Source organism: Xenopus laevis, chromosome 8L (assembly GCF_017654675.1).
Source record: "Xenopus laevis strain J_2021 chromosome 8L, Xenopus_laevis_v10.1, whole genome shotgun sequence".
Taxonomy (NCBI): Eukaryota; Metazoa; Chordata; class Amphibia; order Anura; family Pipidae; genus Xenopus; species Xenopus laevis.
The window spans coordinates 134,036,180-134,107,435 of NC_054385.1; the positions used below are offsets into that span (position 1 = coordinate 134,036,180).

The 71,256-nt window shown below is 47.7% G+C and overlaps 3 protein-coding genes across 12 annotated transcripts in view; all 3 read left to right on the top strand.

The window, feature by feature from the left end:
- The first annotated feature begins 539 nt into the window (after positions 1–539).
- zbtb7b.L (zinc finger and BTB domain containing 7B L homeolog) lies at positions 540–24,978 on the top strand. 4 transcript variants are annotated; one of them, XM_041572193.1, is made up of 5 exons: positions 545–721; positions 13,942–14,049; positions 18,501–19,531; positions 20,458–23,666; positions 24,225–24,978. In XM_041572193.1, exons 3-4 carry the CDS (start codon positions 18,507–18,509, stop codon positions 20,843–20,845), a joined length of 1,413 nt encoding a protein of 470 aa, XP_041428127.1. In that variant the 5' UTR covers positions 545–721; positions 13,942–14,049; positions 18,501–18,506; the 3' UTR covers positions 20,846–23,666; positions 24,225–24,978.
- A 3,361-nt stretch (positions 24,979–28,339) lies between these two features.
- Positions 28,340–57,069, top strand: adam15.L (ADAM metallopeptidase domain 15 L homeolog). Of its 6 annotated transcripts, none has more exons than XM_041573845.1 (24): positions 28,341–28,520; positions 36,741–36,832; positions 40,272–40,345; positions 41,064–41,142; positions 41,327–41,403; positions 41,528–41,690; positions 41,824–41,889; positions 41,966–42,037; positions 44,449–44,618; positions 44,898–44,982; positions 45,063–45,202; positions 45,317–45,494; positions 46,188–46,280; positions 46,369–46,558; positions 48,636–48,744; positions 49,005–49,203; positions 50,345–50,422; positions 51,872–51,983; positions 52,062–52,206; positions 52,345–52,444; positions 53,859–53,924; positions 54,409–54,480; positions 56,234–56,352; positions 56,526–57,069. In XM_041573845.1, exons 1-24 carry the CDS (start codon positions 28,451–28,453, stop codon positions 56,569–56,571), a joined length of 2,595 nt encoding a protein of 864 aa, XP_041429779.1. In that variant the 5' UTR covers positions 28,341–28,450; the 3' UTR covers positions 56,572–57,069. The 6 variants fall into 6 exon arrangements, with proteins under 6 accessions (XP_041429781.1, XP_041429779.1, XP_041429780.1 ...); XM_041573846.1 differs by having other exon boundaries at positions 36,747–36,832; XM_041573847.1 differs by lacking the exon at positions 53,859–53,924 and having other exon boundaries at positions 28,340–28,520.
- Positions 57,070–66,286: 9,217 nt separating this feature from the next.
- Positions 66,287–71,256, top strand: part of efna4.L (ephrin-A4 L homeolog) — a 19,429-nt gene continuing 14,459 nt past the window's right edge. For both annotated transcript variants that reach the window (XM_018228549.2, XM_041573851.1), the window contains exon 1: positions 66,287–66,546. In XM_018228549.2, coding sequence (XP_018084038.1) covers positions 66,302–66,546 — 245 coding nt within the window. In that variant the 5' untranslated portion in view covers positions 66,287–66,301. The remainder of the gene's footprint in view (positions 66,547–71,256) is intronic.

The window sequence follows — 71,256 nt, forward strand, 5'->3', positions numbered from 1 at the left end:
ACTTGCTGGCTCATCTATTTGTTAGTTTATACATTTATATACAGTGAAATAAACTGCATTTTCTTTATAAAATGAGCTCTTCACCTCTCCTGCCCAGTCACCCCTCCCCGCACCCACTACTGCCACACTATGAATGTATTAGGGCCCTGCTCTCCCAGGCACTTTATACTATAGGCAGCCCCTACCCCTCCTATTCAGGCTGGACTAAATGGGCCCGGGACGTTGCCACTTTAAGAGAGCGCAGCAGACAGCTCGTCATCACCCCGGCGGCCCCGCCCCTCCCCGTGACTGGCAGCCAAGGCAGCCAAGTCCAGTGCAGCATTTGGTTGTCCCCGCCCCTGTAGCGGCCTATGAGCCGAGGGCAGGTCGGAGAGCACTTCCTGGTTGCCAGTTAAGGTGGCCCCATGAGGATGGGAGCTGGGCAGAGTTTAAAGGTGGCGGGGAGGAGCCAGTGACAGGGGTGGGGGAGGGAGCAGTAACCTGTGGCAGGTGGGGAGGGGGGAGGGGACCAGGAAGTGGCTGTTGGTGGGTGGGAGGAGCTGTATTAGGGGCTGCTGTGAGGGACAGGTGAGGTGGGAGGGGCAGGACAGGTGTGACAGGCTGGGGAAGTCACTTTGCTACACTCACAGCCCCCCCAGGAACTGAGACACAGTCTGACCCCCAGCCCCCACTTCTACTGGAGCTGCTGCTGCTCTGACTGAAGCTCAAGTGACTCCTGCAGGTAAGTCTCCCCCCCTGACACCCCCCAACCCTCATGTGGGACCCCCAGTCCTTCCCCGGGCACTACATGGGCTCCTCTGTCTGTGTCTGTTTATTTATATCTGTCTGTCTGTCTGTGTATATATATATATATATATGTGTGTGTGTGTATATACAGTATAAGTGTATGTATAGATATAGGCTGTGTGTATCTGTATATATATATATATATATATGTGTCTGTGTATCGGTATATAAATATATATATATGTCAGTGTATGTACAGTATATAAATAAAGTATATATATATATATATATATAAGTGTGTGAGTATATATACAGTGTATAAGTGAGTAAATAAATATATATATATAAGTGAGTATATATACAGTATATATGTGAGTATATAAATATATATATGAGAGTGAGTCTATACAATATATAAGTGAGTATATAAATACAGTATATATATATAAGTGTGAGTATATATACAATATATGTGAGTATATAAATACAGTATATATATATATATATATATAAGTGTGAGTATATATACAATATATAAGTGAGTATATAAATACAGTATATATATGTGTGAGTATATACAATATATAAGTGAGTATATAAATACAGTATATATATATATATATATATATATAAGTGTGAGTATATATACAATATATGTGAGTATATAAATACAGTATATATATATATATATAAGTGTGAGTATATATACAATATATAAGTGAGTATATAAATACAGTATATATATGTGTGAGTATATACAATATATAAGTGAGTATATAAATACAGTGTATATATATATATATGTGTGAGTATATATACAATATATAAGTGAGTATATAAATACAGTATATATATGTGTGAGTATATACAATATATAAGTGAGTATATAAATACAGTATATATATATATATATATATATATATATAAGTGTGAGTATATATACAATATATAAGTGAGTATATAAATAAATCTACTGAGACTGTGTCAGAGCTCGGCTGCACTTTGGCTTCTCCCTTCTTATTCCTCATGAGATTTGTGGGCCTGACTTAACCCCTTCACTTCCCTGAGCCTCTGCCCCTCCCTTCTGGAAATGACTGTATCCCCCCCCCTCTTTGTATCACTTTGTGCCCCCTCCTGTGGGGTCGGAGATTCTCTTTGCTGATGGTCCCCCCTTGTCATTGTGTCTCATTTTGGGGTGAGTTGTTGTCCCAATGTGTCTCCCCTTCTTTGTTATTTCATATTCACCCCTTCTGTTGCCACTGCCCCCCCTCCCCCAGTCTCATAACTTTCTGTGCCCCCCCCATGTACTACTTTGCGCCCCTCTTCTGTGTCCAGTGTTCCCCTGGGTTATTCCAGACTGCCCCTCCCCCTCATTGGTCCAATATGTCCATTACCAGCCCAGCCCCCCAGTCCCTTCTATGTGTGTAGAGGGGGTTACAAATGTTGGGGGTGCTCGGTGTTGTTAATGGAGGGCCCAAACTTGTGGCCGTTGTTGTTTGGTGACAACTCCAAGCCTTTGGTTGTCACGGGGACAGTGGGGAGTGGGGTTTGTAGTTTAACAACAACCTGAGGGGGGGCTGCAGGCTATTCATGACTGTAATAAAATGAAGCCTGGCCCAAGAGCTAGCACTCAATAAGCCATGTAACCCCCATATGTCAGCCCCCCTTTATTATTGCAGCATGGCAGCCCCTTCAGTCCAGGTGGCAGGTGTCTATTAACCCCTCTCCCCCTGTACTGAAGTGGCACCTTGTGGGTTAATAAGATTCCCACCCCCTGTCACGTCGGAGGTTAAACCTGCACTAATCCGGCTTTCCTTGGTGACGGCCGTGTGTGTGGGGGCTCTGTCATTATGGAGGTCGCCGTGGATTTGGGGGGGGGGAGGACACAAGACTCCCACCTCCCCCTGTAATCCCTTCCCTGCGCAGACTGCAATAAACAGGGGTCTGTGCGAATAAGAGGCTTGTGTGGGACCCCCCCGCCCAGGAACATGAGTGTCTGTAGCCCTTGTCTCTGTACAACCCCCCATTAGCCACAAGGTAAATACAACAACACAACTGGGGATCCTGCTGAAGCGACAGGGAAGTACTCTGTGCAGGGAAAGGCCGCTCAGCGTCGGTGGTTTCCCAGCCTTGGGCTTTGGTTTAACATGTGGCAGAAAACTTCAGCTTGCTGGCAGGGAATGCTGGGAGATGTAGTCCATAAATGGGGCATTAGAATGGCTGCTGTACCCTGTGCTTGTCTCCAAACTACCCTGGGTGTGTATTGGGGCGTCTCCTGGGGGGCCCCACCTTTCTGTGTCTATCTGCCCCCAGCACTATAATAAGGACATATTTATCATCTTAAAGCTACAGAGTGACTGGTTGTTGTTATTACATGTACTATTATTATGTATTATTATACTGCCACTCCTCTGTGGGCTAATGCCACCACTGTGCCCCTGTGTAAAGCCACGTGGAGCGGGTGTTTGGGCAAATGTTTGCCCCCCTCCTTATCCAGGCGGCACCTCCCCTTGTCAGTGGGGGCAGCATGTGTGATACTCGCTATTGATATACAGAGTCTATCCAGGGAAAGGGATTCACCTTCTGTCCATTGTTGCCCCCTCCTTCAGTGTCCCTTAGAGATGATAACCATGTCTTATCTTACTTAGATGGTCAGCTCTTCGGGGGAGAGTCACAGGGCACCCAACTTTCTCACAACTTCTCTTTGGCAGCATCATGGGGGGTCCCTCAGACCTGTGTTCTTGCTGAAATCTCATCTATTCTGAACATGTAGGTGGATCCTCTGCTGCTATTTACATATGAAGGGGGCAGTTATTTTGGGCTGGATCCAGGGCTTTTATATGTGAGAGATTTTATTGGCACAAGGATGGAGTCTGACCCACAGGCCTTCGGATTGCTAGCTCTTGGGGACATTCACTGCCCACCTGGGTGTGTGTGTCCCCTTCTGTTACCAGTCTCCCCCCAGTTGTGCTGTGTTTTATCAGAGATCAGGGATTTGCTCTGTGGGAGGGTAGGTAAGTACCACTAAGGGGCAAAATGGATACAGTCTGGGATTAATTACCCCCCATACAACCAAAACCTGTGGCTTTTTATCAACGACTTGTCTGTGCCTTGGGCTTTTGTACTGACCGTTCTCATTGGCTGGTGTCTCCATGCCCAGTGTCTCCCCCAAAACTCCCCTGGGTCACAAACACATGCCCACTTGTAGCCCATTATACTGGCACAGTCTGTGGCTATGGTATTGGCAAAGCTTTACTGGGTCCTTACGTAGTACATAAACGGCACTTTCCTCAAGTTCAGCTTTATGGTCAAGTAAATCCTAAGTTCTGATGTCATAGGAAGATGGAAAAACCCCAACCAAAGCCGTTTCCTATTTGCCTAACAGGGTGGGGGGAGGAATTCCTCTCTGAATCCAAAAGGGCAATGGAACCAGTCCCAGGAAAACTTTGCACCAAGATTATTAACTGCAATAGCCTTGGATTTCCTTACTTGCTAAAAAGAGGCACCCGACCCTTCCTTGAAGCTGTCTAATGTATCTGCCATTACAACCGCTTCAGAGAGGGAATTCCACTACTTGACTGGCAGAATTTAGTATTGTCCCCTTATATAAGGGGGATATGATCACTATATATAAATATATAAGGGGGATATGATCACTATATATAAATATATATTTATATATAGTGATCATATCCCCCTTATATATTTATATATAGTGATCATATTCCCCTTATATATTTATATATAGTGATCATATCCCCTTATATATTTATATATAGTGATCATATCCCCCTTATATATTTATATATAGTGATCATATCCCCTTATATATTTATATATAGTGATCATATCCCCCTTATATATTTATATATAGTGATCATATCCCCTTATATATTTATATATAGTGATCATATCTCCTTATATATTTATATATAGTGATCATATCCCCTTATATATTTATATATAGTGATCATATCCCCCTTATATATTTATATATAGTGATCATATATAAAGGGAAAGACTCTGTGTATCTTTACCCGTTGAAATACTAGGCAAACCCTTGCTGGTGGTCCCAGGTAGAACCCATTTACTACCCCAATACTGTCCGACTTCCTACTTAATGCATCATAAAGGGCAAGTACATTTTTGTGACAGCTCACAAGTGTATTACACTAGGCCTTGGTGCTAATGTCCCTACATATATCAGAGCTGCTGGGGGCTGTTGGCTGATTTGCAGCCCAGTCTGTGGTTGCAGACAGAGCACATGGTACCCAGGCTGTAGAAATCCCCCTTTACTTCCCCTTTATTTCCCCTGTTAACCCCGTGACAGGCTGTGAATTGTCTGTTGTGCAGTTGCATCAGTGTGTGTGACTGTGCGTTCTGTAGTCTTGTGCTTCCTCCCTCTCTCCTCTTTATTGGGGGAGCTGAGTAGGGCTCTGTGTTCCCCTATATGTGATTTTAGGGTACTTACGTTGACTGGGACTAGAAGATGAGCAGGAAAGGAGGGGTGCATAGACGGTGCTGTATTGGGGTTATCAGGGCCCTGTCTGTGCATGCAGAGGAGAAGCTTTAGGGTTGGCGCCGTTGCAGTTGGTTGGGACGGGGCAAGAGAAGCAGCAGATGATGAAACAGAAAAGAAATCCTTTAGCACAGGGAGCAAGAGCAATGTTCTCACTATACTTGGGACTGGGGGACAATTGTGCAGCTGCCTCCCCCTCTCCAGTATGTAATCTGCTCAGATGTTGCATGAGGTCTCCCTCTAATTCCCCTGGGGTGTAACTGGCATCCCTTCTAACCAGCAGACCTAACAGGTGAGACAGAAGGATCCCCTCTGTCAGTGCTTGTGCCCATCATATTAATCCCCTACCTTTCCTGTGCTGGAAGGCCACTCCATGCAAGTACTACAACTTTTAAAGAGAATATTTCTTTACTTTTCTTTTTTTCTTCTTTACATACTGTGTATAATATATTACTGTATGAGGGTGACTTCCAGAGAAGAGGTCTCCTGACACCCTTGTGGAGCGCCACACCTCACTCCTTCCAGTCTGACATCATTCCCCCAGGATGGCACGTCCTCTCCCAAATTTGCTTCCCCACCACCAGCTTCCAACCAGTGCTACTCATCCATTTAGGTGTCTCATTGAAGGTGGTATAGCCACATTCCTGCTGAGATGTGGAACTGCAAATTCCTGCCCCACCACCCCACCCAGCCAACTGATATATTAGTCTCTGAAAACTATGAAATGCTGCCTATGAATAATACTTGTGGATCAGTCATGCCAGAATCCTTGCTTCATTCACCGGCTACGGTCCCAACAAAACCCATAGAACATCTGTGGTATTCACAGGGGCATTTAGCTAATGGTACATGCCTTTCTTTTGCCCATCTGTATGACATTCAGTTGAGCTGTTCAGCCACAAAGTTGCTTTTGTTTTAATTAGAAGGTTCATGGGTAAAGGTAACCTACAGAGGTCCTACAGAGGAGTGCCATTGGAAGAGATGTACTGTGGTGAAGCCATGATGTAAGGGAGGTCCTACAGAGACGTTCCATAGGAAAGGATGTACTATGGTGAAGCCATGATGTAAGGGGGGGTCCTACAGAGGAGTGCCATGGGAAAAGATGTACTGTGGTGGAGCCATGATGTAAGGGAGGTCCTACAGAGAAGTTCCATAGGAAAGCATGTACTGTGGTGAAGCCATGCTGTAAGGGAGGTCCTACAAGGAGTAGAATGGGAAATGATGTACTATGGTGAAGCCATAATGTAAGGGGGGTCCTACTGAGGAGTGCCATTGGAAGAGATGTACTGTGGTGAAGCCATGATGTAAGGGAGGTCCTACAGAGGAGTTCCATAGGAAAGGATCTACTGTGGTGAAGCCATGATGTAAGGGAGGTCCTACAGAGGAGTTCCATAGGAAAGGATCTACTGTGGTGAATCCATGATGTAAGGGAGGTCCTACAGAGGAGTTCCATAGGAAAGGATCTACTGTGGTGAAGCCATGATATAAGGGAGGTCCTGCAAGGAGTACAATGGGAAATTATGTACTATGGTGAAGCCATGATGTAAGGGGGGTCCTACAGAGGAGTGCCATGGGAAGAGATGTACCTGTGGTGAAGCAATGATGGAAGGGAGTCGTACAGAGGAGTGCCATGGGAAGAGATGTACTGTGGTGAAGCCATGATTTTAAGGGGGTCCTACAGAGGAGTACAATGGGAAATGAGGTACTGTGGTGAAGCCATGATGTAAGGGGGTCGTACAGAGGACTGCCATGGTAAGGGATATATTGTGGTGAAGCCATGATGTAAGGGGGTCCTACGGAGGAGTGCAATGGGAAATGATGTACTGTGGTGAAGCCATGATGTAAGGGGGTCGTACAGAGGACTGCCATGGGAAGGGATATATTGTGGTGAAGCCATGATGTAAGGGGGTCCTACGGAGGAGTGCAATGGGAAGGCATGTGCTGAGGTGGAGACATTTAGGAAGAATGGTCCTGTGGTAAAGCAGTGTGGCAATGGGGTCCTGAGGTGGAGGGAAGTAGGAAGAAATGTCTTGAGAAGTAGAAGGCTATGAAGGCATGATCTGCAATGGAGCCATGTTGAAAGGGTTCTCCTATGATGGAGCAATGTAAGAAGGGTTACTCTGAGGTGCAATGGGAAGGAAGTAATATCCTGCGGTTGAGTGGAGTAGGTAGGAATGTCCTGTGGTGGAGCTACACAGGAAGGGATGTGTAAGGTGGAGCTGTGTGGTAAGGAATGTTTGGCAGTGATGGTGGTGTGTGGAAAGGGATGTCCTGCAGTGGAGTTGCTTGACAAGGTCATTGTTCACCATAGCACCAACAATGTCCTATGAGGGAGCTGTGTGGGAAGAAGACCTACATGGGAAGCTGGCACTGTATCTGTAGATTCTGGTAAATGTCAGGGAGACTCCTGTAAGCTATTATACATGGGCACCATTTATTGTGCTGGTGGGGGGCTGGTTGTGCCTCTGTGTAGTTGATATGCCAGGTTGTATATTGAATGTTAGGCTGGTGATGGCAAGGCTTGGAGTAGAGCTGGGTTGCCAGGGATGCCTGCGGTGTAGGGAGGTAATTGTTGGTGGCGCTTACTCATGAATGGAGGACAGGGTGGGAGGCTGCTATGAGGAAGGGCAGTGCCCACCTGTTCTCTTTCTCCTCTTGGCCCTGGAGAGATTTCTTGACATCACAGAGAACCTGTTGGTTTAGTATGGTGGGTGCGACCAAAGCTCTGTCTAATTGTAGGTGGAGCGCGGTCTTACCGGTATCTGACACCCAGTCTCATCTCATTAACCCCTTTCCGGCAGGGGGATTATTCAGGGTTTGGGGCAGCAGCACGGGGGAGGGCACTAAGAGGAGTATCATGGGATGTTGGGGTAAATGACAAATGATTGAACGTGTTTTGGGGGTAAAGAAAGATGTTGGGTATGTCTGGAAATATAGAATGCATTTGGGGTACAGCAGGATGTTGGGGTGCATATTGGGAGAGCACATTGTTGGAGGGGGGAGTTAAGGAAGCAATTGGTTTTTGTCACCCTGAATGACACTTTCCCCGTGGCAGTGAGTTGGGTGGGGGCCCATGTGGGGAGGGTACAGGCAGGGGGTCCTTATCTGAATTCCACACCCACCCACTGGCTTATCTCTCCCTGCTGTTACTTTGGTCTGACCCTGTGCCCCCCACCACTTCACTGCTTCTTTGCAAATTTGTTCTGTATTTCCCCCCCCCCGTGATATGACTGTATCATATGTTTTAAAAAAAACCCAAATATGGCTGTGCTCTAGAACCCACCCCCCCCTTGATATGGACATGTTCTATAACCCCCCCCAGGCAGACATTGCTCTTGTGCTGCCCCTGTGTTACTGCTCTAAGTTCTAGTGGGGGCTCCTGTTTTTTGAGAGGGCTTATCTTGAGTGTCAGACACTGGCTGGGAGTTGTGAGTGGGCTGCATGAGGCAGGAGTTTATTTGAGGAACCACAGTACTTGCCCCCCCTTCCCCCAGTGCAGATGTGCTGAGTCGGCTGTTGTGGAGGAGACCCTTTTCCCTAACCCCCCCTCTCTCTTAGTCAGAAGGAAGAGTTGCAACACCCCCAAGTGCTGAGTGGGGGGCCGGTCCTTGGGCTCAAGTCGCGTTTATTTGCTATTTGTGCAGGGGACAGGGAGTTGCGGTGTTTTTCTTGTTTTGTGTAACATGTGATTTGTGGGTCTGACTCAGCTGATATGTGCCCCCACACCCACCCGCCCGTCATCCCCTGGCACCCCTCCCTCATGCTGCCTGTGGGCTGGGGGCATCAGAGACTTCATTAACCTTGGCATCAGTCCACATGCACCACTCCAGGCTCCGTGACGTTGTATATCCGCAACATTGTATATCCGCGACATTGTATATCTGTGGCGTTGTATATCCGCGACATTGTATATCTGTGACGTTGTATATCTGTGGCGTTGTATATCTGTGGCGTTGTATATCTGTGACGTTGTATATCTGTGGCGTTGTTTATCTGTGGCGTTGTTTATCTGTGGCGTTGTTTATCTGTGGCGTTGTTTATCTGTGGCGTTGTATATCTGTGGCGTTGTATATCTGACATATCTGTGGCGTTGTATATCTGTGACATATCTGTGACATATCTGTGGCGTTGTATATCTGTGGCGTTGTATATCTGTGACATAACTGACGTTGTATATCTGTAACGTTGTATATCTGTGACATATCTGTGAAGTTGTATATTTGTGACGTTGTATATCTGTGACGTTGTATATTTGTGACATTATATATCTGTGGTTTGTCTGTGACGTTGGATATCTGTGACGTTGTATATCTGTGACGTTGTATATCTGTGACGTATATCTGTGACATATCTGTGACGTTGTATATTTGTGACATTGTATATCTGTGGTTTGTCTGTGACGTATATCTGTGATGTATATCTGGGACATATCTGTGACGTTGTATATTTGTGACATTGTATATCTGTGGTTTGTCTGTGACGTTGTATATCTGTGACATATCTGTGACGTTGTATATCTGTAATGTTGTATATCTGTGACATTGTATATCTGTGACATCTGTGATGTATATTTGTGACATTGTATATCTGTGACGTTGTATATCTGTGACGTTGTATATCTGTGACATTGTATATCTGTGACATCTGTGAAGTTGTATATTTGTGACATTGTATATCTGTGACGTTGTATATCTGTGACGTATATCTGTGACATATCTGTGACGTTGTATATTTGTGACATTGTATATCTGTGGTTTGTCTGTGACGTTGGATATCTGTGACGTTCTATATCTGTGACGTTCTATATCTGTGACGTTCTATATCTGGGACGTTGTATATCTGGGACGTTGTATATCTGTGACGTTGTATATCTGTGACGTATATCTGTGACATATCTGTGACATTGTATATCTGTGACATTGTATATCTGTGACATTGTATATCTGTGACATCTGTGAAGTTGTATATTTGTGACGTTGTATATCTGTGACGTTGTATATCGGTGGCATCTGTGACGTTGTATATCTGTGACGTTGTATATCTGTGACGTTGTATATCTGTGACGTATATTTGTGACGTATATTTGTGACGTTGTATATCTGTGACGTTGTATATCTGTGACGTTGTATATCTGTGACGTTGTATATCTGTGACGTTGTATATCTGTGACATTGTATATCTGTGACGTATATCTGTGACATCTGTGAAGTTGTATATTTGTGACGTTGTATATCTGTGACGTATATTTGTGACATTATATATCTGTGGTTTGTCTGTGACGTTGGATATCTGTGACGTTGTATATCTGTGACGTTGTATATCTGTGACATATCTGTGACGTTGTATATTTGTGACATTGTATATCTGTGGTTTGTCTGTGACGTTGTATATCTGTGACGTTGGATATCTGTGACGTTGTATATCTGTGACGCTGTATATCTGTGACGTATCTGTGATGTATATCTGTGACGTTGTATATCTGTGACGTTGTATATCTGTGACGCTGTATATCTGTGACGTATCTGTGATGTATATCTGTGACGTTGTATATCTGTGGGGATAATTCAAGGAACTGCTGGGATCCCCCCTCCATATGGTCAGACTGCCAAGTAAGTGGTTGGCATTACCCAGAATCCTCCTGCTGTAGCCACAGGGAGCCATGACACTCTTGCTCATTGCTGGGGGGCTTTGAAGTGGTTTCAGGTCTCCCCCCCCCCCTTTCTGTGTCTCAGTCTCGCTCCTCCGTTTGCTCTAACCCCCCCTCACCTCTTTGTCTCCTGTGGGTAAAACATGAGCTTCTTATGGGCCTGTGCCAGGGTGGGGGTGGGAAGGGGCCTGTGCCAGTGTCCTGGTATTGTCTGCCAACAGGGTGTGACTTCTCCCGCTCTCTCTCTCTCTCCTGCTGCTGCTGCTGCACCCCCTCCAGGGAGTGGGGGGCACTGTGCTAATAGGGAAATGTCACTTACAGCAAAGCATCTCCAAAATATCTCCCCCCCCCCCTCACACCACAAGTCCTTCCCGGCAGCCTGACAATCAGAACACGCGGCTACCCCCAGAGTCTTATTGCACTACAACTCCCAGCAGCCCCTGCCAGTCACAGGCTCCATCATTGTCTCTCTTTCTGGAAACACTAACTCCATCCTGCCTTACTATCGATCTATATATATATATATACACACTGCTCCACATGTACAGACTCCGCCCCCTGACCCCCCAGAACAAGAGGCATTTCAGGGGGCAGTGAAGTTTCTTTACTTCTCCTTTTGCCGCTACTCCCTGCACCTCCTCACCAGGCCTCAGTCTATTTTGCTGCTGTTGTTTCCTGCAGTGGAGCATTCTGGGAAGCCAGGTCTGTGCTGAGCCACAGGAGAGTCAGATTTAGGGGCACCAGCACTTTCGGGGAGTTTAGGATGGGGGGGGGGTGATGGGTGCCAGGGCTTGCGTGGGTGCAGTTCTGGGGCAGGTGAAGGTGCCAAGACTGGGGGCAGGGCCGCACCTTAACTCCCTTGTTTGTTTTGTGGTTCCACTGGGGGGAGTTCCAAGCCCCCTTTCTTTTGGGAGCGGCTGGATTATCCGACCAAAGTCCTTCCAGGCCTGTCATAAACTCCTGAGACCCGCCCTGCCCGGGTGCTGTGTGAGGTGGGTGGGTGTATGTATGGGTGTATGGGTGGGGGCAGTATTGTCTCACCTGAGCTCCCAGCACACACCTATTATCTGTCATCACATGATGCTGCCCCCCCCTATTCTTTTATTCAATCTAAAGTGTGGCCCTTCTGACCAGCCAGGGGCCAAGTGTTCAACCCATCCCCAAAGACTGGACCCTGGGGAAACACAGGCTCATGTTCGGCAAACCATTCTCTCTCTATTAACCTTTTACTGGATTGTTTTCTGCTGCAGCCACAAACACTAGGAAGTAAGGGCCAGTTAAAGGGGAAGTGAACCCAAGGATAACCTTTTGCCTAATGTAAAAGCATGGGATTCTGGGTAATGTCCCAATATGTAAATATGTACAGAATGTACCTGCTGCTGAAAGCAATGTCTGTCTGTCCATGTTTGCTTGGCGGGGTCACAAGCAGAGGGGAACGGACTGCTCTACCATTTCATGGACAGACGCTGCTTTGAATAACATTCACAAATAACCGGTGAGAATTTAGAATTAATATATACTGGGACTTTACCCAGAATTCTTTATACTTTAATCAGGCAAGACTTGGTTTTTGAGGTTTACCTCCCCTTTAATCCAGATCTCGGATTTCCTGATGTTTACGGGGCCTGAATTTCCCTCTCCCCACTTGCAATGTCCCAAGGAGCTTACAGTCTAGTGCTATAACGAGACCCTGCCCATTGGAGCTTACAGTCTAGTGGTGTTTGTGGGATAGACGTTTAAGCTAAGGCATGGTGACGGCAGTAGTCTGGCTGACGCGGGGTTAAACACCTGAGCAGGGCATCGGCTTGGGGTGTCGCCAGTTGGCCGGGTCCCAGTGTAACTTTAATTCTCCGGCTGCCCTCCTGGCATTTTCTTTAGTTGAATGGAGGGTGTGGCTGGAATCTGTAGAAAAGGGCCAGGTGGGAGCACAAGTTAACCCCTTAGTGCACTCGGGTGTATGGCGGCCCCCTCCCTCTGGTTTATAGAGGTGGGTGAGTGTAATTACGGCACCAGGGATTCTCATTAACATTCCTATGCTGTGAGTTCTGGTACCACCCGTGCAATGGTTTGGAAGGCTGAACTTCCAAACCATTCAGCAGGCACAGGTCAGACTAACCAGAGCACGATTCCCTGTATCTTTCCTACGCAATATGTTGACGCTCTATAAATACATGTTAATAATAATAATAATAATAATATCTTTGTGTGTTGTGAGGCGGAAGGGGCTCCTATTGGCTGATGGTTCTATGGGAGCATCCATCCTGCAACCTGTAGCCCTACAATAGGACACCCCCCTGCCTTAGGCTGCCCTTGCTTTCTAATCATCTAATACAAGCCTCGGATCTGCCATTAAATTTTCATGGTGGTTCAGTGGCAGGATGTGTGCCTTGTACTGGGGGGTTATTTGTAGGGGGGTGGGGGCCCTTGAATAATTCAGCCATCACTTGGTGTAATAAGAAGAGGCGGCCGTGTGTTCTCCACAATGAAACCACTGGTCTAACTGGTGTGACGTGACCCCACCCTGCTAAGCACCTTTATACAATATAAATGGCACCTTCTCGTTCCTTCCCCATAGAATCCGACTCCTCTGTGCCCGGGGCCCAGTCCCTTTCTTCTGGGCAAATCCCTGGCTGCCATCTTGTTCCAAAACTGCACCCCAGCTCCATGGACTGTATTTGCTGTGGTTGTGTATTGTGGGTGCCAGTTGGTTGGGCCCCCCAGGAATATGTCATTGTTCCCCCCATGTGCGTCGGGTGCAGTGGAAAATGTACAATGTCTCCCTTATCTAAATGTCGTCTGCAAAACAAGTGACAAAGGATGTCCCCGCCCCTCCTTCCATTCTCCCTTCCCCTCCACCCCCACCCCGCCGTTTCTAACCCCCAACTTCAAAGGGTTAACCGAGCATTCTCCTATTCACAGTTCTGGGAAGATCAAGTGTGGGTGGCGGCTTCGACAAAAAAAAAAAAAATCAAATTTTTAAGTTTTCGAAAGGTGGAATTTTGGGGTTTGCGCATAAATTGATACATATATATGTTTTTTCTCTCGCCAGCTCGTATTCGCACGCTACAGGTGGCCTCCGACGCAGCCACGGGGACAAGGAGCCTCTCAGCTCTGAACCCACGAAGGACCGGGCGACTGCCCCACGCTCAACGCTCAGGTAGGGTGTCGTACTGAGACTTGGGGTGCTTGTGGCTCTATAGGAGGGTGTCATACTGAGAATTGGGGTGCTTGTGGCTTTATAGGAGGAGACTTGGGGTGCTTGTGGCTCTATAGGAGGGCGTCATACTTAGACTTGGGGTGCTTGTGGCTTTATAGGAGGAGACTTGGGTGCTTGTGGCTCTATAGGAGGGTGTCGTACTGAGACTTGGGGTGCTTGTGGCTTTATGTGGGCAGACATGTTTAATGTTGACAAACAGCAGAACTTCACAGACTTGTATAGATGGGGCGGGGGTAGTTATTAATCTATTAATTGTCCCACTGGGGGGGTATTTGGCATTTACTAGCCCCATGGTACCACTGAGAAGCTCTTGACCAGTGTTTGTGGCCCACACCATCGGCACCCAGAGCCAGTGACGCAGGGCTCGTCTCTTGTCATCGTGAGTCACATCCCTTCCCGGGTGCTGGGTGTGGGGGGTTTGTGTAGTTACAATCAGCGTGGGGTGTCCAGCACCCCTCCTCGTGCACCCTACTGCCTCTGCATAAAGCTCGCGTTTGATTGGATGGATCATCAGTCTGTAGCCCCTTGGCTCCTCTCTGCTTCCACCATGAGCCAGTCCTGTTTGCTGTTAGAACACGGGGTACATTTTGGTATTGTGGAAGGGAGGGGCAGGAGTTCTAGCCCCAGAGGTACCTGCATGTGCCCATATTCCCATGAATAAGTCTGGGGGTGCCATAGAGTGGGGTCACAGTAGCTTTAAGTTAGTAACCCCACCAGACACCTGTGTGACCCCCTCCTGTGTCGAGTGTGGGGCAGGTTCATTGCATGGGGCAAATCTTACAATAATCACAGAAGGAGAGGAAGTTGCCCCAGGGGGCTTCATGGTTCATGTAACTTTCCTGTGATGGGGGGGGTGTGACAGTAAGTCAGGGCCTTATTCACTGTGTCTGACCAACACCAGGAATCACACTCGCAGCCTCCATCTCTTTCTACTATTGACCTCCATCTCTTTCTACTATTGACCTCCATCTCTTTCTACTATTGACCTCCATCTCTTTGTACTATTGACCTCCGTCTCTTTCTACCATTGACCTCCGTCTCTTTCTACTATTGACCTCCGTCTCTTTCTACTATTGACCTCTGTCTCTTTCTACTATTGACCTCTGTCTCTTTCTACTATTGACCTCCATCTCTTTCTACTATTGACCTCCATCTCTTTCTACTATTGACCTCCATCTCTTTGTACTATTGACCTCCGTCTCTTTGTACTATTGACCTCCGTCTCTTTCTACTATTGACCTCTGTCTCTTTCTACTATTGACCTCCATCTCTTTCTACTATTGACCTCCGTCTCTTTCTACTACTGACCTACATCTCTTTCTACTATTGACCTCCGTCTCTTTCTACTATTGACCTCCATCTCTTTCTACTATTGACCTCCAACTCTTTCTACTATTGACCTCCAACTCTTTCTATTGACCTCCATCTCTTCTACTATTGACCTCCATCTCTTTCTACTATTGACCTCCATCTCTTCTACTATTGACCTCCATCTCTTCTACTATTGACCTCCATCTCTTTCTACTATTGACTTCCATCTCTTTCTACCTCCATCTATTTCTACCTCCATTTCTTTCTACTATTGACCTCCATCTCTTTATACTATTGACCTCCATCTCTTTCTACTATTGACCTCCATCTCTTTCTACTATTGACCTCCAACTCTTTCTACTATTGACCTCCATCTCTTCTACTATTGACCTCCGTCTCTTTCTACCTCCGTCTATTTCTACCTCCATTTCTTTCTACTATTGACCTCCATCTCTTTCTACTATTGACCTCCATCTCTTTCTACCTCCATCTATTTCTACCTCCATTTCTTTCTACTATTGACCTCCATCTCTTTATACTATTGACCTCCATCTCTTTCTACTATTGACCTCCAACTCTTTCTACTATTGACCTCCATCTCTTCTACTATTGACCTCCGTCTCTTTCTACCTCCGTCTATTTCTACCTCCATTTCTTTCTACTATTGACCTCCATCTCTTTCTACTATTGACCTCCGTCTCTTTCTACCTCCGTCTATTTCTACCTCCATTTCTTTCTACTATTGACCTCCACCTCTTTCTACTATTGACCTCCATCTCTTTCTACCTCCATCTTTTTCTTCTATCTCCGTCTCTTTCTCATCTCTTTCTATCTCCATCTCTTTTTACCTCCATCTCTTTTTACCTCCATCTTTTTCTTCTACCTCCATCTCTTTCTACTATTTATCTCCATCTTTCTACCTCAATCTCTTTCTGCCTCCATCTCTTTCTGCCTCCATCTCTTTCTACCTCCATCTCTTTCTACCTCCATCTCTTGTTACCTCCATCTTTTTCTTCTACCTCCATCTCTTTATACCTCCATCTTTTTCTTCTACCTCCATCTCTTTCTACCTCCATCTCTTTCTACCTTCATCTTTTTCTACCTCCCTCTCTTTCTACCTCCCTCTCTTTCTACCTCCCTCTCTTTCTACCGCCATCTCTTTCTACCTCCATCTCTTTCTACCTCCATCTCTTTCTACCTCCATCTCTTTCTACCTCCATCTCTTTCTACCTCCATCTTTTTCTACCTCCATCACTTTCTGCCTCCATTCTAAACATTCTCAGTGAGCCGTTGGCACCCAACAAACCGGCGCAGAATTAGGGTGCTACTTTTTTTCTAAACTTCTAGGAAGTTGTTTACAGGAAGAGAGAAAGGATGTAAAACCGGGCGAGCGCCCCATGCAACATCACTCTCTGTACAGCAGCACTTGCACCCATGTTTAACTACAACTCCCAGCATCCCTTCCTGTATATTAAATATATATATATATAATATATGGTACATGTGGCCCCTCCAGCTGTTATTGTACAGCTTCCAGACCCCTCCAGGCAGTAGCAGGATCTTCCGTGTCTCCCACATCAGACTCAGTGGTCCCAAATCTCTCACGGCTCATTGTGATAAATACCTGTCTCTTCTATTGACCCCGCCTTCAGCTTCCTCTCTGCAGCCTGTGTGTCTGTCCAGCAGCCCACGGGTTAAAAAGCCCCTCGCCCGACAGGTCTGTCCTGCTTTTTATCCCCAACCGCCCCACACACCCACCAGCCGAGGACTCATTCCTGTGCAGGGAGGGGCCGCTCTGGGCTGTACTGGGAGGGGGGCTTACAGGTAATTAGAGTCTTACAGTTCAGTCCCCCCCCCCCGCACCAGGGGGCAAGGTGTGTGCCAGGAATGTCCTCAACACCTTATTCCAACAATAACACAACTACTACTTTCACTCCTTGTACCCTGTCTGTGCCTGGCACCTTCCTCTTCTATTCCTCTACCCCATAGTATTGCCCTCTAACTACCCCTTCTACTCCTCTACCCCATAGTATTGCCCTCTAACTACCCCTTCTACTCCTCTACCCCATAGTATTGCCCTCTAACTACCCTGGCACCCTCTGTTTTATCTGCTGGGAGATCTGTTCCTGTCTCCCCAGACTCTCCCACAAACCTCCACTCTTCTCTCCCTATGAGCTTACATTCTATTATCCAAGAAGACACTGGCACACAGAGGCTAGTAACAGCAGGGTTATACACGCAAGGGTATAACCCTGCTGTTACTAGCCTCTGTGTGCCAGTGTCTTCTTGGACAATTTGCTGAGGGGGGTGCCGATCCCTCCAACACCGTGCACCAGGCGTCGAATTGCTGAAGGCCAGGGTTGTGCGAGCGGGCTACACTACATTGCTTACATTCTATTAACCATTCATGTCATGGACTCACTCCTGCCCTTCTAGGGGCGAATAACTTTACAATTGACTATTTGCATAAGGCAGGGGATACTGGTATTTATATTATTTTCCTTCCCGTTTCACCTTTATCCAGTCTGAAATATAATGCTATCTGGTTGCTAAGAGCAGTGACCCTGGAAACAAGGAAGCAAACTAATTTTGAGGTTGGATTTATTACCTTGCTATCTGTCCCTTTCTTTTTTATCCTGCAGCCTGTCAATCAAACCCCTCGTTAATGTTACCATAGCAACAAGACATCCAAGCAATTTTAATCTCCCTGTGTTGTGAGTCAGGGGTAGGAATGTGCACTGGGGGGCGCTCTTTCATTACTGTCATTGGATGAATAAGCAGCACAATGCACATGCCTTGGGCTACTCCTGGCGTCCTGTAGAGCAGCACTTGTCACTAGGAAGGGTGGGGCTTTATAGGGACAGCAGGGCAAGTCTGGAACAAGGAGACCCCCAGGCAGCAAAGTTGGAACCATGGTGACACCTGTTGGGCAACAGGATATTTTACTGTTTCCTTTATTAGTTGGCCACAAAGGCTTTCTGGGGTTACTCTAAGCCTTTAGATTGTAAGCTCTTGTGAGTAGGGCCCTCTGATCCCATGTTTCACTCTGTAACCTTTGTCTGTTTGTTTGCCCTTTACAGGTGAAGATGGCAAGCTCTGAGGACGAGCTGATCGGGATCCCTTTCCCAGAGCACAGCAGTGATCTCCTGAGCAGTCTGAATGAGCAGCGGCACAGCGGGGTGCTCTGTGACATCACCATTAAGACCCGCGGGCTGGAGTACCCCACCCACCGCGCAGTGCTGGCGGCCTGTAGCGACTACTTCCGTAAGATGTTCACTGGCATGCCGGGCCGAGGCAAGTGCCCAGACGTGTGCCAGCTGGATTTCCTCAAACCCGACGCCCTGGGTGCCCTGCTGGACTTTGCCTACACGGCGACCCTGACCATCAGTAACGGCAACATGCGGGACGTGCTGCGCGCTGCCAGGCTGCTGGAGATCCCCTGCGTGGTGCATGCGTGTGTGGACATCCTGCAGTGCAACGGGCACCGGGAGGAGATGGGGGGCGACGCGGAGGATCTGGAGTGTTTCCTGCGGGCACGTCAGTACTTGGATAGTTATATGGAGAATGGGGAGAATGCAACTCCGCCTCCTGAAGCAGAGAGCCCCCCTCCTCATCCTCACAATATTCCCGTGCCCCCCAAATCCGTGCAGATCATTCCCCGGCGGGGCAGGAAGAAATTCCTACAGGTCAATCCCAACCGCAGGAACCAGAACGGGAATCTCCTCCGAGGGGCAGACGACTCGCTGGAAAGAGATGCCAGTCACGCTGGGTCGCCCCCTAATGAGCCAAACCTGGGCTACGAGACATACGCACAGGATAATGGATTGGGGGGCCACACCATCTTTGTCCCCCCTTCACCCCCAGAAGAAATCCTGTCTGATGAGGAGACGTCCGACATGGGCTTCCACAATCCGTACGACCTGGAGAATCCGGTGAGTGCAGGACTGGATGTGAGCGACAAGCTGGTGAGGAAACGACGCTCTCAGCTGCCCCAGGAATGCCCCGTCTGTCACAAGATTATCCACGGAGCCGGCAAACTGCCCCGGCACATGCGCACCCACACTGGCGAGAAACCCTTTGTGTGCCAGGTGTGCGGAGTCAGGTTCACCAGGTGAGTGTTGGGCTGCACGGGGTTAATGTCTGCCTCTTCCCTCCCCAAGGTCCTCTGTCTCATCTTTCCCTGTCTGTCTCTTCTTCTTCTTCCCTCCTCTGTCCTCTCTATCCCTAACTGTCTCTTCTTCTTCTTTCCTCTCCTCTTCTTCTATCTCTATCCTCTCTATCTCTGACTGTCTCTTCTTCTTCTTTCCTCTCCTCTTCTTCTATCTCTATCCTCTCTATCCCTAACTGTCTCTTCTTTTTCCCTCCCTTTTCACATCTTCCTCACTATCCCTGACTATCTCTTCTTCTTCTTCCCTATTCTCCTCCTCCTCTGTCCTCTCTATCTTTGAATGTCTCTTCTTCTTCCCTCTCCTCTTCCTCCTCTGTCTCTGTCCTCTCTGTCTGTCAGTCAGTGGGTTCTTTGGGTTCATGGGGCAGAGCAGTTTTGTTCATATAAGCAGTTGCGTGAGAGGGAAGGGGTTGTTTTTTGCACGGGTGTATTTTGTACAGAGTAGCAGCAAATGACTGTCTCTGTCTGTCTCTTCCCTGCTGTGAGGCTGGTTGTTATTATTAGAGTCGCTACCTGTGCCCCTCCTGTATTATTAGTGGTGTAGCAGGGCAGGGTACAATGCAGGAGGGGGATCGGGACGTTGGGGTGGGGCAGACTGTGGGACCGGGACAAAAGATTTCCAGGCTTTTGTTGTTTCTGTCTGTCTGTGACTGCTCCCTGAGTGGCTGCTGGGGGATCTCTGTGTGTGAGCCCTCCTATTGGTGGAACGTAGTAAGTGAGGTTGGAGAGTAAAACACGTCATTGTACAATGTATTCCTTTGCACTGGGGTTTTGCTTTCTCTTCTCTCATCTCTCCGCTCTCTTCTTGCCCTCTCTCCCCCTGACTGTCTGACAGTTTGCCCATTAACCCTTTCCTGTGTGCTTGGCAGGAATGACAAGCTGAAGATCCACATGCGCAAGCACACGGGTGAGCGTCCGTATTGCTGTGAGCACTGCAGCGCCCGCTTCTTGCACAGCTACGACCTGAAGAACCACATGCACCTGCACACGGGCGACCGGCCCTTCGAGTGCTCCCTGTGCCACAAAGCCTTTGCCAAGGAGGACCACCTGCAGCGCCACATGAAGGGGCAGAACTGCCTGGAGGTGCGCACCCGACGCCGACGTAAGGAGGAGCCCACTGTACCCCACGTGCACCCCGCCCTCGACCTGTCCAATGGCAAGCTAGAGGATGTGCCTCTCTCCATGATTCGCTTCTGGGGGATCCCGGTGTCTCGCTCTGGGGGGGGCAGTCCGGAGGGGGTTTTGGACGCTTCATAGGGGTCATGAGGGATTTAATGTTTCCCAGTTCACTGCAGCACTTCTGCTAACCCCGCCCCCTCCACAAATGCCCCTCCTCCTCACTCTTCCCATAATATTCAGCTTAAGTGTGATGCCCCCATTACACACCAGATGACATCACACAGATCTGATGATGTCATCACCCTAATAGCAGACTTGACTCTCCTTTCAGGAAGGGGTAAGAGAAGAGACTGTTGGAGGGCGGGAAGTTGTTCTTTCTAAGCCTCAGGGATCATTAAATTCAGCCTTTCTCGCCCCCGTCGATGAGGCGCCACTTTCCTGCGTCTCCCTATTTAGGAGAAAAAAGATAAATTGAATTGCTATTTTTTATTGAACGAGAAATCTAATATATACTGTGTCTGTATATAGAGATGCCTATATAAATATATATATTATGGAGTATATATGAATAGAAGTATAAATGCTTAGGATTAAGGCAAGTTATAGCAATAATCATATAGTGCCCCCCCCCCATGCTAGCTTCCATGAACGGGCGCCATCGCTGAGCTTTATTTGTCGCCCGATTGACCGCGGGGTCGTATTTACCCACCTCTGACCAGTCGAGCGGCTCTGATGTCATCACTAGGACGTTAATGATGTCATTCGTTTTTTTTGTATTGACCTCACCAAAAACTAGCGCCTGCAGCTTTAGCTCTTAATCCTCCCTCCCCCATAAATAAAATAAGAAAAAACGGGTTTACGGTGAGATGGAGGGTGTTGCGTTCAGAATGGGTGAAGCCCCGCCCCCATTTTGTTTGATTTTTTTACGTTGCTCGATGATGACGTATACATATAATATATATAATATATATTCGCCCATTGGGGTAACTGCACTATAGAGCGTGGGGGGCGCTGATGCCTTGAACCCCCCAGTGGGATGAGCAAACGGGCGGGGGGTATTTATAACGACTTAACCCCTTACAATCCCCCCCTTTTTTTTTTTTTTTTGTATCTTATTATTTAAATTATTGTTTTAAATGAAACAGGTGAATGAGCCCCTTCTGAGAAAGACTTGTGCTTGTACTGATGGTGCTGAACTACAGTTCCCAGCATTCCCTCTAATACAGATGGTCCCAACTTTGCACTCCGCAGGGCTATATGTTCTATAAGGGAATGATAGCGTATTAAAGGGGAAGTATACTTTATTGTGGATAATGATGTAAAGATGCTCTTTAGCATTATATGTTGCCGCACACAGAATAAGGAATAGGCGGCGTCTACTCCCCGCAGGCCTGTTGAGTAGTCACGAGGCGGGAGTAGTCTATAAATAATGTGAGTGAGGGGGGGGCAGGAAGCCAATAGAGAATCGCGGCACATGTAGGTGCGTCACGCCCGTGGCTTTTCCCACAACGCAGGGAGCAGATTTGCACTTTTTAACCCTTTTGTTTCCATGAAATGCAGTCGTAGCCCCGTCCCTCGACTGAAGGTGATTGTTGACCAAAACCCATGAATATTTTAGATCTCAGCCTTCCATCCCCCCATATATATATATATATATATATATATATATATATATATATATATATATATATATATATACACAGAGTGTGTGTGATTGGATGGCTCCCTGCAAGCACCCCAGGATCTTGTTGAACTAAGATTCTCTGGCATGGGCTGCTGGGAGTTGTAGTTCAGCAGGATGTGAGGGGGTGGTGGGCTGCTTGTCCCTGGTGTTTCGATGAAATCTGTAATGAGAAATAATATTTATTCATTGAGTGCGGACCAAGGCTAAAGAGGAGGGGCTTGCTCCGTGTCCTGCAGGAAGGCCCCTCCCGTTTACAGGTGTGGGTGGGGCAGCACGAGGGGGAGGGGTTTCCTTATTATTTTGTTTTCAGTTGCTAATCCTGATTGTTTGTCCCTGAGCTGCGAGTGAGACGCACACAACGGGGAGTGCTGATTGGTTTAGGTGCTCCAGGTGTTTATTAATGTGCATAGAGCACTAGTGGGCTTCCTCCATGGATACAGGTGCTGGGGGGCTGCTCCCGTGGTTCTCCAACACTCCCGTTAGCTGTAGCAGCCCCCAATGTGCTCTGCTCATGGAGAAAGTGCCACGTACAAATCCACGGACAGATTGGGGGCACCGGTGTGTCGGCTCGCGCTCTAATCCCACTAACTGGGAGCCGGTGGAGCTGACACATTGGTGCCGCTGGGTACGATGGAACGATGCAGGTTTCTAAATGGTTTGAGTTGCATTTTGTACATAGTTTTCTGTAAATATGTTTGTTTAAAAGAAAATGGGGGGGTACAAAATTCCAAAGCCATAGCCCGAAGGGCTTGTAAAATATCTGCCCCCCCCTTGTCTGCTTGCACAGCTGCTGGGTGTTTCGTTATTATTTTGATTTTATAAGCTCCTCCCCCCTACGGACCAGCCGTCTGTACCACTCTACATTGCCGCATCACATATATTTACTGCTGTGTATATAAATCTATTTACTGAAGTTTAATATTCCAAAGGTGCTGCAGTTTATAGTGGTACAGAGTATGGCAACCGCCACAACAGGTCTTTTAATATCGGCCGTGCCCAGGAGTCTGCTCTGCCCAGTCTGTGTGTGGGTGGCGCCGACCCTTAGGCAAGGCCAGAGAATGAATGTACAGTGGGGTCTGTCCAGCAGGAGGGATGGGACTGACCTCGGGGGAATTATTTAGTCACCACTAAAGCTCAGAACTAGAACCGATTTCTTACCCAGGCGGAGAACTTGGATTCTTTGTACTTCCTGCTCCTGGGCTGTTCTCTTTCCCATGGTCAGACAGGAACCTCCCCCTGGGTAAGTGAATCCAATCTCCCCCAGTACTTACCCAGGTACAGAGCTCTGATTCTCTGTACTTCCTGCTCCTGGGCTGTTCTCTTTCCCATGGTCAGACAGGAACCTCCCCCTGGGTAAGTGAATCCAATCTCCCCCAGTACTTACCCAGGTACAGAGCTCTGATTCTCTGTACTTCCTGCTCCTGGGCTGCTCTCTTTCCCATGGTCAGACAGGAACCTCCCCCTGGGTAAGTGAATCCAATCTCCCCCAGTACTTACCCAGGTACAGAGCTCTGATTCTCTGTACTTCCTGCTCCTGGGCTGTTCTCTTTCCCATGGTCAGACAGGAACCTCCCCTGGGTAAGTGAATCTCCCCAGTACTTACCCAGGTACAGAGCTCTGATTCTCTGTACTTCCTGCTCCTGGGCTGTTCTCTTTCCCATGGTCAGACAGGAACCTCCCCCTGGGTAAGTGAATCCAATCTCCCCCAGTACTTACCCAGGTACAGAGCTCTGATTCTCTGTACTTCCTGCTCCTGGGCTGTTCTCTTTCCCATGGTCAGACAGGAACCTCCCCCTGGTGAGAGATGTGACCATGGGAAAGAGAGCAGCCCAGGAGCAGGAAGTACACAGGATGAGAGTGCTGTACATGGGTAAGAGCCTGACCAGTCCTGAGACACTTGAACCCGTCACACTCCATTTTCCCTGTAGAACTGGTCATTTCTGGTTCCTCCTGATTGGCAGACCCCCGACACTTGTCAGCAGGTGCCTGTTAGCGTGTTCTGTACGTGTGGAATGATTGTCCTGTATGTGCTCCTCTGTGCTGCTCCCCCGAGGGAAAGGGTGCGCTTTTGTACATATGGGTCAGATTCAAGGGGAGACAGTTCCTGTTAACCAATCGTATTGCAGCTGCACTCTAACGCTCTCCTGCCCAAGAAGCGCTGAAGCAGCTGTGACTGCCCTACAGAATCGGCCCATTCTCACCGAGGAGCCTACATTCTCCCCTTACCTGCTTGGGGGACACACAGAGGAGCAGGTGGTGTTTTTAGGGGGATCCCCACTGCTGTATATGTCTCTTTCCTTGCACTAATTACATGAACCCCTGCCCTGCCGCTAGCAGGCTTTGTGTGTCTCTGCAGAGCGGAGTGTCCGAGTATTGCAGAGCAACAGGTAAACCCCCTGAGAGTGGGACAGGTGTGTGCCTTCCCTTGTCCCAAAACTAAACCATAATTTTACTTGAACTTCTACACTGGTGTGAAAAGAGGGAAATGTTCCGATTATTTAATTGTTCCGCTTTTTCTTGTTTTGTTTTGCTTTTATAATGAAGGTTGGTTGGAAAATATCAGAAAATAAAAATATTTAGGAAAATATCCATGTTTCTGTTTTTTTTATTTACCCTTTAATTGAAATATCTCTGACTGGTTCACCTTACTTACTGGCAACTCTGAGTATCACTCGTGTATTATACTTATATATTGGATAATGTACCCCCTATTGTAAATGATAAGGATATTAGAGGTCACTGAGGGGTTGTTCTGTGACCATATAAAGGCACAAGGCTGCAGGCTGAGTTATACAGGGAACTCTGAGTATCACTCATGTATTATAAGGGATAATGTACCCCCTACTGTAAATGATAAGGATATTAGAAGTCACTGAGGGGTTGTTCTGTGACCATATAAAGGCACAAGGCTGCAGGCTGAGTTATACAGGGAACTCTGAGTATCACTCATGTATTATAAGGGTTAATGTACCCCCTACTGTAAATGATAAGGATATTAGAAGTCACTGAGGGGTGGTTCTGTGACCATATAAAGGTGCAGGTCTAAGTGATTAGTGAGCATTGCAAGACTACTGCTCAGATTGTGAGTGTGAGTGTGAGTGCGCATTTAGAATCCCTTTAATGAATAAATGAAGACTTTCTATGGAGCTGTTTCTAGATTGATAAGGGGCAGTAATTATGAGAAATACACTATGCGCCCCCTGCTGTTCAAGCACAAACACTGACTGAAACCTCTGACAAGTCACAAATAAAGCATTTCTCCCTGTAGAAGCTCATTGTTCTCCGCTGAGCTCCTGTCATTAGAGAGATAATGATCCAATCCTGGGCTTCCAAACATAATTCCTCCTATGCTACATGGGAACATGTGTAATTAGTCACTGACAGGGGGAAGCCCATTTCCTTTTTCTGTCCCTCACTTCCTGTCCTTGATGGCAAAAGAGGAAGTGAAGTGTACTCAGAAAATGCCTCTCCCCAGCCAATCGTACGATGCCCTTGGAGCAATATTATATATATATGTGAGAATAGAAGTGCAGGGAACTCAGTGGAGCGCAATTGGCTGCTACGTTGTTGCTTCTGTGGGCAGGTAGCGCTACCCATTGGGCAGAGAAATGAAGTGCAGTTGATTCTGCCCTTGTGTCTGACACTGGGGGACCCTCGCTGGGGTTGGGGAGACACAAGAGCAGACTCAATGAGATCACTGCAATTAAATCATTATAGGGGTGCGCCTGTTTCTCTTCCCACAGGTGCCCAAACTGGTCAAACTGCTCGCGCTGCCAGATCCCAGGGGGGAGATTCACATGAAATAGGCAGTTCAGGCAAAGGCGCTGGGCGTACAGCTGACACTTAGGAACTCGACGTTATCTCACACATACGGATTAAAGGGGAACTAATGCTGAAATAATTGATATGACAATGTATACAGTACTGACCCAACTTACTCTTTATTAACTGGGCTTTACACCCAAAAATAACCTCTTGCTTCATGAAAGAAAATAGGACTTCCCACTGCATTCCTCAGTTATTTTGGGTTTACTTCCCATTTAATTTATTTCCATTCTATTCTGAGGTGTTTGCTAGTCTCGGTGACGCTACCAAACAATCTGGTTGTCAGGGCAAATGACCCTAGCAACCAAAAGCAGACTGGCTGAGTCTTCAGCTGTTATTTTGTTATGATTTGTTTATTGCCCCTCTCCTATTCAACTGCCTTCTGCTTCCTGGGGCAATTAAAGGTTATTTCAGTGCAATGGGGCCAATACTGACACTCTGGGGCAATTTCCTATAGGACTTCATTTTTCAAAGGGGTTTAAACTATTTACCTCCGTGTTTTATCTGGTTGTTATGGTGGGAGGCTCAGTGCTTCTTATGGGCAGAAGGTGCTTCAGTACTTAGCACTGGGGTTCTGAGTTTGAGTCCACCCTGGGTGCCATGTGCAACGTTTTGCTATATTCTGCCAGCAGGCTTATTGCAACAAGCTCTAAATGTGATACGGACATTAGATTGTAAGCTCACTGGGTCAGGGACTGATGGGAATGTGATAGGGAATTTAGATTGTAAGCTCACTGGGACAGGAACTGATCAGAATGTGAATTGGTTTTAGATTGTGAGCTCACTGGGACAGGGACTGATTAGAATGTGATATGGACTTTAGATTGTGAGCTCACTGGGACAGGGACTGATTAGAATGTGATAGGGACTTTAGATTGTAAGCTCACTGGGACAGGAACTGATCAGAATGTGATATGGACTTTAGATTGTAAGCTCACTGGGTCAGGGACTGATGGGAATGTGATAGGGACATTAGATTGTAAGACAGTAAGCTCACTGGGTCAGGGACTGTTGAGAATGTGATAGGGACATTAGATTGTAAGCTCACTGGGGCAGGGACTGATGGGAATGTGATAGGGACCTTAGGTTGTAAGCTCACTGGGGCAGGGACTGATGGGAATGTGATAGGGACCTTAGATTGTAAGCTCACTGGGTCAGGGACTGTTGAGAATGTGATAGGGACATTAGATTGTAAGATCACTGGGGCAGGGCCTGATAGGAATGTGATAGGGACCTAAGATTGTAAGATCACTGGGGCAGGGACTGATGAGAATGTGATAGGGACATTAGATTGTAAACTCAATAGGGCAGGGACTGATGGGAATGTGATAGGGACCTAAGATTGTAAGATCACTGGGGCAGGGCCTGATGAGAATGTGATAGGGACATTAGATTGTAAACTCAATAGGGCAGGGGCTGATGGGAATGTGATAGGGACATTAGATTGTAAGCTCACTGGGGCAGGGACTGAAGTGATGTATAAGGCTGGTCCTGCTGGTGACAAGCAGCTGAGTCTAATGGGCCAGTGGATAAATACACAGACTCAGAGCCAGTGAGACAGAAGTCAAATGATAATTAATATGAAAGGAGACGTCATGGCCCCGCCTATATTCTCCCTTTAGCCCCAGGGGCTCAGTGAAGGTTCAGCATCTGTACCATGTGACCTGGTCTGGCGCCCTGATTGGCCAGTCCTTGCAGCATTGGGACAGGCTGATACAGTGTAGCAAGTTACAGGTGTTTCTACTCCTCAGCCAATAGAAATGCGGGGGAGGCTAAATAGTGTTGCCGGTGTAGGACCCGCCCCTTCCCGCGCTATTCCTCCAATAGAACTAGTTACACCTCACAGGGAACATCTCAGAATTACCGACTGCACCAACACATTTGCTTCTAATCCCTGAGCGCTACTCCCTGTATCTTTCTACTGCCCCAGAGACCCTCCAGCTCTACATGAGGGACACACAGGGCTGCCGTGTTGTCTGTCACTGAGGCCACACCCCCTGACGTCTCGCCCCGCCTCCAGCTGTAGCGCTGACCTGTGTCCCGGCGGCTCGGCCCTGTGAGCTACAGGTAGGGGGCGGGATTAATGAAATAACTGCGTCTGACACATCCCAGAGCCCCAGCCACGCCCCTCCCGCCCCGGCTCCTCCCATGCCCCTCCCAGAAGCTGTCAGGTCCCGGCCTGGGCTCAGTGAGTGTCGGGCTGTTTCCATGTCGGGTCCCTCTGAGTCACAGGGATGAGACTCGGACTGTTCCGGCTGCTGCAGCTGCTCCTGAGCGGCCTGGGGATCTGTGGCCTGGACCGAGGTGAGAACACAACGCCCTGCCCTCTGCCGACCCACCTACCCGCGACCCCTTCTACTTCTCTCTGTTCCTCCGTCTCCTCAATACGTGTCCCCTCCCCCATTTATGTGTCACCCCCTAATTGTCTGTACCCCTGTCTCCCCTGTAATCTGTGTCTCACTGTCCCTCCTGTGTATTACACCCCTATATTATTACACCCCTATATTATTACACCCCTATGTTATTACACCCCTATGTTATTACACCCCTATATTATTACACCCCTATATTATTACACCCCTATATTATTACACCCCTATATGTACCACAGTCTCTCCCATTACTTCTGCCTTTTTCTACTTCTCTCAGTAACTGACAGTTTTCCCCCCACGTGACATTGGGACTTTTATATGTTTTGTGTTTTTTCCCCTGGAAATGTACTTTGTGTGTCACTAATAGTCTCGTGTGATACTCCAGTGTCCTGATCAGTTGTACTACAGGGGGTATGTTGTGTGTATCTTTTGTGTATGTTGTGTGTGTGTGTCTGTGTTATATGTATGTATGTGTGTATGTTGTATGTGTGTGTGTTGGTATAAATGTGTGTTCTGTGTCTACGCTGCTTTTGAGGTTGTCCAATTCCTCTATAATTGAGCACCTGGGATTCGTTTATTTTTGGACGGCCAGGGTGTGCGAGTGTAAGTTTGTTTTATTGGTATAAATGAGCCCACACTCACACTCACTCAATATTACACTGTGCCGGCTCCTGCCCCAGATAGGGGGGACTCAGGACAGGACAGAGACTCCACTGTGTATTTATATCCCCAGAGCTTGACTGGATTTAGCTGAGGAATGCACTGCTCACTAACACCACTGCTCACTAACACCGCTGCTCACTAACACCGCTGCTCACTAACACCGCTGCTCACTAACAAGGCTGCTCACTAACAAGGCTGCTCACTAACAAGGCTGCTCACTAACAAGGCTGCTTACTAACAAGGCTGCTCACTAACACCGCTGCTCACTAACACCTCTCACTAACACTGCTCACTAACACCCTCACTCCACTGTGTGTAAATACTCTAGGCCCCCATGTCAGTGAGCCACATGAAAACCGACTAGATTGCTAGCTCTTGTGTCCACCACAGTGTCACCTTACAGACCCCCCAACCTTCTGGCTTCTCTCATGTGCATTAAAGGGTTGTTCACCTTCAAACAACTAGTTGCTTTCAGATAGATCACCAGAAATAAATACTTTTTTTCAATTACTTTCTATTTTCTATGTGTCACTGTTTTTCGAATATTGAACTGTAAAGTATCATTTTTCACCTTCTGAAGCAGATCTGGGGGGTGGGGGTCGCCGACCCTGTAAACTGTTCTAAGTTTATACGTTTCTTATCTTATCTTTGTCCCTGCTGAGCAGAATCCCTGAGTTTCATTAGGTTAAGGCACACCTGGAGAGTCGGGGAGATCTAGTCGTACGGCAACTAATCGCCTCTTCTTTGGCGCAACTAATCTCCCCGAATTTCTTCCCCGTGTCTTCCGCCGGCTTCAATGAAAAATGCCTGCCTCGTGAGGAATGCCTCGTGAGGAATCTCCAGGTGCCCTTACACTTACAGACAGCTCTTAGATTTGATACAATAGTTACTACTACTCCAGTAATATTGCTGAGAAATGGATCAACTCAATGGGTCAACTCATTGTATCAACTAATTGTCTCAACTCATTGTATCAACTCATTGTCTCAACTCATTGTATCAACTCATTGTATCAAGTACAGTAAATGTAAAATTGTAACATCAGCTGCACCTGAATTTCTGAGCTGTCAGACTCAAACCCCAGAGACTCCAGACTTTAAAAATTAAGCTTTGGAAAACAAGTAAAAAAATAAATAATGGAAAGTAATTGAAAAGAGTCAGAACTATCTGAAAACTGAAAAAAGTGTTTGGAAGGTGAACAACCCCTTTTAGGAAACCGTATTAATGTGGGCAGAATTTACCTTGAGTGTGTTACAATTATAAATTGCCGTTGGTCTTCTTTTTTTCTTTTTCAATTTTTTCCTATTATGTTTTTTCTTTCTAGATTAAAACATAGAATTCCCCAGGTTACTAAGGTCAGTGACCCTGGTGAATATTCTCCAGTACTGTGTGTGTAGGGGGTATCAGTGGGGTGAATATTCTCCAGTACTGTGTGTGTAGGGGTATCAGTGGGGTGAATATTCTCCTGTACTGTGTGTGTAGGGGGTATCAGTGGGGTGAATATTCTCCTGTACTGTGTGTGTAGGGGGTATCAAGGGGGTGAATATTCTCCAGTACTGTGTGTGTAGGGGGTATCAGTGGGGTGAATATTCTCCTGTACTGTGTGTGTAGGGGGTATCAGTGGGGTGAATATTCTCCTGTACTGTGTGTTTGTAGGGGGTATCAGTGGGGTGAATATTCTCCAGTACTGTGTGTGTAGGGGGTATCAGTGGGGTGAATATTCTCCTGTACTGTGTGTGTAGAGGGTATCAAGGGGGTGAATATTCTCCTGTACTGTGTGTGTAGGGGGTATCAGTGGGGTGAATATTCTCCTGTACTGTGTGTTTGTAGGGGGTATCAGTGGGGTGAATATTCTCCAGTACTGTGTGTGTAGGGGGTATCAGTGGGGTGAATATTCTCCTGTACTGTGTGTGTAGGGGGTATCAGTGGGGTGAATATTCTCCAGTACTGTGTGTGTAGGGGGTATCAGTGGGGTGAATATTCTCCTGTACTGTGTGTGTAGGGGGTATCAGTGGGGTGTATATTCTCCTGTAGTGTGTGTAGGGGGTATCAGTGGGGTGTATATTCTCCTGTACTGTGTGTGTAGGGGGTATCAGTGGGGTGAATATTCTCCTGTACTGTGTGTGTAGGGGGTATCAGTGGGGTGAATTTCTCCTGTACTGTGTGTGTAGGGGGTATCAGTGGGGTGAATATTCTCCTGTACTGTGTGTGTAGGGGGTATCAGTGGGGTGAATATTCTCCTGTACTGTGTGTGTAGGGGGTATCAGTGGGGTGAATATTCTCCTGTACTGTGTGGTGTAGGGGGTATCAGTGGGGTGAATATTCTCCTGTACTGTGTGTTTGTAGGGGGTATCAGTGGGGTGAATATTCTCCAGTACTGTGTGTGTAGGGGGTATCAGTGGGGTGAATATTCTCCTGTACTGTGTGTGTAGGGGGTATCAGTGGGGTGAATATTCTCCTGTACTGTGTGTGTAGGGGGTATCAGTGGGGTGAATATTCTCCTGTACTGTGTGTGTAGGGGGTATCAGTGGGGTGAATATTCTCCAGTACTGTGTGTGTGTAGGGGGTATCAGTGGGGTGAATATTCTCCAGTACTGTGTGTGTAGGGGGTATCAGTGGGTGAATATTCTCCTGTACTGTGTGTGTGTAGGGGGTATCAGTGGGGTGAATATTCTCCTGTACTGTGTGTGTAGGGGGTATCAGTGGGGTGAATATTCTCCTGTACTGTGTGTGTAGGGGGTATCAGTGGGGTGAATATTCTCCTGTACTGTGTGTGTAGGGGGTATCAGTGGGGTGAATATTCTCCTGTACTGTGTGTGTAGGGGGTATCAAGGGGGTGAATATTCTCCTGTACTGTGTGTGTAGGGGGTATCAGTGGGGTGAATATTCTCCTGTACTGTGTGTGTAGGGGGTATCAGTGGGGTGAATATTCTCCTGTACTGTGTGTGTAGGGGGTATCAAGGGGGTGAATATTCTCCTGTACTGTGTGTGTAGGGGGGTATCAGTGGGGTGAATATTCTCCTGTACTGTGTGTGTAGGGGGTATCAGCGGGGTGAATATTCTCCTGTACTGTTTGTGTAGGGGGAGGGGAACAGGACACAGAACTGAGGGATTCAGGAAGAGACAACAATGAAGGTATATATATATATATATATATATATGTGTGTGTGTGTGTAGCCCTTTACATGGGGGGTGTGGCCCCAGGGTGACACAGTGTCTCACACACACTCCTGGAATCCCAGTTGCACACACAGGGCACATTGTATGAAAGTGTTAGAGTCGTATGTTAGAGCTGTATGTTAGAGCTGTATGTTAGAGCTGTATGTTAGAGCCGTATGTTAGAGCCGTATGTTAGAGCCGTATGTTAGAGCCGTATGTTAGAGCCGTATGTTAGAGCCGTATGTTAGAGCCGTATGTTAGAGTTGTATGTTAGAGTTGTATGTTAGAGTTGTATGTTAGAGTTGTATGTTAGAGCCGTATGTTAGAGCCGTATGTTAGAGCCGTATGTTAGAGCCGTATGTTAGAGCCGTATGTTAGAGCCGTATGTTAGAGCCGTATGTTAGAGCCGTATGTTAGAGCCGTATGTTAGAGCCGTATGTTAAAGCTGTATGGCTAAGTTTTTGGGAGTCTCACAACCCCGTCCCTGAGGTTCATGTGGGTACAATGTGAGTATAGGGGTGTGACTGCTGCTCATTGATTTACCTTCAGCCATGAACAGGTTAAATATGATCCACTTGATCCCTGTGCTGGGCCAGTCAGTAACCTGCTGTGTATTGGGGGGAGGCTGCAGATACCCCCCATCCCTTCTCTGTAGCTTTGTATGAACACACAGTGCGGGAGCTGCCATACTGCTTTCCCTCAGACTCTGTTGCATTATGGGAGTGAGCAGAGGGCGGTCCCAGACATATGGACCAGAGCGTGTGTTTATGGTGTAGTCAGTGTATTTGCTTAGGGATGTGGCCTTTGGAAAGAACTCACATTATATTACCAGCTCTGCCGGAAGGCTGATCCCTGCTCATGACCTGATATTTGAGGTCTTTAAGAAACCACTGGTATATAACCAATATATAAATATTTTACTGGGGCATTTGACTGCAAGCTCTTGAGCCCAGCCTCACACACAACTTGGAAGTAAAACCTGGGATAAAACCCAATGATTGACACCTGGACTGGAGGGAATAAAGGGAATGGATTCCTCCTGCTGTTGTTGGTTTCTGGGTGCAGGGAGTTTGGGGGCTGTTTGGGCAGAAATAATGTTGGGCAGATTTTGTACATACATCACCCCCCCCCCGGCCACAAGACCTCGGAAGTGCAGGGAGTTGTAGTTGCACAGAAGCTGGAGGAGTGAGCGGTACAATCTCCTGGTACTTCTCTGTTTAGCAGGAGTAGCGCAGACATTTGGGGGTCCCTAGGGAGGGTCGATCTCAGCTGCTTGGAATGTTGTTTTGGGGCCGGAGTGTGACCAGGAGGTGCCGGGTGGGTGTTGAGTTGAGACAAGAATGGGACATGGGTGGGTGGGTGCGCCTTGTAAATGTCAGGGTGAGGGTGGGGGTCTGGGGCAGGTGTGGGGTGTGGGGTCTCCGAATTGTTTCCTTTATTAAGTATCAGCACAGGGTGGGACCACGTTGGCTGTCTGCCCCTTGCAGCATTACTGGGGGCTGATTTTGGGATAAACATGGAAGGGGGGGAGATGCTCCACCAAAAACATATGTAACCCCTTCAGTGCCACAGCAGCACCGACTTATTGGGCTCTGCCTGTATTTGTGTATTAATCATGGGCACAGGCATCTCACTTGACTTTTACCCCTGAGTCTGTGGGGAATGGAATGTTCCTGTCCAAATACATAGGTCACATGTCTCTCCTTCATGGGCACAGACCCCCCCCCAACCCTCACGTGTCTCTCCTTCATGGGCACAGAGCTCCTCAACCCTCACAGGTCTCTCCTTCATGGGCACAGAGCTCCCCAACCCTCACATGTCTCTCCTTCATGGGTACAGAGCTCCTCAACCCTCACATGTCTCTCCTTCATGGGCACAGAACTCCTCAACCCTCACAGGTCTCTCCTTCATGGGCACAGAGCTCCCCAACCCTCACAGATCTCTCCTTCATGGGCACAGAGCTCCCCAACCCTCACATGTCTCTCCTTCATGGGCACAGAGCTCCTCAACCCTCACATGTCTCACCTTCATGGGCACAGAGCTCCTCAACCCTCACATGTCTCTCCTTCATGGGCACAGAGCTCCTCAACCCTCACATGTCTCACCTTCATGGGCACAGAGCTCCCCAACCCTCACATGTCTCTCCTTCATGGGCACAGAGCTCCTCAACCCTCACATGTCTCACCTTCATGGGCACAGAGCTCCTCAACCCTCACATGTCTCACCTTCATGGGCACAGAGCTCCCCAACCCTCACATGTCTCACCTTCATGGGCACAGAGCTCCTCAACCCTCACAGGTCTCTCCTTCATGGGCACAGAACTCCCCAACCCTCACAGGTCTCTCCTTCATGGGCACAGAGCTCCCCAACCCTCACAGGTCTCTCCTTCATGGGTACAGAGCTCCCCAACCCTCACAGATCTCTCCTTCATGGGCACAGAGCTCCCCAACCCTCACATGTCTCACCTTCATGGGCACAGAGCTCCTCAACCCTCACAGGTCTCTCCTTCATGGGCACAGAACTCCCCAACCCTCACATGTCTCTCCTTCATGGGTACAGAGCTCCCCAACCCTCACAGATCTCTCCTTCATGGGCACAGAGCTCCCCAACCCTCACAGGTCTCTCCTTCATGGGCACAGAGCTCCCCAACCCTCACAGATCTCTCCTTCATGGGCACAGAGCTCCTCAACCCTCACATGTCTCTCCTTCATGGGCACAGAGCTCCCAACCCTCACGGGTCTCTCCTTCATGTTTTGAAAAACAATTTTCTTCCCATGACAGTATCCCTTTAAATATCACCTCTATGCCAATGACATTCAGATATATTTAGACACTCCCTCACTAACCTCTGATGTTCAAACCCAGATAGCAGACTGCTTAGTAACTATCTCTACCTGGATGAACCAACGCCACCTCAAGATCAACTTGGCCAAGACTGAGCTCATGGTCTTTCCACCCAAACTGAGCCCTTCTCTTCTTCTCACCATTACTATTGATGGCATGACTATTAACCCGGTTAACTCGGCACACTGTTGGGATCATCTTTGACCAGTCCCTCTCCTTCTCTAACCATATTAATAATAATGCCAAAACCTGTCACTTCTTACTCCACAATATAGCCAAGATACGCCCGTTTCTTTCACAAACAACAGCCAAAAAACCAATCCGTGCCCTTATCTTATCCCATTTAGACTATTGCAATCTCCTCCTTACTGGTTTTCCTGACTCCCATCTTTCTCCCCTCCAATCAATCTTAAACTCTGCTACCAGGATCCTTCTGATCTCTCCTAAAAGGGAACCTGCTCAAACCCAACTAAAATCCTTAGCATGACTGCCTGTTAAGCAAAGGATAACATATAAACTCCTTCTACTGACATTCAAATCCCTTCACTCCTCTGCTCCTCACTACATTTCTTCTCTTGTCTCACTATACGTTCCTGGTCCTCTCCTCTGCTCCTCTGAGTCACTTCTCTTCACACCATCCACATCCACTGTCTCCTCTCATGTTAAACCTTCTATCTTGCTGCTCTTCCTTCTGGAATTCCATCCCTGTATTCCTCTGTTATGAATCCTCTCTCTTCTCTTCAAGAAAAAACTAAGTCTACCTTCTGGATCACTAGAACATTAGCCTAGTCCTGTCCCTACTGACTATTCCTTACCTTGTGCACTTTTTATCTCCAATTTGTACCTGTATGTCAGCCTCCCATCCACTTAGACTGTAAGCTCTACGGGGCAGGGACCTCCTTCCCACTATGTCTCTTAGCACATAGCACTTAAGCTCCTTGTCCTGATATGATTCTGTATATATTTATTATGTGATTTGTATTCCCTGTGTATACTTTTATATGTATAAATATATTGTATTTTCATGCACTGTACAGCACTCGGCTCCTTAACACTATACAAATAAAGTTATACATATATTTATTTATTTATTAAAGGATAAACAGACAATTGCTGGGGGGGGGGACTCTATTGATCTATATGAATGAATGAAACAGTGACCTGAGGAATTGCCCATTGAATCTTACATATAATATAATATAAATATCCCATATAATGTCAGTGTGTATATGACAGAAGTGTACACAGTGATGTGCCATAAACACTAACAGGGACACAGTTATTACAGTAAAAATAGATAAATCTCTGCTTAGTGCTTAACTCTTCCAATACATGTTTGGGATGAGGTCCCTGTCCCGAAGAACTTACAGTCTATTAGGAATAGGAAAGAGAAAAAAAGGGGGTGGGGTCTAATTGCTCAATATGTCAGCACTATATAAATAAGACAATAATAACCCACATAACCAAGTTGCCCCTTTTGTTCAAGTTGCAGTTCAACCTGACGGAATCTTGTCCTGGGAAGTGACCCCAGAGCTGCACCGGAGGGGGCACAGGCTGAGTCTGCAGGACGTAATGCGGGTAAGGTACCTACTCTGCCCGGTATAATGGTATGCGCCAGCCTTGTGTATTGTTCACTGTGATACTCTGTATCTCTATGGGAAATGGTAGTGCCCAGGGTGGGGGTGACCCGAATAAGAAGGTGTCCCCTGTTGTACTTTGCATATCTGGCCCCTTGTGCACATAATTCAGGGTATTGGGGTGATTTAGCGCTGGCACTATCCTAGCTATGTATTTGTATTGCCAGTACCCAGTGGGCATCCCCCCTGATTAACCAATGAGGAATAAAGTGCCAGCAATTGTAAATTGTCATATTAACCCTCTGCTCCTGGCAGTACCACGGGGCAACAGGTGCCCTGAGTGACTGATTAACCCTTTGTGTCATGAGAACTCCATCTTCCAGGCATTACATCATCCCGCAAGGGCTTCCAGCATTCCGATTCCCTGGAAGAATTGAGCCATTTCCGGCCCACCATCAGGGACTTTACAGACATGTCAGGGGCCCTGTGACTTCATAGGGAGGGGCCCTTCCTCTGGCAACGAAGAACAATGATTTGGGGAGGAAGGGGTGTGTCTGGCAGTGACACTGGGTTCTGGGTGGAGGGGGGTTGTTACAAGTTTCATACACTTTTGGCTTCCGATTTCTTAATGTTTAGCGCCTGCTCCTGTAGATTATTTGTCCCCCCCATTATTGCCTTCTCTGCTTGGAACAAAATAATACACCTCCCAGAACGATACGTGTGCCACCACCCTTAGAGATTTGATCCAGACGCCCAAAATACCAAACTGTTACTTCTTGATCTGGGCAGAGCCCCCCAACCATGACGAGTCCCAACCCTCACATGTCTCTCCTTTATGGGCACAGAGCCCCCCAACCCTCACATGTCTCTCCTTTATGGGCACAGAGCCCCCCAACCCTCACATGTTTCTCCTTTATGGGCACAGAGCCCCCCAACCCTCACAGGTCTCTCATTCATGGGCACAGAGCTCCCCAACCCTCACATGTCTCTCCTTTATGGGCACAGAGCTCCCCAACCCTCACAGGTCTCTCCTTTATGGGCACAGAGCTCCCCAACCCTCACATGTCTCTCCTTCATGGGCACAGAGCTCCCCAACCCTCACATGTCTCTCCTTCATGGGCACAGAGCTCCCCAACCCTCACAGGTCTCTCCTTCATGGGCACAGAGCTCCCCAACCCTCACAGGTCTCTCCTTCATGGGTACAGAGCTCCCCAACCCTCAGATGTCTCTCCTTCATGGGCACAGAGCTCCCCAACCCTCACATGTCTCTCCTTCATGGGCACAGAGCTCCCCAACCCTCACATGTCTCTTCTTCATGGGCACAGAGCTCCCCAACCCTCACATGTCTCTCCTTCATGGGCACAGAGCTCCCCAACCCTCACATGTCTCTCCTTCATGGACACAGAGCTCCCCAACCCTCACAGGTCTCTCCTTCATGGGCACAGAGCTCCCCAACCCTCACATGTCTCTCCTTCATGGGCACAGAGCTCCCCAACCCTCACAGGTCTCTCCTTCATGGGCACAGAGCTCCTCAACCCTCACAGGTCTCTCCTTCATGGACACAGAGCTCCTCAACCCTCACAGGTCTCTCCTTCATGGGTACAGAGCTCCCCAACCCTCACATGTCTCTCCTTCATGGGCACAGAGCTCCCCAACCCTCACAGGTCTCTCCTTCATGGGCACAGAGCTCCCCAACCCTCACATGTCTCTCCTTCATGGGCACAGAGCTCCCCAACCCTCACAGGTCTCTCCTTCATGGGCACAGAGCTCCCCAACCCTCACATGTCTCTCCTTCATGGGCACAGAACTCCCCAACCCTCACAGGTCTCTCCTTCATGGGCACAGAGCTCCCCAACCCTCACATGTCTCTCCTTCATGGGCACAGAACTCCCCAACCCTCACAAGTCTCTCCTTCATGGGCACAGAGCTCCCCAACCCTCACAGGTCTCTCCTTCATGGGCACAGAGCTCCCCAACCCTCACAGGTCTCTCCTTCATGGGCACAGAGCTCCCCAACCCTCACATGTCTCTCCTTCATGGGCACAGAGTTCCCCAACCCTCACAGGTCTCTCCTTCATGGACACAGAGCTCCTCAACCCTCACAGGTCTCTCCTTCATGGGTACAGAGCTCCCCAACCCTCACATGTCTCTCCTTCATGGGCACAGAGCTCCCCAACCCTCACAGGTCTCTCCTTCATGGGCACAGAGCTCCCCAACCCTCACATGTCTCTCCTTCATGGGCACAGAGCTCCCCAACCCTCACATGTCTCTCCTTCATGGGCACAGAGCTCCCCAACCCTCACAGGTCTCTCCTTCATGGACACAGAGCTCCCCAACCCTCACAGGTCTCTCCTTCATGGGCACAGAGCTCCCCAACCCTCACATGTCTCTCCTTCATGGGCACAGAGCTCCCCAACCCTCACAGGTCTCTCCTTCATGGGCACAGAGCTCCCCAACCCTCACAGGTCTCTCCTTCATGGGCACAGAGCTCCCCAACCCTCACATGTCTCTCCTTCATGGGCACAGAGCTCCCCAACCCTCACATGTCTCTCCTTCATGGGCACAGAGCTCCTCAACCCTCACAGGTCTCTCCTTCATGGGCACAGAGCTCCCCAACCCTCACATGTCTCTCCTTCATGGGCACAGAGCTCCCCAACCCTCACAGGTCTCTCCTTCATGGGCACAGAGTACAACAGATTTCCCCTTTGCACTGGCGCTTCCCTGGTTTTGGAGGGTAAAGGTCGCCTGTGTCCCTCTCGTGGGGGGGGGGTTAATGTACTTGCCGGACCACATGTGTCAGTCTGCTGTCGAGCGCTGGAATCCTTTACTTCCTCTTCAGACTGTGATGGAAGGAAGTTGGGGGAGAAGACTCTGGGGCCCCACTTTGTGCTGACTGAAGGAGAGGGATGGGGGTGAGACGAGAGTGTCGGACACTTCCAGATCTTCAAAAGAAACGAGTCCATTGCTGCATCCTGCGCCTTTAACCCCTCCCTGACCAAGGTGGCCGCTTGATCAATTCCCAAGGCAGAGATTTGGCAGCAGAGACCGGATCCCATTGTGCTCATTGATTTATCTGCCAGTGACAGGATTTAAAGGGAAACTCTCAGAGTTGTCTAAATGTTCAGCAGAATTGGGGGATATGGGGCCCTGTGAGTGTTTTTGTGTGTGGGGGGTGTTTCTATTAAAATTCTTTTGGTTCCTTGCCCCCCCAAAAGTGGCAGATGTAATAACTAATCTGCATTTATCGTCTGTACTGGGGAGCAGCTATGTGCAACTACTCCCTGCAGCTTCCCCAGTGGATCATTCCTCTCAGACAGGGATCGGATGTGATTGAGATCTGTCTGTAGATGATGAAATATTTAACTTGAGCCACGGCCACCTTCACTGGGAGGCTGATCTGTACAACTGATGCACCCCCATAATCCTCTTTGTTCCCATCAGACCCTCCCCAGTGACCTGCACATGTCCATGGAGATAGATGGGAATCAAGTAGAACTGGACCTGGAGTGGAATAGGTGAGTTTGAATTGGTCGACAGCGGCACCTGGAGATGATGATGATGATGTAATTGGCCAATTAATTAAATGGGAGAATCACCTGAAATGCATCATAATCCACATGGAAAGGGAAGTGGGCGTGGCTATGATAATATTAATCAGCCAATAAGGTGTCACCTTGTAATACCCCTATAATCTGTTATATAATAGAATATACTGGGCACAAGGAGCTCTGTACTGCCCCCTGGGGGCTCAGGGTGGTCTCTAGGCTGGTGCATTATGGGGGGGGGTCAGTACAGGATGGGTGGGTGTCACTGAGCGGATTTGCTTTATTTACTCTCCTTATACTGAGTTTCCTGCTGTTGTGCAAAGGGGAAGGGACGGGGCATTAAGAATGTGACAATTCAGCCAGCGACCCCCTCAAGAGTCAGGAAGTGAGATGGGATAACCGTTTGGCCCACGCAGCTTACACTCTAATAAACACTGGAGATGCAGGTTCTGAAGTCATGTAAAGTCTATGGGGGCTGTTCCTGAGTCTCTGTTGCACAGCTACTTCCATGTATTGGACATTAAGGGGAGTCCCACAACATTCCTAGGACAGTAACACAGTAGCTGAAGTTGATACAAGACTGCGACAAGGTTAACCCTTTGTTGTGCTTTGTGCATTCCACGTCTATTTCAGCTCTGACCTCTGTGCTATGATATTTACTAACACCCCCCCCTCCGTTATTTGTCAGACACCTGCTTCCGGAATCTCACAGCCTGACCTACTACTTGCCCAATGGCTCTCATGTCACCCAGCGGGACCCCAGGGTGGTAAGTTAACCCTCTATTAGTCCTACTGGGTGGGAGTCAAGTCATTTCCTATGCAGGCAGTTTGTATGCCTTGGGGGGTTATTGGGGAGCTGCAAAGTCGGGGACTCCCCAGGAAATCTGAAAGCATGCAGAAATATTAACCCCTTGAGGTCTCTTCCCCCCCCCCATGATTTTCTTTTCCCAGGAAAACTGTTACTATCATGGGCAGCTGGAAGGTCAGACGGGTCCCTGGAGCAGCATCAGCTTGTGCTCAGGAATCCGGTATGTGGGGATGAAAGGGTGCATAGGCAGGAGTGGGGCATTGTGGGTAAAGGTGGTGCCTTAACTTGGCCTAGGATTATGGGTGGGAACCCTAACATTATCTCTTCTCTATGTTACTCCACAGGGGAATCATCCTGACGTCCCCAGAAAGGGGGTACAGCATTGAGCCGCTCCCCGGAGACCCACCCCACAAACACATTGTGCGTCTGACCCCGGGGAACTCCAGGAACTCAACATGTGGGAGCACAGAGGCACCCCAGAGCCTCAAACTGTCACCTCATCACAGGGTGAGACCCCAAAACCATGTGACCCCCAAGATATTGACTTCCCTTGGGCACTGCTGTCTGAGCAGGAGAATTACAGAGAGTGGGGTCTCACATTCCTGCCCCCCTCCTTATATTCAGCTTTTGTCCTTGGCAGATAAAGAGGGACGTCGTGACGGAGGCAAAGTACGTGGAGTTGGTGTTGGTGGCAGATAACACAGAGGTGAGTGCTGGGGGCAGTGAGTTGGCGCAGGAGGCGGAGTCACTATTTCCATAGAGTAACACTGTGTCTCTCTCAGTACAAGATGTTCAGCGGCGACATGAAGAGTCTGCACCTGCGGATCCTGGAAATCGCCAACAAGGTGGACGCCGTAAGTGACTGATATATTGTCCATATTATCCATAATACCTGTAGTACCCATAGTGTCCTTATTATCCCTAGTATCTGTAGTACCCATAGTATCCTTATTATCCCTAGTATCTGTAGTACCCATAGTATCCTTATTATCCCTAGTATCTGTAGTACCCATAGTATCCTTATTATCCCTAGTATCTGTAGTACCCATAGTATCCTTATTATCCCTAGTATCTGTAGTACCTTTAGTGTCTTTATTATGTAATAGAGTTGTATCATGGCAACACCTGTCCTGCATGAGATCAATGTGATATTCACATACCAAATTAATCGGTGTAAATGCAGTGCCAGACCCATGTTTAATGCCCTTGTCCCCACAGCAGGATAAATGCCACATACAACAACCTGCTGTGCCCCAACTGCCATCTCTTCTAATACACATTGTCTGCCATTACTGCCCCCTCTGACTTCTCATAAGTACTGCATGTTCAACCAAAGCTCTATTAAGATGGAGACAGTAGGACAAAAATGAAACATTACGAGAAGATGCAGAGAGTAGGGCAAGATGCAGAGAGTATGGCAAGAAGGAGACAATATGGTAAGATGGAGACTTTAGGACAAGATGGAGATAATAGGGCAATATGGAGACAGTAGGTCAATATGGAGACAGTGGAGCAAGATGGAGACAGTAGGGACTAGATGGAGACTGTAGGGCAATAAGGAGACTTTAGCAAGATAGAGACTTTAGGACAAGATGCAGAGAGTAGGACAAGATGGAGAAAGTAGGACAAGATGGAGAAAGTAGGACAAGATGGAAACAGTAGGACAAGATGGAAACAGTAGGACAAGATGGAAACAGTAGGACAAGATGGAGACAGTAGGACATGATGGAGATGGTAGGGCAAGATGGGGACAGTAGGACAAAATTGGGACTTTAGGACAAGATAGAGACTTTAGGACAAGATAGAGACTTTCAGACAAGATGGAGACCGAAGGACAAGATGGAGACAGTAGTGACCAGATGGAGATAGTAGGGCAAGAAGGAGACTTTAGACAAGATAGAGACTTTAGGACAAGATGGAGACAGTAGGGCAAGATGGAGACAGTAGGGCAAGATGGAGACAGTAGGGACTAGATGGAGACAGTAGGACAAGATGGAGACAGTAGGACATGATGGAGACAGTAGGGCAAGATGGAGACAATAGGACAAAATTGGGACAATAGGAGAAGATGGCGACAGTTGGGACTAGATGGAGACAGTAGGACAAGAAGGAGACAGTAGGACAAGAAGGAGACTTTAGGACAAGATAGAGACTTTAGGACAAGATGGAGACTTTAGGACAAGATGGAGACAGTAGGGCAAGATGGAGACAGTAGGGACTAGATGGAGACAGTAGGGACCAGGTGGAGGCAGTCGGGCAAGATGGAGACAGTAGGATAGGATGGAGACAGTAGGATAGGATTGATACAGTAAGACTAGATGGATACATTAGGTCAAGATGGAGACATTACAGCAAGGTGGAGACATAGCAAGATGGAGACAGTAGGGACCAGATGGAGACAGTAGGGACCAGATGGAGACCGTAGGGACCAGATGAAGACAGTAGGCACTGGATGGAGACAGAAGGGAACTGATAGAAACAGTAGGACAAGATTTAAACAGTAGGACAATATGGAGACAGAAGGGACCAGATGGAGACCGTAGGGACCAGATGAAGACAGTAGGCACTGGATGGAGACAGAAGGGAACTGATAGAAACAGTAGGACAAGATTTAAACAGTAGGACAATATGGAGACAGAAGGGACCAGATGGCGATCGTAGGACAAGATGGAAACAGTAGGTCAATATGGAGACAGTAGAACAGGATGGAGAAATTAGGGCAAGATGAATACAGTAGGGACCAAATGGAGACAGTAGGGCAAGATGGAGTCAGTAGGGCAAGAAGGAGATATTATGGCAAAATGGAGACAGTAGGACAAGATGGAGACAGTAGGACAAGATGGAGACTGTTGGGCAAGATGGAGACAGTAGGACAGGATGAAGACACTAGAGCAAGATGGAGACACTAGAGCAAGATGGAGACACTAGAGCAAGATGGAGACAGTAGGGCAAGATGGAGACAGTAGGACAGGATGGAGACAGTAGGACTAGATGGAGACACTAGAGCAAGATGGAGACAGTAGGACAAGATGGAGACAGTAGGACTAGATGGAGACACTAGGGCAAGATGGAGACAGTAGGGCAAAATGGAGACAGTAGGTCAAGATGGAGACAGTAGGACAGGATGAAGACAGTAGGGCAAGATGGAGACAGTAGGACAGGGTGGAGACAGTAGGACAAGATGGAGACAGTAAGACAGGGTGGAGACAGTACACTACACTTCCAAGCATGCTGGTTATAACTCCCCTTTTTCCTGAACCCTCAGTTTTACCGACCTCTCAATGTCCGGGTGGCCCTGGTCTCCGTTGAGGTTTGGAACCAAAAGGATCAGATTAATGTCACTACAAACCCTGCAGAGACGCTCTACCACTTTCTTTCCTGGAGAGAGAAGAACCTTCTTCCACGAGTGACCAATGACAATGCCCAGCTTCTAACGTGAGTGGCCCCAGGCAGCATATTTGTGGGGAAATGTATATGGGCCCCAGGGGTTGCATGTATCATCCTTCCCATACAGGAGGTACAGTGAGGATGTTGGAGGTGAAACCATGGAGCTTCCCTAGTTCAGACTGGGACAAGGTGGCACCTGACCATACAAGTCCGGCTAGTCAAGTTGTATTACAGGGTTGCCATGTCGGATGGTACCTGCAGTTCAGGCGCAAAAGTACAGGAATAGTGGGGGTTATGGGGGTCCTGACTGGTATTCTTTCCCTGCAGGGGCATCACCTTTATGAACTCTTCAGTTGGCATGGCAACAATGAACTCCATGTGCTCCGCGGTGTACTCTGGGGGTGTGAGTATGGTGAGTATTGGTACTTATCGGTGGGTTAGAGGAATATTGGGGTATCAGTGTGGCTATTACATAGTCTGTACCCGCTGCAGGACCACTCGGTGACTATTCTGGGCGTGGCTTCCACCCTGGCGCACCAACTGGGCCACAACCTGGGTCTGAGCCACGACACGGACAGGAAGTGTGGGCAACCGAGTAAGGGCAAGAAATGGATCATGGAGCCCTCAGGGGGGTAAGTGATCACTTCTTCTCTCTCTGGCAGGAACAGGGGGCGCTATGAGACTGAGGGTAAAATACACAACTTGGGCTCCTCCCACTTTGGGGTGATTGATTCTCTCTGTTGCAGCTTCTTGCCAGGCCTGGAGTTCAGTAACTGCAGCTTCACCGACCTGGAGTTCAGTCTGCGGCGTGGGGGGGGAATGTGTCTCTTCAACGTCCCCCCTCCCAAGAGACTGTTTGGGGAACCCCAGTGCGGAAACTTTCTGGTGGAGGAGGGGGAGCAGTGTGACTGTGGCCTCTCTCAGGTACCAACCTCCTCATCTGTCTCTGTCTCTCTGTGTGTGACTGTCTCTGTGTCTCTGTGTGTAACTGTCTCTGTGTCTGAATGTGTGACTGTGTCTGTCAGTGTGTGACTGTCTCTGTGTCTGTCAGTGTGTGACTGTCTCTGTGTCTCTGTGTGTGACTGTCTCTGTGTCTGAATGTGTGACTGTCTCTGTGTGTGGCTGTCTTTGTGTCTCTGTGTGTGACTGTCTCTGTGTCTCAGTATGTGATTGTCTCTGTGTCTCAGAGTGTGACTGTCTCTGTGTGTGACTGTCTCTGTGTCTCAATGTGTGACTGTCTCTGTGTCTCAATGTGTGACTGTCTCTGTGTCTCAGTATGTGATTGTCTCTGTGTCTCAGAGTGTGACTGTCTCTGTGTGTGACTGTCTCTGTGTCTCAATGTGTGACTGTCTCTGTGTCTCAATGTGTAACTGTCTCTGTGTGTGACTGTCTCTGTGTCTCAATGTGTGACTGGCTCTGTGTCTCAGTATGTGATTGTCTCTGTGTCTCAGAGTGTGACTGTCTCTGTGTGTGACTGTCTCTGTGTCTCAATGTGTGACTGTCTCTGTGTCTCAGTGTGTGACTGGCTCTGTGTCTGTCAGTGTGTGACTGTCTCTGTGTCTCAATGTGTGACTGCCTCTGTGTCTCAGTGTGTGACTGTCTCTTTGCCCAGTATAGGAGTGCACAGACCAGTGCTGTGAGGCCACATTGTGTCAGTTTCGGGGAGGTGCCGAGTGCTCGTCGGGGGACCAGTGCTGTGAGGGGTGTAAGGTCAGTTATATAGTGGGGGAGGGGCAGTTATATACACACACACATATATATAGGGGCCCCCTGTCTTATTCCCTCTCTATTCTCACAGCTGAAGGTGTCGGGGTCCATGTGCCGGGAGCCCCTGGGGGTGTGTGACCTGCCTGAATACTGTAATGGGGAGTCACCTCATTGCCCCCCAAATGTGTATCTGCAGAATGGGGAGACGTGTGACCAAGGCTACTGTTACCAGGGGGAGTGCCGGACAATACAAGCCCAGTGCCAGGATCTGTGGGGCCCCGGTAAGTTTGTGGAGTCCCGGGGGGACATTTAGAAGAGGATGGACCGATCCACTGGTATACGTGGTGGGGGTGGAGTTGCCACACCCCCTGGTTGTTGTAAAAGAGAATCACTTGGCTCTGGCCAAAAAGAAACTTTCATTAGAGAACAAGTTACTTTAGACTGGAAGGAGCCATTTCCATGTGACCATAGTGACACCTACAGGCCAATAGTAAGTACTACAAGTTGAGAGAAGAATTAGACTACTATAATGTGTATCACAGGGACACCTACAGGTCAATAGTAAGTACTACAAGTTGAGAGAAGAATTAGACTAATATAATGTGTATCACAGTGACACCTACAGGTCAATAGTAAGTACTACAAGTTGAGAGAAGAATTAGACTAATAGAATGTGTATCACAGGGACACCTACAGGTCAATAGTAAGTACTACAAGTTGAGAGAAGAATTAGACTAATATAATGTGTATCACAGGGACACCTACAGGTCAATAGTAAGTACTACAAGTTGAGAGAAGAATTAGACTAATAGAATGTGTTATCACAGGGACAACCTACAGGTCAATAGTCAGTACTACAATTGAGAGAAGAATTAGGACTAATATAATGTGTATCACAGGACACCTACAGGTCAATAGTAAGTACTACAAGTTGAGAAGAATTAGCTAATATAATGTTCACAGTGACACCTACAGGTCAATAGAAGTACTACAAGTTGAGAGAAGAATTAGACTAATAGAATGTGTATCACAGTGACACCTACAGGTCAATAGTAAGTACTACAAGTTGAGAGAAGAATTAGACTAATATAATGTGTATCACAGTGACACCTACAGGTCAATAGTAAGTACTACAAGTTGAGAGAAGAATTAGACTAATATAATGTGTATCACAGTGACACCTACAGGTCAATAGTAAGTACTACAAGTTGAGAGAAGAATTAGACTAATATAATGTGTATCACAGTGACACCTACAGGTCAATAGTAAGTACTACAAGTTGAGAGAAGAAATTAGACTAATAGAATGTGTAATCACAGTGACACCTACAGGTCAATAGTAAGTACTACAAGTTGAGAGAAGAATTTAGACTATAGAATGTGGTATCACAGGACACCTACAGGTCAATTAGTAAGTACTACAAGTTGAGAGAAGAATTAGACTAATATAATGTGTATCACAGGGACACCTACAGGTCAATAGTAAGTACTACAAGTTGAGAGAAGAATTAGACTAATATAATGTGTATCACAGTGACACCTACAGGTCAATAGTAAGTACTACAAGTTGAGAGAAGAATTAGACTAATAGAATGTGTATCACAGTGACACCTACAGGTCAATAGTAAGTACTACAAGTTGAGAGAAGAATTAGACTAATAGAATGTGTATCACAGGGACACCTACAGGTCAATAGTAAGTACTACAAGTTGAGAGAAGAATTAGACTAATATAATGTGTATCACAGGGACACCTACAGGTCAGTAGTAAGTACTACAAGTTGAGAGAAGAATTAGACTAATAGAATGTGTATCACAGTGACACCTACAGGTCAATACTAAGTACTACAAGTTGAGAGATGAATTAGACTAATAGAATGTGTATCACAGGGACACCTACAGGTCAATAGTAAGTACTACAAGTTGAGAGAAGAATTAGACTAATAGAATTTGTATCACAGTGACTCCTACAGGGCAATAGTAAGTACTACAAGTTGAGAGAAGAATTAGACTAATAGAATTTGTATCACAGTGACACCTACAGGTCAATAGTAAGTACTACAAGTTGAGAGAAGAATTAGACTAATATAATGTGTATTTTGAATAAAAGCCAATTGGGGGTCTCTCTGTTTCCTTTTATGCTGCAGCCACTGCTGATCAGTTTATCAGTTCATTTCTCCTTACTGGGGTTTGGGGTAACAGGTAATTAATTGCCCCTTAATTCTCATTTTCCCACGGTTTTCCTTGACTCCACCCACATGTGGTTTATAGACCCGGTGCTACTGATCCTTTTAATTCCTCCCCATGTAGGTGTCTCTCTAATACCCCCACCCTAATCTAACTGCCCCCTTTCTTTCCAGGCTCCTCCCCCGCCCCGGACCCCTGCTTTAGCAAAGTGAATATCAGAGGAGATAAATATGGGAACTGCGGCCGATCTCTGAATGGCACTTACCTGCCTTGTGCTGAGAGGTAAACTTCCCCTTTATCCTTTGTACTGCGCTACTATTTATACTTCCCGCTGTTACCATGGTGACACAAACACTTGGAGCTGCTGCTGTAAATCAGTGAACCCCATTAGCGCTTGATTCTGGGGTTAAACCCTCAATGATTGGCAGAAAGTCTGTGTCAGATGCCATTGAGCCATTAAGATGCATCTGTGTTTTTATTGGCTGAAGTGTCTGTAAGCTCCGCCCCATCTCAGCCCCAATCCCTGTGCTGCTTTCCTGCAGGGACGTTTGGTGTGGGAAGATCCAGTGCCAGGGGGGTAATTCCCGTTCCAGGCTCGGCCCCGGGGCCCAAACTGTTCTGGTCAGTGTCACAATTAATGGGTCGGAGTTGTCGTGTCGGGGGACGCACTTTGACGTCGGAGATGATATTTGGGATTCGGCAATTCTTGTCGCAACCGGAACACCATGTGGGGCAGGAAAGGTAAGTACCCCAAATAGTTACCCCACTCCCATTACTGCCTTCTCCTTTGTTACCCCACAACCCCATCTACACGGCTCATGTATATTACCCCATAGAGAATCCCCCCCTTCAACTACATTCACTGGGGAAACACTGACAAACCTTTCAGTCAATGGTAGATTAGAGTATGACCATGGGAAAGAGAACAGCCCAGGAGCAGGAAGTACAGAGAATCAGAGCTCTGTACCTGGGTAAGTACTGGGGGAGATTGGATTCACTTACCCAGGGAGAGGTTCCTGTCTGACCATGGGAAAGAGAACAGCCCAGGAGCAGGAAGTACAGAGAATCAGAGCTCTGTACCTGGGTAAGTACTGGGGGAGATTGGATTCACTTACCCAGGGGGAGGTTCCTGTCTGACCATGGGAAAGAGAACAGCCCAGGAGCAGGAAGTACAGAGAATCAGAGCTCTGTACCTGGGTAAGTACTGGGGGAGATTCACTTACCCAGGGGGAAGTTCCTGTCTGACCATGGGAAAGAGAACAGCCCAGGAGCAGGAAGTACAGAGAATCAGAGCTCTGTACCTGGGTAAGTACTGGGGGGGATTCACTTACCCAGGGGGAAGTTCCTGTCTGACCATGGGAAAGAGAACAGCCCAGGAGCAGGAAGTACAGAGAATCAGAGCTCTGTACCTTGGTAAGTACTGGGGGAGATTGGATTCACTTACACAGGGGGAGGTTCCTGTCTGACCATGGGAAAGAGAACAGCCCAGGAGCAGGAAGTACAGAGAATCAGAGCTCTGTACCTGGGTAAGTACTGGGGGGGATTGGATTCACTTACCCAGGGGGAGGTTCCTGTCTGACCATGGGAAAGAGAACAGCCCAGGAGCAGGAAGTACAGAGAATCAGAGCTCTGTACCTGGGTAAGTACTGGGGGAGATTGGATTCACTTACCCAGGGGGAGGTTCATGTCTGACCATGGGAAAGAGAACAGCCCAGGAGCAGGAAGTACAGAGAATCAGAGCTCTGTACCTGGGTAAGTATTGGGTGGGGGAATTGAATTAACAAGGAGGGAGGTTCCTATTGGGATTAATATGAATGAGCTCAGTGTAGTTGTCCTTTAACCCTTCACACTCACAATTTCCCTTTGTAATTAACCCTTGCAGGTCTGTGTTGGACACAAATGTGAGGATGTTTCAAAGCTGAAGGTGCAAAACTGCAGGAGCAAATGTAACGGCCACGGGGTGAGAATCTGCCCTCATCTCTCCGCACTGAATTCTCCCCATTTCTCCTCTTTTTATTCTCTCTAATTCCAGGATCCCTCTGGCTGTTGTTATTAAATATAATGATATAAATAGAATTCCCAGCATCCTCTGTGGCCTGTGAGGATTATAATTAACCAGACCTGTTATTGGGGGAGGGGGGTACAGAAGGGATGACACTTGGGGGCAACAGTCAGTACCAATGTGAGAACCAGTGGGTTTGTCGGTGCCACTCAGTGGGGGGTATTGGCTCATGTATGTGATGTTGGGGCAACACGTCAGGGGGAGTCACGTATGAGAGTTGCAGGTGGGATAAAAAGCTCATGGAGCAACTGTTGCCATGGGCTAATGATGTGGGGGTGGGGTAAAGAGGGAGACAACTTTGTTCCAGTTAATAGAGAAAGTAATGGGCAGGAGGGCCGCAGCACAGTGTGTATAGAGCATATGATTCCCTATCATCTGGTATGGTGCCTATGGATTGGAGAAAAGCTGATGTTATTCCTATATTTAAAAAGGGATTACGATCTCAGCCTGGCAATTATAGGCCAGTAAGTCTGACATCTGTGGTGGGCAAATTATTTGAAGACTTGTTAAGGGATCACATTCAAAATGTTGTCCTAGTGAATGTGATTATGAGCAGCAATCAGCATGGCTTTATGAAGGATAGGTCATGTCAGACTAATTTGATTGCTTTTTATGATGTGGTAAGTAAGATACTGGATAGTGGGGGGGGGGCAGTAGATCTATTTCACTCTCTGAGGCAAATTGGAGAGGCTTCCAAAGTGTTTGCCTTCTGGACCAACTGGCACTTGGGCAGGTAATAAATAGACAGAGAAGGTGATATAGAAGAGAACCTGATTTACTATGTTACTATATTACTGTTACTCTGTTCCTATGTATTATTACCCTGAAACTGTCAGACCTATTGATCTGAAATCAATTCCATATAAAAGTGAAGAAGGAAAATGGTAAAAAATGTGTAATTAAAGGAGAAATATTACTGTCCAGTCATTAAGAGAGAAATCATCAGACACTTTCCTTTGCTGAGGGATGGGCTGGAGAGGCGGCATGTTATTGGCCAGTAATGCCCAGCAAGGACCCTGGCACTTCCATTGGAGGGCGCTGTTAGTTATGGGTGGGAGGAGTCAATACATATTAATTGTCAGACGGATGAGGTTCCCAGGACTGGGTATAGTTTCCTTTTAATGTACAATTCAGACGGTTGTGTAGCCGGGCAGGAGGGGGTTAATGTATAATAATGTACAAGGGCAGAGATGGGGGAGGGGGTTACTTGGGGCAGATATTTGGGTTGTGGCTTCTTTTGGGCCCTTTGCTCAGGTTCTTGCGACTCATTTGGGGCCCCTCCCCCCAGACTCCCCTTCTCTCTTTCTGTTCTTCCTCTTCCTCGATTCTCACGGCTTCTCCCCCCAGGTGTGTAACAGTAACAGGAACTGCCATTGTGACGCTGGTTGGGCCCCCCCGGACTGTGCTGCTTCTGGGCAGGGGGGCAGTATAGACAGCGGGTCGGTCCCACTGAAGAATGGTGAGTAGGGGGGGCTCCGTGAGATTCTCTTTCCTACCCCCCCCCATTGCTAATGTTTTGTCCCACCTTGCAACACAGTTGGCAACTCCCGCACCTCCGCTCTCCTGATGATTTTCCTACTCATTGTGCCCCTCCTGATCCTGCTGAGCATCTGCTACTGGAAGAGAAACTCCCTGCAGCTCCGACTGGGCAAGTTGAGTCCCAGCAGCAAGTGCCAATACAGGTAATACCCCCCCATAGTGTCACTACTCCCTGCACCCTGGCATTGCCCACAGTATAGTGTCCCTACTCCCTGCACCCTGGCATTGCTCACACAGCGGCCACAGAATCCAGAGGACTGACCCATTATCTCTATGTGCAGGGGGGCCCAGACCAGCGACAACCAGTCCCGCCCACAGCGCCCGCCTCCACCAATGAGGACACAGAGCACAGAACTGCAGGTGATGTCGACCTACAACAAGGTGAGCGACCCACATCCTCCACCAATCAGGGCCGGGGATTTGTACAGGGGGAGGGAAGTCAGGAAGAGAAGGGCTAGTGGGGGGGGGGTGGAATTGGGATTTTGGGGGGGTTGCTATGCAGAGACTGGGGAAGGGGTAGTTGTACAGACCAATATTAGGGGTGGGGTGTCTGGGGCAGTAATAGAGGGGGGGGGCTTATACAAAGAGAAGACACAGAAATATAATAAAAAGAAATATGGGGGCAGATCTATTGCTCAGGGCAGGACCCCCCCTTGTTCCACCCATTTGTGTTACTGCTTGTCTCTTGCATGTCCCTCTATCTGTCACCCCTGTGTCCCGAATTAACATCAAACTAACTGTCATCATTCACTCTCTACCCCTCTCTCCATCACTTCCCTCTCTTCTCTCCGTCACTTCCCTCTCTTCTCTCCGTCACTTCCCTCTCTTCTCTCCGTCACTTCCCTCTCTTCTCTCCATCACTTCCCTCTCTTCTCTCCGTCACTTCCCTCTCTTTCCGTCACTTCCCTCTCTTCTCTCCGTCACTTCCCTCTCTTCTCTCCGTCACTTCCCTCTCTTCTCTCCGTCACTTCCCTCTCTCTCCGTCACTTCCCTCTCTTCTCTCCGTCATTTCCCTCTCTTCTCTCCGTCACTTCCCGCTCTTCTCTCCGTCACTTCCCTCTCTTCTCTCCGTCACTTCCCTCTCTTCTCTCCGTCAATTCCCTCTCTTCTCTCCGTCATTTCCCTCTCTTCTCTCCGTCACTTCCCTCTCTTCTCTCCGTCATTTCCCTCTCTTCTCTCCGTCACTTCCCGCTCTTCTCTCCGTCACTTCCCTCTCTTCTCTCCGTCACTTCCCTCTCTTCTCTCCGTCAATTCCCTCTCTTCTCTCCGTCATTTCCCTCTCTTCTCTCCGTCACTTCCCTCTCTTCTCTCCGTCATTTCCCTCTCTTCTCTCCGTCACTTCCCTGTCTTCTCTCCGTCACTTCCCTCTCTTCTCTCCGTCAATTCCCTCTCTTCTCTCCGTCAATTCCCTCTCTTCTCTCCGTCACTTCCCTCTCTTCTCTCCGTCACTTCCCTCTCTTCTCTCCGTCACTTCCCTCTCTTCTCTCCGTCACTTCCCTCTCTTCTCTCCGTCACTTCCCTCTCTTCTCTCCGTCACTTCCCTCTCTTCTCTCCGTCACTTCCCTCTCTTCTCTCCGTCACTTCCCTCTCTTCTCTCCGTCACTTCCCTCTCTTCTCTCCGTCACTTCCCTCTCTTCTCTCCGTCACTTCCCTCTCTTCTCTCCGTCACTTCCCTCTCTTTTCTCCACCACTTCCCGCTCTTCCTGTTCCTCTTCTTCTCTTTCTCTTTATTGAATTTGAGAAATGCTCTCTGGCTTCTCTGTCTATTTCCTCTTCTCTTCGATCTGATCTTCAGGGCCCTGACCGGCCTGACCCACCATCCAAGCCTCTTCCTCCTGATCCAGTTCCCAATCGTTGCCAGGTAACGTCACTACTCCCTGCTTGTGTGTGTGGGAGGAGCCATATAGTGTGTGTGGGAGGAGCCATATAGTGTGTTTGGGAGGGGCCATATAGTGTGTGTGGGAGGAGCCATATAGTGTGTGTGGGAGGAGCCATATTGTGTGGGGGAGGAGCCATCTAGTGTGTGTAGGAGGAGCCATCTAGTGTGTGTGGGAGATGCCATATAGTGTGTTGGGGGAGGAGTCATGAGCCATATAGTGTGTGTGGGAGGAGCCATTAGTGTGTGTGTGTGGGAGGAGCCATGAGCCATATTGTGTGTGGGAGGAGCCATTAGTGTGTGGGTGGGGTCTGGTGCAGACTTCCCATAAGTATTTCTGGTTCTATTATTAATTGCTGTCAGCTCTGACATTGACTCTTTTGCTGTTCTCTTCCCATTGGCTGCCACACCTGCTCCCTCTCTGCCCCCTGCATGCCCCTCCCTCATTCTCATGGCTCTTCTCATTCAGGCTGATGATCAGGACAGGCCGCCACCCCCTTCTCGGCCTCTTCCTGCGGATCCCGCCCCCCGGCAGGTTCAGGTAACGCCCGTAGCCCCGGGTGATGGAAAACTCTGGTGATGGTGCCTTCTGGGTGTGGCTGATAGTGGGAGGGGCTTATGGGGAATGATGGGGGAGTGGTTAATATGTAGATTTCCTCCTGCAATGTAAGGTGATGGGCATTGGCTGCTGGTCATTGATTGGTTGATTGGTTACAGAATGGAATCCCAAGGTTTACGCCCCCTTTGTCCCAGTAATTGGGCTTCCCCTGTGATCTGCTGGTTAAAGGACCAGTAACATCAAAAAAAATGTTAAAAAAAATTCGTAAGTATAGAACGAAACAAAAACATCAAATGAAACTTTAAAATGGCAAAGTCTTTATTAAGAAATAACTGCCCGAAAATTTCAGAAAACGATCTGGTGATCCATCGTGCAGCACTCGATTTCTCCTCCCTGCCTTCCTTATAGGAGATAGTCCCTTCCTTATAGGAGAGAGTCCCTTCCTCATAGGAGATAGCCCCTTCCTCATAGGAGATAGTCCCTTCCTTATAGGAGAGAGTCCCTTCCTTATAGGAGATAGCCCCTTCCTCATAGGAGATAGTCCCTTCCTTATAGGAGATAGTCCCTTCCTTATAGGAGATAGCCCCTTCCTTATAGGAGAGAGTCCCTTCCTTATAGGAGATAGCCCCTTCCTTATAGGAGAGAGTCCCTTCCTTATAGGAGATAGTCCCTTCCTTATAGGAGATAGCCCCTTCCTTATAGGAGATAGTCCCTTCCTTATAGGAGAGAGTCCCTTCCTTATAGGAGATAGCCCCTTCCTTATAGGAGATAGTCCCTTCCTTATAGGAGAGAGTCCCTTCCTTATAGGAGAGAGCCCCTTCCTTATAGGAGAGAGTCCCTTCCTTATAGGAGAGAGTCCCTTCCTTATAGGAGATAGCCCCTTCCTTATAGGAGATAGTCCCTTCCTTATAGGAGAGAGTCCCTTCCTTATAGGAGAGAGCCCCTTCCTTATAGGAGAGAGTCCCTTCCTTATAGGAGATAGTCCCTTCCTCATAGGAGATAGCCCCTTCCTCATAGGAGATAGTCCCTTCCTTATAGGAGATAGTCCCTTCCTTATAGGAGATAGTCCCTTCCTCATAGGAGACAGTCCCTTCCTTATAGGAGAGAGTCCCTTCCTTATAGGAGACAGCCCCTTCCTGATAGGAGACAGTCCCTTCCTGATAGGAGACAGTCCCTTCCTTATAGGAGACAGTCCCTTCCTTATAGGAGACAGCCCCTTCCTGATAGGAGAGAGTCCCTTCCTGATAGGAGACAGTCCCTTCCTGATAGGAGACAGTCCCTTCCTGATAGGAGACAGTCCCTTCCTGATAGGAGACAGTCCCTTCCTGATAGGAGACAGCCCCTTCCTTATAGGAGATAGCCCCTTCCTTATAGGAGAGAGTCCCTTCCTTATAGGAGAGAGCCAGGGAGGAGAAATCGAGCGCCGCACAATGGATCGTTGCCTTATTTTGAAGAGGAGGCAAGTGGAGTTTCGGGAAGTTATTTCTTAATAAAAACTTTGCGATTTTAACGTTTCATTTGTCTTGGTGTTTTTTTCATTATATATTAACGATTTTTTTTTTTTAAAAAAAATGGGACTTTCCTATCATGTTTCTATGGGAACAACTTTGGGTAAGGTCAGAGTTCAACAAAATAAGAAACCGTGTTGCAATTGGTTAATAAAGGTGCCAATATGATGAGTGGGAGGAGCAATATTCTTCCCCCCTCCTCTAATCTTCTTCCTCTCCCCCCTCAGCCCCCCGTGCCCAGGAAACCGCCTCCCCCCAAGAAACCGCTGCCCTTGGACCCCTCGTCTCAGGCCCCTCTGCTCTCCGTCCCTGCGTATCCTGATCACATGATCTCCGCCCCCTCACGGTAACCTGCACCCCTGGGCTCTGTGTGTGACAATATGGGGGGTCTCCGGGAGGGAAGATGTGGGGGAGGGGTAAATATAGGGGAGGTGGGTGGGGGGAAATTACTGAGGGGGAGGATAGGGAAAGTGGATGTGGGGGTGATTATTTTACTCTCCAATTCTTTTCACCCCCCAGGCCTGCACCCCCGCCCCCACATTCACAAAGAGCCCAGCAGGTTTAGTGGCAGCTGATTGGACCAGTTGGAGACGTGAGGAGAGGACAGAGCTGAAGTCTCAGACCTTGGACCCCCAACTGGGGGTGCTGGGTCCTCACCTGCTGCTCTATGGACTTTATGGGAAATTTTTGGGGTGCAGAGGAATTAGGGGCCTGGGTCCCCTACACAGACTTGTGACTAATTACCTCTGGGAGGTCAAAATAACTGACACTGATTCCCTCTGACCCGCGACTCATTTTGTTCCTCTCTCTGGGTTTATGGGGGTGTCACGGGGCCCCTAGTCCTGATGTATCACTGTGGCCTCATGGGATGTATTTATGTGACAGGAGTGAGTGTGAGTGAGGGACTGAGTGTGAGTGAGGGAGTGAGTATAAAGGAGATTGAGGCATTGCAATAATGGGGTCCCCAGCAAGACCCCCGCTTTTCATATAAAATGTATCAGTCGCTGGTGAGAATTCTGGGAAGAACAAATGATTTGGGAATAAAAGGGACAATGAAACCTCATGTTTTTGCATTTGCTTTATCAGTTCCTTTCAGCGACACAGAGCTTACACTTCACCCAAATGGGACAATTGGTTTCACATTTTAGTCTTTGGGCAGAAGAAACAGGAACACATCCCCCCCCCAGATATGGTATCTCCCGTTGCAAATTGTTTTGCAATAAAGTCTGAACTCCCCGGTGCTTTGGATTCTCTCTGTCCTGTACCTTTAATTAAAACTCCAATGTCTCCCTCCTGCTATTGCTTCTTATGGACACCGGGTGGCAGTGTTTCCCAACATTATCGGAGGAAACAGACGGAGCTGCACTCCTATGTGTAATGCTTTGCTCAGCCAGCAGATGGCACCACTACACAACTTTATGGTAACACCAAACAATTAAAGTGTTTTAAACTAATGAAAATATCATGAAGTGTTGTCCTGCACTGGTACAATTGGTGTGTTTGCTTCAGCAACACTACTATAGTTTATATAAACAAGCTGCTGTGTAGCCATGGGGCAGCCATTCAAGCACAGGATACACAGTAGATAACAGATAAGTACTACTATAGTTTATATAAACAAGCTGCTGTGTAGCCATGGGGGCAGCCATTCAAGCACAGGATACACAGTAGATATTAGATAAGTACTACTATAGTTTATATAAACAAGCTGCTGTGTAGCCATGGGGGCAGCCATTCAAGCACAGGATACACAGTAGATAACAGATAAGTACTACTATAGTTTATATAAACAAACTGCTGCGTAGCCATGGGGGCAGCCATTCAAGCACAGGATACACAGTAGATAACAGATAAGTACTACTATAGTTTATATAAACAAGCTGCTGTGTAGTCATGGGGGCAGCCATTCAAGCACAGGATACACAGTAGATAACAGATAAGTACTACTATAGTTTATAAAAACAAGCTGCTGTGTGGGGGCAGCCATTCAAGCACAGGATACACAGTAGATAACAGATAAGTACTACTATAGTTTATATAAACAAACTGCTGTGTAGCCATGGGGGCAGCCATTCAAGCACAGGATACACAGTAGATAACAGATAAGTACTACTATAGTTTATATAAACAAGCTGCTGTGTAGTCATGGGGGCAGCCATTCAAGCACAGGATACACAGTAGATAACAGATAAGTACTACTATAGCTTATATAAACAAGCTGCTGTGTAGCCATGGGAGCAGCCATTCAAGCACAGGATACACAGTAGATAACAGATAAGTACTACTGTAGTTTATATAAACAAGCTGCTGTGTAGCCATGGGGGCAGCCATTCAAGCACAGGATACACAGTAGATAACAGATAAGTACTACTATAGTTTATATAAACAAGCTGCTGTGTAGCCATGGGGGCAGCCATTCAAGCACAGGATTCACAGTAGATAACAGATAAGTACTACTATAGTTTATATAAACAAGCTGCTGTGTAGCCATGGGGGCAGCCATTCAAGCACAAGATACACAGTAGATAACAGATAAGTACTACTATAGTTTATATAAACAAGCTGCTGTGTAGCCATGGGGGCAGCCATTCAAGCACAGGATACACAGTAGATAACAGATAAGTACTACTATAGTTTATATAAAAAAGCTGCTGTGTAGCCATGGGGGCAGCCATTCAAGCACAGGATACACAGTAGATAACAGATTAGTACTACTATAGTTTATATAAACAAGCTGCTGTGTAGCCATGGGGCAGCCATTCAAGCACAGGATACACAGTAGATTACAGATAAGTACTACTATAGTTTATATAAAGAAGCTGCTGTGTAGCCATGGGGCAGCCATTCAAGCACAGGATACACAGTAGATAACAGATAAGTACTACTATAGTTTATATAAAAAAGCTGCTGTGTAGCCATGGGGCAGCCATTCAAGCACAGGATACACAGTAGATTACAGATAAGTACTACTATAGTTTATATAAAGAAGCTGCTGTGTAGCCATGGGGCAGCCATTCAAGCACAGGATACACAGTAGATAACAGATAAGTACTACTATAGTTTATATAAAAAAGCTGCTGCGTAGCCATGGGGGCAGCCATTCAAGCACAGGATACACAGTAGATAACAGATAAGTACTACTATAGTTTATATAAACAAGCTGCTGTGTAGCCATGGGGCAGCCATTCAAGCACAGGATACACAGTAGATATTAGATAAGTACTACTATAGTTTATATAAACAAGCTGCTGTGTAGCCATGGGGGCAGCCATTCAAGCACAGGATACACAGTAGATATTAGATAAGTACTACTATAGTTTATATAAACAAGCTGCTGTGTAGCCATGGGGGCAGCCATTCAAGCACAGGATACACAGTAGATAACAGATAAGTACTACTATAGTTTATAAAAACAAGCTGCTGTGTGGGGGCAGCCATTCAAGCACAGGATACACAGTAGATAACAGATAAGTACTACTATAGTTTATATAAACAAACTGCTGTGTAGCCATGGGGGCAGCCATTCAAGCACAGGATACACAGTAGATAACAGATAAGTACCACTATAGTTTTTATAAACAAGCTGCTGTGTAGCCATGGGGGCAGCCATTCAAGCACAGGATACACAGTAGATAACAGATAAGTACTACTATAGTTTATATAAACAAGCTGCTGTGTAGCCATGGGGGCAGCCATTTAAGCACAGGATACACAGTAGATAACAGATAAGTACTACTATAGTTTATATAAACAAGCTGCATGTAGCCATGGGGGCAGCCATTCAAGCACAGGATACACAGTAGATAACAGATAAGTACTACTATAGTTTATATAAACAAGCTGCTGTGTAGCCATGGGGGCAGCCATTCAAGCACAGGATTCACAGTAGATAACAGATAAGTACTACTATAGTTTATATAAACAAGCTGCTGTGTAGCCATGGGGGCAGCCATTCAAGCACAAGATACACAGTAGATAACAGATAAGTACTACTATAGTTTATATAAACAAGCTGCTGTGTAGCCATGGGGGCAGCCATTCAAGCACAGGATACACAGTAGATAACAGATAAGTACTACTATAGTTTATATAAAAAAGCTGCTGTGTAGCCATGGGGGCAGCCATTCAAGCACAGGATACACAGTAGATAACAGATTAGTACTACTATAGTTTATATAAACAAGCTGCTGTGTAGCCATGGGGCAGCCATTCAAGCACAGGATACACAGTAGATTACAGATAAGTACTACTATAGTTTATATAAAGAAGCTGCTGTGTAGCCATGGGGCAGCCATTCAAGCACAGGATACACAGTAGATAACAGATAAGTACTACTATAGTTTATATAAACAAGCTGCTGTGTAGCCATGGGGCAGCCATTCAAGCACAGGATACACAGTAGATAACAGATAAGTACTACTATAGTTTATATAAACAAGCTGCTGTGTAGCCATGGGGGCAGCCATTCAAGCACAGGATACACAGTAGATAACAGATAAGTACTACTATAGTTTATATAAACAAGCTGCTGTGTAGCCATGGGGCAGCCATTCAAGCACAGGATACACAGTAGATAACAGATAAGTACTACTATAGTTTATATAAAAAAGCTGCTGCGTAGCCATGGGGGCAGCCATTCAAGCACAGGATACACAGTAGATAACAGATAAGTACTACTATAGTTTATATAAACAAGCTGCTGTGTAGCCATGGCAGAAATTGAACAGTGATTTGTCTAAGTTGGGAAACTGGGCAGCTTATTTATATAAACTATAGTAGTACTTAACTTAAAAAGGAGCAGTGAGTTGGTGGGACATTCAGTGTTGTAGTTCAGTAATATGGAGTTTAGGAATTTATGGAGGCTGCAGCCACTATAACTCCCAGCAGCCTTAGCTACTGAACAGATTCAGGCCAAGTGCTTCTGGGAAGTTCCAACCCAATATCAATGGATTCAATTCATTTCTTATTCGCAATGGTTTTAGACTCGTAAATACAATTACATTGCTGGGGGTACAGTGAGTAGAAATAGTGGGTCAGTATTTTGGGGGTACAGTGAATAGAAATAGTGGGACAGTATTAGGGGGTACAGTGAGTAGAAATAGTGGGTCAGTATTTTGGGGGTACAGTGAGTAGAAATAGTGGGTCAGTATTTTGGGGGTACAGTGAGTAGAAATAGTGGGACAGTATTTGGGGGTACAGTGAGTAGAAATAGTGGGTCAGTATTTTGGGGGTACAGTGAGTAGAAATAGTGGGTCAGTATTTGGGGGTACAGTGAGTAGAAATAGTGGGACAGTATTAGGGGGTACAGTGAGTAGAAATAGTGGGACAGTATTAGGGGGTACAGTGAGTAGAAATAGTGGGTCAGTATTTTGGGGGTACAGTGAGTAGAAATAGTGGGTCAGTATTTTGGGGGTACAGTGAGTAGAAATAGTGGGTCAGTATTTGGGGGTACAGTGAGTAGAAATAGTGGGACAGTATTTGGGGGTACAGTGAGTAGAAATAGTGGGACAGTATTAGGGGGTACAGTGAGTAGAAATAGTGGGTCAGTATTTGGGGGTACAGTGAGTAGAAATAGTGGGACAGTATTTGGGGGTACAGTGAGTAGAAATAGTGGGACAGTATTAGGGGGTACAGTGAGTAGAAATAGTGGGACAGTATTTTGGGGGTACAGTGAGTAGAAATAGTGGGTCAGTATTTTGGGGGTACAGTGAGTAGAAATAGTGGGTCAGTATTAGGGGGTACAGTGAGTAGAAATAGTGGGTCAGTATTTTGGGGGTACAGTGAGTAGAAATAGTGGGACAGTATTTGGGGGTACAGTGAGTAGAAATAGTGGGTCAGTATTTTGGGGGTACAGTGAGTAGAAATAGTGGGTCAGTATTAGGGGGTACAGTGAGTAGAAATAGTGGGTCAGTATTTTGGGGGTACAGTGAGTAGAAATAGTGGGACAGTATTTGGGGGTACAGTGAGTAGAAATAGTGGGACAGTATTAGGGGGTACAGTGAGTAGAAATAGTGGGTCAGTATTTTGGGGGTACAGTGAGTAGAAATAGTGGGACAGTATTAGGGGGTACAGTGAGTAGAAATAGTGGGTCAGTATTTTGGGGGTACAGTGAGTAGAAATAGTGGGACAGTATTAGGGGGTACAGTGAGTAGAAATAGTGGGTCAGTATTTTGGGGTACAGTGAGTAGAAATAGTGGGTCAGTATTTTGGGGGTACAGTGAGTAGAAATAGTGGGTCAGTATTTTGGGGGTACAGTGAGTAGAAATAGTGGGTCAGTATTTTGCGGGTACAGTGAGTAGAAATAGTGGGTCAGTATTAGGGGGTACAGTGAGTAGAAATAGTGGGTCAGTATTTTGGGGGTACAGTGAGTAGAAATAGTGGGTCAGTATTTGGGGGTACAGTGAGTAGAAATAGTGGGTCAGTATTTTGGGGGTACAGTGAGTAGAAATAGTGGGTCAGTATTTTGGGGGTACAGTGAGTAGAAATAGTGGGTCAGTATTAGGGGGTACAGTGAGTAGAAATAGTGGGTCAGTATTTTGGGGGTACAGTGAGTAGAAATAGTGGGTCAGTATTTGGGGTACAGTGAGTAGAAATAGTGGGACAGTATTTGGGGGTACAGTGAGTAGAAATAGTGGGACAGTATTAGGGGGTACAGTGAGTAGAAATAGTGGGTCAGTATTAGGGGGTACAGTGAGTAGAAATAGTGGGTCAGTATTTTGGGGGTACAGTGAGTAGAAATAGTGGGTCAGTATTTGGGGGTACAGTGAGTAGAAATAGTGGGACAGTATTTGGGGGTACAGTGAGTAGAAATAGTGGGACAGTATTAGGGGGTACAGTGAGTAGAAATAGTGGGTCAGTATTTTGGGGGTACAGTGAGTAGAAATAGTGGGTCAGTATTTTGGGGGTACAGTGAGTAGAAATAGTGGGTCAGTATTTTGGGGGTACAGTGAGTAGAAATAGTGGGTCAGTATTAGGGGGTACAGTGAGTAGAAATAGTGGGTCAGTATTAGGGGGTACAGTGAGTAGAAATAGTGGGTCAGTATTTGGGGGTACAGTGAATAGAAATAGTGGGTCAGTATTAGGGGGTACAGTGAGTAGAAATAGTGGGTCAGTATTAGGGGGTACAGTGAGTAAAAGTAGCCAATAATCAGGGGGTGACATATATCGGGGTACAGACTCGTGGGGAATGTTCAGCCAGGCACGGTGGAGTGGGGGACAGTTGGGCTGGAATGTGGGGGTTCAGGCAAGTGCTGGAGGGGCGAGTGAATAATTATTGGGGGGCTGAGTCTATTGTGAGTCTGCAGGAGACCCCCTGGCACAGGCTCTGGTGGGAACGAGACGGTCAGGAAGTAGAGGGTGGGGGGGTCAGACTTCCTTTCGGAGCCCAGATATCGGGGCCCATTATTCTCCTTATCTCCCACCAACACTTCCCGACCCCTCCTGGAACCGCTGGGAAAACCTCCCCCCCCATGTGTGAGAAGTGGAAGTGTCCGGGGAGGTCAGACTGGGGGTACAGGGGGCACTGGGGTTATTATGGGACAACGGCACCAACTGTGGGACTGAAACTTCCGCCTCTACTTCCTCTCCCAGCATGCTCAGCGACACCACTGCTACTAGACTCATTTCCCAGCATGCTCAGTGACACACAGGAGGCAGGAAGTAGGGGTAATACATAGGGGGCAGGAAGTAGGGGTAATACATAGGGGCAGTAAGTAGGTGTAATACATAGGGGGCAGTATGTAGGGGTAATACATAGGGGCAGTACGTAAGGGGTAATACATAGGGGCAGTACGTAGGGGTAATACATAGGGGCAGTAAGTAGGGGTAATACATAGGGGCAGTAAGTAGGGGTAATACATAGGGGGCAGTATGTAGGGGTAATACATAGGGGCAGTACGTAAGGGGTAATACATAGGGGCAGTACGTAGGGGTAATACATAGGGGCAGTAAGTAGGTGTAATACATAGGGGGCAGTAAGTAGGGGTAATACATAGGGGCAGTAAGTAGGTGTAATACATAGGGGGCAGTAAGTAGGGGTAATACATAGGGGCAGTAAGAAGGGGTAATACATAGGGGGCAGTACGTAGGGGTAATACATAGGGGCAGTAAGTAGGTGTAATACATAGGGGGCAGTAAGTAGGGGTAATACATAGGGGCAGTACGTAGGGGGGGTAATACATAGGGGCAGTAAGTAGGGGTAATACATAGGGTGCAGTACGTAGGGGGGGTAATACATAGGAGCAGTAAGTAGGGGTAATACATAGGGGGCAGTACGTAGGGGGGGTAATATATAGGGGCAGTAAGTAGGGGTAATACATAGGGGCAGTAAGTAGGGGTGATACATAGGGGGCAGTAAGTAGGGGTGATACATAGGGGGCAGTAAGTAGGGGGGGTAATACATAGGGGCAATAAGTAGGGGTAATACATAGGGGCAGTAAGTAGGTGTAATACATAGGGGGCAGTACGTAGGGGTGATACATAGGGGCAGTAAGTAGGGGGTAATACATAGGGGCAGTAAGAAGGGGTAATACATAGGGGCAGTAAGTAGGGGTGATACATAGGGGCAGTAAGTAGGGGTAATACATAGGTGCAGTATGTAGGGGGTAATACATAGGGGCAGTAAGTAAGGGTAATACATTGGGGGCAGTATGTAGGGGTAATACATAGGGGGCAGTACGTAGGGGGTAATACATAGGGGCAGTAGCAGGGGCAGTAAGTAGGGGTAATACATAGGGGCAGTAAGTAGGGGTGATACATAGGGGCAGTAAGTAGGGGTAATACATAGGGGGCAGTAAGTGGGGGGTAATACATAGGAGCAGTAAGTAGGGGTAATACATAGGGGGCAGTACGTAGGGGGGGTAATACATAGGGGCAGTAAGTAGGGGTGATACATAGGGGGCAGTAAGTAGGGGTGATACATAGGGGGCAGTAAGTAGGTGTAATACATAGGGGGCAGTACGTAGGGGGGGTAATACATAGGGGCAGTAAGTAGGGGTAATACATAGGGGCAGTAAGTAGGGGTGATACATAGGGGCAGTAAGTAGGGGTAATACATAGGGGCAGTAAGTAGGAGTAATACACAGGGGGCAGTATGTAGGGGTAATACATAGGGGCAGTACGTAGGGGGGGTAATACATAGGGGCAGTACGTAGGGGGTAATACATAGGGGCAGTAAGTAGGTGTAATACATAGGGGGCAGTACGTAGGGGGTAATACATAGTGGCAGTAGCAGGGGCAATACGTAGGGGTAATACATAGGGGCAGTAAGTAGGGGTGATACATAGGGGCAGTAAGTAGGGGTAATACACAGGGGGCAGTATGTAGGGGGTAATACATAGGGGGCAGTAAGTAAGGGTAATACATTGGGGGCAGTATGTAGGGGTAATACATAGGGGGTAGTACGTAGGGGGTAATACATAGGGGCAGTAAGTAGGTGTAATACATAGGGGGCAGTATGTAGGGGTAATACATAGGGGCAGTAAGTAGGGGTGATACATAGGGGGCAGTACGTAGGGGTAATACATAGGGGCAGTAGCAGAGGCAATAGGTAGGGGCAGTAAGAAGGGGTAATACATAGGGGCAGTAAGTAGGGGTAATACATAGGGGCAGTAAGTAGGGGTAATACATAGGGGCAGTAAGTAGGGGTGATACATAGGGGCAGTAAGTAGGGGTAATACACAGGGGGCAGTATGTAGGGGTAATACATAGGGGGCAGTACATAGGGGGGTAATACATAGGGGCAGTACGTAGGGGGGTAATACATAGGGGCAGTAGCAGGGGCAATACATAGGGGCAGTAAGTAGGGGTGATACACAGGGGCAGTAAGTAGGGGTAATACATAGGGGCAGTAAGTAGGGGTAATACATAGGGGCAGTAAGTAGGGGATTATACATAGGGGGCAGTAAGTGTGTGGGGGGGTAATACATAGGGGGCAGTAAGTAGGGGGTAATACATAGGGGGCAGTAAGTAGGGGTAATACATAGGGGTCAGTAAGTAGGGGTAATACATAGTAGGGGTAATACATTGAGGGCAGTAAGTAGGGGGTAATACATAGGGGGCAGTAAGTAGTACTAATACATAGGGGACAATACAGAGCTGTAGGAGGCAGTACAGTATATATATATAAATGTATATATATATATATGGCAGCAGTACAGGGGCAGTATATAGAGTGTGACAGAGAGTTGTAGGAATTGCTCTGTCTCCTGACTGTCCGTATGTGCGATATAAAGAGACATACAGACCAGAGATTTGGAAAGTGAGGGGGTCGGAGCGCCAGGGGTTAAGTGTCCCAGATGTTCCAAGTCAGAGCGAGTTGTACCTGTGGGCGGGGCCGGTGCGCTGATTGGCCGGAGCTTCCCCCCTGTGGGCGGGGCCGGAGTCCCAAGGCTGAGAGTCTGGAGGTTCCCGTCAGTTGTGAGAGCGGCGGAGAGATGGGGGGGAGGCTCCGGGCTCTGTTGTCTCTCAGTCTCCTGATCTGGAACATCGGGGGGGGCCTCGGCGCCAGACACGGGATTTACTGGAACTGCTCCAACCCCAGGTAATAACCCCCCTCCTTTATTATTATCTGACCCCCCTATATTGTAATATATACCCCCCTTGTTCTTATGTGACCCCCTATATTGTAATGTCCCCCCCACATACACTTCTACTTCCCAACACTGAAATGTTCTCTCTCTTCTTATTCCCCCCCATATTGTAATTCCCCCCCCATATTATCCTCCCCTTGTCCTCCCCGACATTATATATAACCCCCAGCCCATTCTATTATACCCCCCCCCCCACAATCTACTTTTCCTGCCCCTGATTTCTATAATGATCAGGGGGGGGGGGGCTGAACTTACCTGACTCGTTGCCCCCGGGCCACTAAATGTCGTTACAATTATTATTATTAATATTATTCGCTCCCCATAGACACAATCATTTCTGTTGCCCAACATGAAGTCAGTGGGATTTGATCATTTTATCATTTTTGTGAGGAAATTGAGGGTCAGGTTAATGTCTGTGGGTCCCAGTACAATGGATCAATGTCTGGAGGACAAGCAGCTCCCCTTTGTTTCCCTGATCGTTCTGAGAAGATCGTGGTCTCACGATGAGGATCTGATCTTTTATTAATCTCAACATCTATGGGGCGACTTTACTCTTTACTCAACTTTACTCCTCAACCTGCTGAGAAACGGCCCCCCCATCTTCTTTACTCACCTGCCACTGACCTGTAGAGAGGGGGGGTCTCTGCCATAGGGAATGGGGGGGGCAGACTTTCTTTGTCTGTTTTGTGGAATGTGATGTTCCCTCTGTTACTCCAGTTTATTCCCACTCCCCTGAAGAGCTTACAATCTGCCCCCCCTCCTCCTCTCAGGACACAGGAAACTCGAGTTATTCAGGTGGGGGCCACTCTGCTTATTTTGGACTCGTTTGTATTTTCACTTCTAAAAGCCGAATCCCATTTTTTTCCATGTTGATCCTTTGGGCAGAAATAAGCCGTGGGGGGGGGGGGGGGTTGTTTATCTTGGCTCAACCCCTTCCACTGGCAGCCAACCCCCCACCCTCAGGGCCCCGACACACTTCCTGCTGGTTTTTATTTGACTTGTGAGCGAATCAGTGAGAGGAATCTATTGTTGCCTGTCTGGGCCCTACTTGTGTCAGTGAGTCGCAATCAGCAGTGCTCTCTGTGCCAAGTCCCAATCCCAGGGGAGCCATAGGGAATTCCTGTCTGACCTGCTGCTCAGTTTTCACCAGTGATTGGGGGAAGACAATTTTAAAAACCTTTTTTTCTTACTTTTTTCCCTCAAACAGTCTGGGCCCCTCAGGGTCTTTGTTTAGGTTTTTAGATTGATTTAAAGGGCCAGCGCTTGGCAACTGCTGCATCTCCGTTACACTAGTTTGTGTGTGTGAGCACAATGGTGAGTCCTACTCGCACTAATTATAATAAAACTTGTGGGAAACTTTCCCTTGCCCCCCCCCCCAGTGGCCCAGGGATATTTGTGGCCGGCACTTAGTGGAGACGTTATATGATATCGCCGAGCCCTTTTATTCTCTTGCTAATGAGCCTGCGGCCTTCTTGCTCTTCAGGTCAGGGCAGTAGTAGTTTCAGGGAAGGGTGTCTGGAAGTTGATGGTTAAGAACTGAGGTGGCAAATAAAGGGGCAAATCAAGTTTCTGTTCTCCGTCTCCACAATCTCCAGTCAATTGGGCCTTTTGTGTTTGTGTAAAGTGAGTGTTGTGACTAAGGGGCAGTGTCATGTAAATGAGGGAAAGTCATGGCTCTTCCCTGGTCTCTATTCCTCCCTGGCACAGACACGGCAGTCCTCTGTTGCTTTATGGCAGGGATTGTAGTGAAAGTGCTCAGTAGCCGTACAACAGGAGGCCAGTGGCGCTGAGTATGGGGGTCGGTTACAGTGAGTGATGCAGGTGACACAGATAGCGCTGGGGGCTCTGGGATGTGTCTCAGCTGAGCTGACGCTCTATAAACAGAAACACACAGCAGCCCCCCTGTCTGTCCTGAGCTGAGGCTGCAGTTTAGGGAGATTTATGGGCTACTGAGTTAGCAGCCTTAGTAGCCATTACGGGAGGGGACGGATTATCTCTGGGAATCCCCCGGGAAAGTTCAAATTAGTTGCAGGTGTTCTGGTCTCTCGGCCACTTAGAGTGTGTTTAACCCCCTCCCCCACTCCTGTTTCCCTCTAGGGAGCCACAGACACCCCAACAATAGCAACACAACCAGGTCCCCTCAAAATCCCTACCCTAAGGGCTACGGCCACATGGGAAGATTTCAGGGAGATTAGTCACCTGGCAACTAATCGCCGCGTCTAATCTCCCTGAATGGCTTGCTGGTATCTCGCACCCACTAGCGCTAAAGTTGCCTGCGCCTATTCACACGCGGCAATACGTTTTTCAAAGTCGCTCGAAATTGCCTTGTTGAGGCAATTTCGAGCGACTTTGAAAAGCGTATCGCCGCGTGTGAATAGGCGCAGCCGACTTTAGTCAGTATGTCCTTATGTCTGTCCCTTCCTCTATCTACCTAGGGTCACGGCACACGCTCAGATTCAGGGAGATTAGTTGCCTGGCAACAAATCTCCTCTTCTTTGGGGCAACAAATCTCCTTTTCTTCGGGGCAACTAATCTCCTTTTCTTCAGGGCGACAAATCTCATTTTCTTCGGGGGAACAAATGTCTTCTTCGGGGCGACAAATCTCTTCTTCGGGGCGAAAAGGCTCCTCTTCTTTGGGGACTGCCTGCTGCCATGTAAATTGCCGGCGGGATGGCACACGGGTTGCCTCACGAGGAAACTTAGGGCGACTTCAGAAAACGAAGCTCTCAGAGTGCCACCCTGCGGGTGATTTACATTCTAGCTGGCGGGAAGGCAGTTCGGGAAGATTAGTCGCCCTGAAGAAGAGGAGATTTGTCTCTGGGCGACATTTGTCACCCCATATCTGAGCGTGTGTCTCTGCCCTAAAGAGCTCACACTTATTCCCTCCAGTATGTCCTTATGTCTGTCCCATCTGGTCTGAGCTCAGGTTTATTCCGGTGTTTGGTCTGTACAGGGAAGTGTTTCAATCAGTTGGGAAGGTTTATTTTTTGGGAAAGGGCAAGACTTGCTGGGCAGGACTAGTTGTGAGCCACTTGTGTAGAGGGGCTGGTGCAACTGTCAGTTTATATACAGTATATATATATATATATTGATATCATTATAGGATGGGCTTGTTGCCTCTGGCCAGTTCTCTCCATGTGCCAGTGGTTACGTGGCAGTGCCCGGCTGTAACTGTAGAAGTGGAGGGAGGAGAAGAGGCAAAGGCCAAGTTGCAGTTGGTTAATGTGAGACTTGGGGAGGAGGAGGCTCCGGTGATGCCGGCGCTTGTTTCTTTCTGCTGCTCCAGGGCTGGAAATGCCACGGCAGTAATTACCCTCCTGAAATAAGAGGCACCAGCGCTGTATTTGTGGGAAGGTCTCGGAGAATCACATGCCACAAGCTGGCGTTCCCCCTACCAACCCTGCTGGGCAGCTGTGCCACGTCTGTGCTGCTGAAGCTGCTGTTTCATGACACTTTCTCCCTACAGTGTGGCAAGTTGGCAGCATGTTGTGCCCTGTGTGAGGCTGGCGCACGAGCCAAACTTGCCCATCAGGTTCTCCATCTCTTCTCCATCCAGATACAGAGCTGGTGGCACATTTGCTTTTACTTACAGACCTACAGTCTAGGGGGCATCAGGGCAAAGGCCAGTGAATGAGTTTATGAATGAGGGGCCCGACTCCATTCTGTTGGCCCTATGACCAGTGTTTCCACTAAAGAAAGGACAGCAGAATGGGCTGCGGGTACTGAGAGGTGAGGTGCCAGCTCCATGGGTAGTGACTGGCGCCTGAGTCTGGCCTGCAGCGTGGGAAGGTGGCTAGTGGGAAGGTGGCTCGTGAGAAGGTGGCTCGTGGGAAGGTGGCTCGTGGGAAGGTGGCTAGTGGGAAGGTGGCTCGTGAGAAGGTGGCTCGTGGGAAGGTGGCTCGTGGGAAGGTGGCTCGTGGGAAGGTGGCTCGTGGGAAGGTGGCTAGTGGGAAGGTGGCTAGTGGGGAGGTGGCTAGTGGGGAGGTGGCTAGTGGGAAGGCGGCTAGTGGGGAGTGTGTGTGACTGGGAAGCTGGTGAGCCAAGGATATTTGTGCAGACTCTGCATGTCCCGGCGTTCCCCACACTCCCATTCCTCCCTCCCCCCACTCCTTTCATTCCCAGTCTTCCCAGAATCCCAAACTGTTTGTTTAAGCAGATCCCGTGCCCAGTCACAGGGCCCCAGTGTGTGCAGCTTACTGGTCACTTGTATCTCACTGATCCCTGGGCTTGCTGGGGGTTGCAGGGAGTTACTACTATAAAATATTATATATATATATTAATGTGTAGAAGTTCTTCATAGGGAATGTTCCCAGTTGTTGTTCACAGTCTGAGCTACAGTGATGCAGTACCAGTACTATTAATAATGCGTGACCCAAGAAGCTAACAATCTTATGGGAGATCTAGTATGTTATGCAGCACTTTACTGAGGGGAGCATATAACTCTAATAAGAAATGCATATCCCAAGGAGCTTACACTTTGAGAGTGAGTGGGGACTCCTATCCCAGGGAGCTTACACTCTGAGAGCGAGTGGGGACTCCTATCCCAGGGAGCTTACACTCTGAGAGTGAGTGGGGACTCCTATCCCAGGGAGCTTACACTCTGAGAGCGAGAGGAGACTCCTGTCCCAGGGAGCTTACACTCTGAGAGCGAGAGGAGACTC

Bases quoted from the DNA above. Each gene is read 5' to 3' on its own strand.
- zbtb7b.L (XM_041572193.1), top strand. From the start codon at position 18,507: ATGGCAAGCTCTGAGGACGAGCTGATCGGGATCCCTTTCCCAGAGCAC. The intron at 19,532-20,457 runs GTGAGTGTTGGG...TGTGCTTGGCAG, and splicing joins TGCGGAGTCAGGTTCACCAG to GAATGACAAGCTGAAGATCC.
- adam15.L (XM_041573845.1), top strand. From the start codon at position 28,451: ATGAGACTCGGACTGTTCCGGCTGCTGCAGCTGCTCCTGAGCGGCCTG. The intron at 36,833-40,271 runs GTAAGGTACCTA...TGTTCCCATCAG, and splicing joins GTCTGCAGGACGTAATGCGG to ACCCTCCCCAGTGACCTGCA. The intron at 51,984-52,061 runs GTGAGTAGGGGG...CTTGCAACACAG, and splicing joins GTCGGTCCCACTGAAGAATG to TTGGCAACTCCCGCACCTCC.